At 38.4% G+C, this 71,642-nt stretch overlaps 7 protein-coding genes and 1 pseudogene across 7 annotated transcripts; 6 read left to right on the top strand and 2 right to left on the bottom strand.

Annotated features, from left to right (window-relative positions):
* Positions 1 to 31,029: 31,029 nt before the first annotated feature.
* On the bottom strand, positions 31,030 to 33,956 carry LOC139104794 (uncharacterized). The gene has a single exon (XM_070660504.1). The coding sequence runs from the start codon at positions 33,753 to 33,755 to the stop codon at positions 32,196 to 32,198; it is 1,560 nt and encodes a 519-aa protein (XP_070516605.1). The 5' UTR covers positions 33,756 to 33,956; the 3' UTR covers positions 31,030 to 32,195.
* A 21,465-nt stretch (positions 33,957 to 55,421) lies between these two features.
* On the top strand, positions 55,422 to 56,669 carry LOC139104768 (uncharacterized; annotated as a pseudogene).
* Positions 56,670 to 57,041: 372 nt separating this feature from the next.
* LOC139104814 (uncharacterized) lies at positions 57,042 to 57,584 on the top strand. Its single transcript, XM_070660526.1, has one exon. It carries the CDS (start codon positions 57,042 to 57,044, stop codon positions 57,582 to 57,584), a length of 543 nt encoding a protein of 180 aa, XP_070516627.1.
* A 15-nt stretch (positions 57,585 to 57,599) lies between these two features.
* On the top strand, positions 57,600 to 58,805 carry LOC139104813 (uncharacterized). The gene has a single exon (XM_070660525.1). The coding sequence runs from the start codon at positions 57,600 to 57,602 to the stop codon at positions 58,803 to 58,805; it is 1,206 nt and encodes a 401-aa protein (XP_070516626.1).
* Positions 58,806 to 59,655: 850 nt separating this feature from the next.
* LOC139104812 (uncharacterized) lies at positions 59,656 to 63,641 on the top strand. The gene is made up of 2 exons (XM_070660524.1): positions 59,656 to 62,852; positions 63,403 to 63,641. Exons 1-2 carry the CDS (start codon positions 62,563 to 62,565, stop codon positions 63,623 to 63,625), a joined length of 513 nt encoding a protein of 170 aa, XP_070516625.1. The 5' UTR covers positions 59,656 to 62,562; the 3' UTR covers positions 63,626 to 63,641.
* Positions 63,642 to 64,405: 764 nt separating this feature from the next.
* Positions 64,406 to 67,484, top strand: LOC139104811 (uncharacterized). The gene is made up of 3 exons (XM_070660522.1): positions 64,406 to 65,855; positions 66,030 to 66,618; positions 67,448 to 67,484. Exons 1-3 carry the CDS (start codon positions 64,406 to 64,408, stop codon positions 67,482 to 67,484), a joined length of 2,076 nt encoding a protein of 691 aa, XP_070516623.1.
* A 900-nt stretch (positions 67,485 to 68,384) lies between these two features.
* LOC139104767 (zinc finger CCCH domain-containing protein 10-like) lies at positions 68,385 to 69,907 on the top strand. Its single transcript, XM_070660464.1, has 2 exons — positions 68,385 to 69,027; positions 69,117 to 69,907. Exons 1-2 carry the CDS (start codon positions 69,006 to 69,008, stop codon positions 69,587 to 69,589), a joined length of 495 nt encoding a protein of 164 aa, XP_070516565.1. The 5' UTR covers positions 68,385 to 69,005; the 3' UTR covers positions 69,590 to 69,907.
* Positions 69,908 to 70,283: 376 nt separating this feature from the next.
* On the bottom strand, positions 70,284 to 71,002 carry LOC139104810 (uncharacterized). The gene is made up of 3 exons (XM_070660521.1): positions 70,684 to 71,002; positions 70,417 to 70,596; positions 70,284 to 70,335 (listed from the first exon to the last, which is right to left on the bottom strand). Exons 1-3 carry the CDS (start codon positions 71,000 to 71,002, stop codon positions 70,325 to 70,327), a joined length of 510 nt encoding a protein of 169 aa, XP_070516622.1. The 3' UTR covers positions 70,284 to 70,324.
* Between the last annotated feature and the right edge of the window lie 640 nt (positions 71,003 to 71,642).

The following is a 71,642-nucleotide window of genomic DNA, read 5'->3' as shown; positions in this document are numbered from 1 at the left end:
CCACCGATGAGGAAGATCGTGAAGATGCCCCCGGTGATGGCAGGGGGCTGGATGAAGGATCTGCCGGGGAGAAGGGAGGAAGATGCGAGAACTCAGGGATCTCCTCCATTAATGTTTCCCTGGTAGAAAGCCCCCTGCAGACCATCGGGAGAAAGTCGCCGATGGACGGGAAATACAGAGGGGGCGGCAGCCCCACAGAATCCCCCTCGGCCGATGTAAAAGGGCCCATCAACTCCTCCGGCACCGTTGTCGCAGTTGAACTGGGCGACAACGTTGCCGCGGAGCAAGGCCTGCAGTAACGCGGGCTATATGTGCTCCGGCAACGAGGGCAAAAATGCAGGCAAGCCCGCGCCATGCTGTGCCCCAAACATAAGGGGGCAGATCGCGGCTCGTCGCATCGGTAGCACCCGGAGGACACGTTTTCACTTACTGAAAACAAGAGAAAAAAAAATTAAAACACCGACCACCATATAACACATCACATAGCTGTAAAAAAAAAAAAAAAAAAGCACAATAAATAAAAAAAATTTTTTTTCTTGTACTTATCAATACAGCGGTACGCTCGAAAAGACTGCACGAAACAGACTAAAGAGCTCTGAAGTTAGAAGGCAGCAGTAAAGGAAAGAGGAACTTGAGCCGTATAAAAAATAAAAAGTTTAGATAAGTGAAATTTTAATCGGAATATGCACTCACCTCATCAAAAAACACGTTTCCACTGTAGACATTGGACACCACGACACTAACAGATACTTCCACATAGAAATACAAAATCCAAAGTACTAACACACAAACTGAAAGGGCTACTCATTTTTCAGACTCGCGTTCACGGTAACGCAAGCCAGGAACATAGACGAAAACACGGATACACATACACCACCATATTCGATCACTCGGTTTACGCATACACCTAGATTGTATTTTGAGAGCCAGGAATTTCTACAAATGGCAACGTCTACATGAAAGTTCGTAATTATAACAGATGTCTCAACTATCGAAGATCGATATAAGAAGATACAAAATTATACAGAAAAGGCGAAAAACTCTGCAATTACATTCATGAGGCACACGAAGAAAACAGGTGGAAAGTGCAACGAGCTATTATACACAGCGCTCGCTGAAAACGATAAATTAACAGCCGCAATAAATCGGCTACAAGTCATATACGGGTCCTCAACACAGAAAAGAGGATTAATTGATTTCGTCGGGAAAGCAGGAAAAGCATTATTCAGTCTGATGGACGTAGACGATGAAAAACAGATCGCGGAACAACTAGAAATACTAAACTCGCAACAGTAAACTCTGCAACATATCGCAAAAAATCAGATAAAACTTCTGAACACATCAATTGGTCACATCAGAGAAACAGAAAATAAGATGGACCAACATATTAAGAATCTAGCAAACGCGACAGCGGCAATGAGCTGAAAACTCGACCAGATAACACGCCGACTGTACGCATTAGATTTCGTGTCCGTAGTGAGAACGTTAATCACTGACACATTAAATGATGTACATGACATCACGGATTTCCTGACACATTCAAAGTCAGATATGCTGAATCTGCGGTTATTTCCGTTAGAAAAAATGTTAGCGGAATTAAAAAAAGCCGCAGGAAAATTAAGAAGGGGAAATCACTTCTCATTTCATATCAACAAACAAAGTTGGTACAATATTCACGAATACACTGAAATCAGCGCATATTATAAAGAGAATGCGATAATAACAATTATAAAATTCTCGATAGTGGGATATGAAATCTTTAAAATAATGCGAGTCACGGCAATCCCCGTGTATAGTGGCGAAAACATATTTAATGTCGTAAATAACGACAATGAAATAATCGCCTTTGACAAAGATAACAATAATTATCTAAAATTAACCGCGACCGATTTAGAAAAATGCAAACGCAGCGACAAACAGTACGTGTGCACGCAAAGCTATCCTATATACCGCGCGAAGGCAAATGCCCCGTGCGAAATTTAAGCGCTCACGAGATTGGATCAACAGCCGACGCAGTGCAAAACCCGACATCTCCTATCAAGAGCGACCATATGGATCTCCCTACACGAAGCTCAATCATGGATGAGAATATCCTCAATATCTCAACAACTGAAGAACAGGAGATCCAGATATTCTGTTTAAACCACCCAAGGAATATCATCAAAATAAGTAAAATCGGGAAACTTACAATTTTCGGCGAATGTCATGTGATAACAGCTGACATGACAATACGAACCAAAACAGAGCATAATTCGCATATTATGACTCACTTACCCGCTTACAACCTGACACTCGACCGAAAAAATATTATGTTAAGCAATCTTAAACTAAAACAAAACGAGATACAAAGCGAAACGATTATCTCTAACCCGCGAGAACTACAACGGTTAACTAACAATCTCGACGAGTTAGATGGCGAAATAGATAAGGCGAACGAAATACCCATACATAAAATAATCGTATATACCACTAGTGGCGGAACATTTGTAATAACATTAAGCATTATCGTAACTATAGCTATTATAATAATTAAAAAATACAACAAAAATAAAACACCCTCTCTTCCGCCGCGGGCATTAAAACCGAAAGTCAAATACTCCGCTGCGACGGAGAACGACGATGTATAAATCAAAATATAATTGTAAAAAGAAAAAAATTGAGTTAAATAATACTCACTCTTTTTCTTTTCCTCTAGGAGGGAGGGATGTTGTAACTCGTCACGACACGTTGGTCATTAACCACCGCGTGCGCTACATTTTTATACACAACTCAGCAGATTGCCAAACCGTTGGAATCTGCTGAGCCTACGAAGCAGTCTTGTCAACTTTTCGTCATCACGCGCTATCAGCAGAAGGCAGTAGGGCACGCGGCCACTTCCTTCTGCTATTTTGCTGACAAGACCAAAAATAATAATATAAAATGCACGAGCTCCAAAGCTCGTGCAAGTCAGTTCGAGAGTACGAGCTAGCGACTCGTAACTCTATCACCGATACACTTAAGCATTATACTGCAAGGGAAATAAAAGTAATACTCTATATTAAACCAAAAGAGAAACGTTTAATATATATAACTATCTACAATCAACACCCTGTACGTGTGATAATTTGGAGGACGGACCTCGTGCACCGCTCCGGTGCAACAATAATTACTTTATATGTAAAATAATTATCATATAAAATTAAAACTTGACATATATTAAATGATTATGATATAAAAATGAATATGATATAAAATAAATATTATGTAAAACATATTTTATTTCTTTTTGTATATAAACATCTTTTAAAAATTAAAAACTATACTTACAAACTAATTTACATGTATTATTACTTTATTAATATAAAATGATTATGATATAAAAATTAAAAACTTGACATTGTTACGTCAGGAGGATTAATTTTATTTAATTAATTAATTGGAAGGAATTCCTCGGAATGGTCTGTGCTGGTAGAGTAGGGAGGTGACGTACCACCGAATTTATGTGAGATTCGAAATTCGAATCTACACGTTTTACGCGCAGATTATTTTTCGGATTTCAATTGAGCGCGTAAGTGGTTCTTTTTAGAGAAAGGAAATGAATCCTTATTCTCTGGGATAGAACCAGGCGTGATTGATCGCTTAGACAGGATAGTTTAGGGTAATAATTAAATAATTAACCCACGATTTTAATAACACTAAATTAACAATTTAATTAAAACAAATGACTCTAATTACAAAATCAAAAATAATCCATAGATGACAAATGAACAATTAAAAAAAAAACTCATACAGCTCGTTTAAAATATAAAAATAAAGTAAAAGTTTTTACTGAACAAATCAAATAATAAGAGAACGGTAATAGACGAATGAATAGATATAATTTTAACATAGCGGTGTTGAGTATTTTACAATATTTACATGAGTGTAAAGGTGTGCATGTGTGTGTGTGATTATTAATCTATAGTGACCTCTTCGATTTCCACCACCCTCGCCGTGGATCTCGGGAAAACAAGGTCAATTAATCGCATCGGAGCCAGGAAAGGAAATTCCACCCCGGGATAATAAATGAAAAAATGAGAATCAGGATCAGACCGAGCTGCCTGAATCCTGATCTCCTCTGGCTCGAAGTGGTCAGGGCCGATGGAGAAGGCCCTTTCCGGGACAGGATCTGTCCACGGAGTACAGGCCCTGCGGAGGAGCTCCAGGAGAGGATCTATAACCTCTCTCGGCTCTGGATGCTCCTCGAGGATCTCTATACTCGGGACCGGAGATGGAGGTTGATCGGGGAAGTCTACTCCTGGGAGAGAGATTGAGTCATCCTCACCCAGAGAGTCGGCTTCCTCAGGTTCGAAGGGAAAAGGAGGTGGTGAAAGAGGAGAGGAACAGGCTCTTGGCTCATCTCCGGGAAACCGTGGCTCGGAGACGAGGGACGAATTCGGAGTATAAGAAGGAGTCGTGGGGCGGAATAATTCCGATCCAGGCTCCGTGGACTGAGACGAAAGATTTCGGTCGTCGGAAGGATTTGTAACAGACTCCTCTTCTTCCGGGAAATAGCCGAATAACGGTTCCGGATCGCCGCGGATAGGAGATGGTGGCGGTGGGCCTGGACAAGGAGACCAAGGTCTCTCTTCGTGGCGCGCGGGAGACACAAAAACCTCTTCACTTGGTGCCGCCGCGAGAAGGTATTGTACGAAGAAGCGGCGGACTAACTCCCTCAGATTTTTGATCTGCTTATTCCGCCGCGCCCGACTCTTCCTCAACGTTTTCTTATTGAGAGATTCCACTAAAATTATTAATTGATCTTAATTAAATCTGAATTGAATTTTGGAATGTTTAATAACAATGGAGGGAAGGAGATTCGTCATCGACGAATTCCGAAGGTCTCGATCCGCCCATGAAAGATTCCGCATAATCTATCTTTGGCGAGAACCGCTTGCCGATTCTTTAGCCGAGAACAGTCGCCAAAGTTCCAGCGATATTTCGCGGAGTTGACCACAGAAAATCGCTAGTTTTTCGACAGCATGTCTCAACCGGTGTTCGGGAGCAGATATTCTCACACATTTAACAGATCACAGGAACAATCAGCACAAAATCAAAACCGCGGAGCCTCGACTCGGACATTTCTTTCTCTCAGACAACACTTGAAAACAATTAATTAAGATAAATACATTTAGTGGAATCGTGTTTTTCGCCCAGATACATATTAAATCGTTGGGACTTACTTTTAGGAGATCTTCAAACTGCTTCTTCGGGTTGACTTGCACACTCAAGACACTCACGTGAGGTTTAAGTAAAACTTATTCGGTTGTAGCTAAGATGCAAGAGAGCGTGCTCAGCCTGAGCACAAGATTTTATAAGCTCGGAAAAGGGGAGGACTCTTCCCGAATTTTCATTTTTCTGAGATTCTAATCTCTCATTTGCAGAGCTTATGCCTCCACTTTTCCTATCTTAAAATTATTGGGCACTCGCACTTCATCCCTTCTCTATTTTAAGTTTTCGCCCTTAGTTTCTAGATTTTGGTGAGGAGTTCCCGAAATCCATTGGTTTTAAGGAAGTAATGTGCCTACGAAGCACCCCCGCTTCAACGAGTTACCCCTTTTGAGCCTTCCAGAATTTTTCTATCATTTCCATCGAGAGATGGTTAGGTAACTCTTACTTTCCATATGACATATGGTTACCTGGCTTTATTGCCTTTCCCTGCGTCACATACTCCGGTAATTTCGGGTCTCTCGCGCCCTTGGTTTTTCTAAAGCTCGGGATCGGTACGCAATTACAATTTTAAGAAAAAGTTATTTTTCTTTTCCTATGACAGACAGGTTATCAAAGTTGAAATATTTATGAGCTCTTAAATTTTGATTTTTTGTGTTATGTCTAGACAAATTCTTTGTCTGACATCCTGTTGGCGCCCGTTCGCAATTTGTTACATGTTTTTTATGCTTCCACGCAACAAATTGTCCCGGAATATGTGGACGTCTATTGAATTTATTTTCTGAAAGACTCTGAAATTCCTTTTTTTATATTACAATGGACTACGGTCTACCTTCCCCTTAACTAAAATTTTAATATACGTCGAAAAAAAGAGACGCGGAGTCGGAGACGTAACACCCCCCGACTTAGACAAATGTTGGGGCTTTAATTCACAACATTTGCATAGTATAAAGAGTTCTCTTTTTTTCGTAGTTTCATACTTAGTTCTAGGAACTTACATTTTTTATTTTCTTTTTAGGCTATCATTTTATATATATATATTTTAGAAAATTTTTCAATTTGTTCATTTCTCTGTACATATATATATATATTCACTTATATAATTTTTTTTTAAAACGAAATTCTAATAGTATTTCCTATGTCGACTATAAGTGATTGCAGGTCAAAGTTTATTTTTATTTTTCCTTCGTTTCTGGAACGAATAGGTTTTGACGCTACATGGGAGACTTCTTTTAGAGATTAAATCTCCATTAGTCAGGTTTGATTTTAATAGCCTAGGATTGTCCTTGACCTTGTCAAATTTGAAACAGAACAATGTGGCGTTTTTTTTTCGCTCACCATTATGTGTGTGTTTCTTTCAACACTACACTCAAATTTGGGGTCTATTGAACATTTTGATGAATGGTCTCCTGACCGCTCATTTTTGGTTTGGCTACACGCTTTTCCGACTGACGCGTGGCCTTCTCCCCTCCACTCCTCCTTGAGTGGAACTACTGTGTCCTCCTTTTCCTTTTTCTGCAATCTCTTATTTTTGTCTTACGTTACTAAAGTTTTTTTTTTTATTATTATTATTATTTTTTTTTTTTTTTTTTCTTTTTTTTATATATATATATATGTGCAATTTTTGACTTAAGTGATTAGTTTCATGGGAAGAAAAAAATGATAGCCTAATATTTTGCTTATCAACTAATACATCCTTAGGAGTATCAATATTACTAGTACGCAATTTAAAATTATAAAAATGTTTTATTAAAGTTTACTACAGTGTTCCTGGGGACCTTAACTTCCTAAATTCTGGCCGTTCTACTACATTATTCGGCCCTATTATGTGATTTATAATTACATTGGAGCTTCTTATTGCCGCTCCTGCCTGTTCCAACGCATGGGCGAGGTCATGCCTCCGGAAGTCGTCCGGTCGGTGGGTTGAGAAGTCCACCTCGGCGAACTCTCCCCCCGAGGCCCGCCGGATCCTCAATTCCCCCCACTCTTTCTCTATTAGGGCCCTAGTGAGGATGATGTCCCTCTCCGTCCAGCCAGTGGGGGACACTGGCCGGATCCCATGCGCCCCGCACGGAATGGCCTGCCATGGCTGCTCCTTAAATCGGTTCTCCAGGTGGCAACAGTCGAACTTGCGGCGATGTATCTTCCGCCCCCAGTCCTTTAGATGGATGGTGACGTCAGTGTGAGACGTCACCTCCGTGATGATCCCTCGCTGCCACCGTCTCCCCTCCTTCACAGCAACCAGAGTCCCGACATGAATACGATCGGGCGCCATTGTGAGCTTCGTCCCGATCCTCTTCATTCTCATAGTAAGGTAGTCCAGGAGCTCGTTCAACTCTTCCTGCCCGTTTTTTAATTTCACCCAGAACAGCGTGGGCGACTCCACCTCCAACACCATGGCCTCCAGGAACGATCGAGTTAAATGATAGGTGTTAATTGTTGGGATTGTAGCCTCCATTTTGCGATTAAATCTTCTTTCTTCTTATTCTAAAAACAAGTGGGCTTTAGTAAAAGGGTAAAATAATAAGAGAAATACTTGATGTCAAATTGTTGCATAAGAATAAAAAAAACGTTGCATGTACGGAAATACATGAGGAGAAAAAATATAACGGCTGAAATTTTAATGTTTTAACTCCAGAGAATAAGTTGCATTTTCTCGGGCAGGTAAAAGTGGATAGCGTCGTTCCGTGTCTGCTTCATGATTTGTTCCAGATTCTTCAACTGGATATAAATCATTATGTATTTGTTTCAAATTCTCTTGTTCCGGCATTACGGGTGCACTAGGTTTCTCATATCTTGGTCTCTTTTCTCCCAGATGTAGTAAGAGTTGAGTCAACGAATCCCAGATGGCTCCGATTAAATATAATGACCATCCGTATACTGTATGTAATGCATAGCCATGAACAAGAGTATCGAGTATTAATTTAATTCCGCGAATACATAGGAATATTCCCAGCATTCCGGCACTGACATTTCCAAAAATCAAAAATTTACTCCACATTTTATTCCATGCGGAGGTGGCTACTTTTTCTATTGATGCCTCGTCCATGAGGTTAGAAATTAATCCTCCATGGATCGACGTAGCTTCTCCCATTACTCCCCTTGCTACTGTGTTAAGTAACGCGGGTCGTTCGGCAGGGAACATTATATGATCTCTCAGATGTTCGAGATCTTTTTCACTGTAAATTCCGCTGGCTGCTAAAGATCCTGGATTTGTATAATGCCATGTAGGTTTAGTCATTGGCTTGATTGTTATTGGAGGTAATGTTCGTTTTGGCGTAGGTATCATTCGATACCATCCGTCATTCAAGAAATACATCGGAGGAATTACTCGGTTACATGAAATTTGAGTTCCAGTTTTCGTCAATATGTGCGTTCGTGGTGACAAAAAATATGTATCGTTACTTCTTAATACCGGTAGCTCGGAATAACATTCTCTTACATGCTGAATTTTAACATCTACTGGCGTGCATTTAATTATATGTACAACTTCGCCTGATATTACGGCCATATAGCCAGGTCCTTTCATTATTTGATACGCAAATTCATCGGGTGAATTAACGGCAATACTTAATGCATTTTTTAATACTTGCTGTTCTAAATTACAGCGTTGTTTTAACACATCTCGATACAGAGAATTCATCTGAGATCGGATATGTTTTTCCACGTATACAAATTTTGAATTCACATAAGTAAATATATCTAAATTCTCAACGGGTAATGGTCGTTTGCGTGCGAATGATTCTCCTTTTGTGGTTTCTAAAATAAGCAGTTTAGGATGTTCTGTTTTTATTAATGTATATCCGCATAAAGGTTCTTCTCCTGTTTTAGTTAGAGCAAAAGTTACGTCGTTAGTTGATAATGAATATACAATTTGTGGTTTTTCATAGAGTGTATCGAGCATTCGGTTAGCGTATCCTTCGTATAGAATGTCATAATTATTGAATTTACAATAATCAGTCGGTAATGTTTGCCAAAATGTGTAACCTCCGTCGATATCTATGCAGTTATTATCTGCATAAGTACAGGCGGTTCCTGATCGTAATCGAATCTGATTTGTTTCTAAATTAACAGTTGCTTGGTGCGTGGTTAAAGTAATGGTAATTATGGCTTGCACTACGACATTGTGCCAGCTGCCATACGGATCAGAGTAATAACTGCCTGAGCATTGTCCGTCCATACTTGTTGTTCCTGCGAGTGTAACTGGTCGCATTATTGTTTGATTCACCTTTAATCCATAAACATGTGTATAAGTCGAGAAAGAAAATGATCCGGTTGCATGCATCTTTTTGCATTGATCTGCTGTGGTTTCGAAAACGTATTCAGCTTGTCCGTTAGTCACAATTGAAGTATGTGAATGCATTCCACAGTAATATACATGTCGATTAATTGATACTTTGCATTGTATCACTTGTAATCCTTCGAATTTTGATATTTGAAGCAGCTGTATATAAGTTCGGTCTACTTGAGGTTGAGTTAATGGTATATTGCAGTTTTCAACATCTAATAATGATAGAGTCGTAATATTCAAATTCGCAGATCCACAATCGTAGCCAATTATTCCGTTTATTTCAGAAACGTGCATGAAGACAATCACGCCGATAATCCATTTAAATCTCGAATCCATCTGAAAATACAATTTTATTTTCATTCATTCGGTTTTATGTATGATACTCGTAGCCTATTCGGGTGCACAACTTTTGTATTTTTCTTAATTCTTATCCTCACGTTATTTTTATTCAAAATTTCTAAAACTTCATGAGGCCCAGTGTATTGATTACCGAATTTACCGGGCTTCGGTCCTTTCAATAAAAATACGTAGTCTCCGGGCTTAAAAGTTTTCGGATTTATTTTCCTGTCGTAAAGTTTCTTAGATTTTTCTTTTGCTTCTGTTACATTCTTGAAGGCGTTTGTTTGTAAATTATGGAGCTGTGTAACGAGGCCTATTAAATAATCGTCGTAGCTAGTGTTACGTCAGAGGTAGGAAATTTTAAATGGGTTCATTCACCGTTACTCGGATGCTTAGGAAAAAGGCACAAGTGTAGGTAAAGAGGAGGAAATGGCTTGGAGAGGGACGTAACAGCCGATCCTTGCGTGGCGCGTATTTAAAGGGCCACGCGTAAACGCACTAGGAATGGGTTCGAGTCGGTTGAGTGCGTAATATTTGTTCTTTTTAGGGAAAGAAACTTAATTCTTATTCCCTGGGATAGAACCAGAGGTGGTTTTCGCAACACGGGTACCAGGGTTAAAAATAAATAACTGATTCAAATGATGAAATGCGTAATTTTAATCTTAATTAAAATACAAATTTTGAATAGAAAAATAGATTTAATGAATTTAAAGTGATTATGAGATAAAAAGAGAGAGGAAGAGGGCTTAATAAAAGATATAATTTGAACATTTTAAGAATATATTTATAAAAATAAAGAATAGAAGAAAATGAATTATGAATTAAATAATAAAAAAAACTAACAATAATAATAGCAATAGATAATCATTATTCTAAGTTAATTTCTATAATTTCGGTTATCCTGGCCGTCGACCTCGGGAACACCCTGTCGATCAACCTGATCGGAGCCAGGAAGGGATATTCTACTCCAGGATAATAAATGAGGATATTATGGTCAGGAGTCGCCCTCCTGGCTTCCCTCCTGATTTCCTCGGGATCGAAGGAATCAGGGCCTATTGTATAGGCCCTCTCGGGGACGGGATCCGTCCACGGAGTGCAGGTGCTCCGGAGGAGTTCGAGGAGAGGATCTACGACCTCACTCTGTTCCTCTTGATCCTCCACGAACTCTACGCTTGGGACGGGGGAAGGGGAACGTTCCGGGCTGTCAGGCTCATGCCAAGAGACGGTCTCGTCTTCAGCAAAAGAGTCGACCTCCTCGGGTTCCCCAGGGTAAGGAGTCGGTGAGCGGACGGGAGAGGAGCATGCCTGAGGAGCAACTCCAGGAGAAGGTGTGGACGAGTTCAAAGAAACGTCCGGAGTATAGGAAGGAGTTGTGGGGCGGAACAGCTCCGGCTCAGGTTGAGGGGGCGAGGTCGATTTCGGACGCGACGGCGATGGTGTTCGCCCCGGAGTATTCTCCTCCGTTTCTAAGTCTTCATGGTTACTCGGCGAATTGGGAGGTACAGAAGGCAGAGGAGACCATGAACGCTCTGTTTTCGCTCTCGGAGGTTCAGGTGTGAGCTCCCTTGGTGCTGCCGCGAACAAGAATTGGACGAAGAAGCTTCTGACCAATTCTCTTAACTCGCGGACCTTGCGATTTCTCCGGGCGCGGCTTTTCTTAATTGACCGAAGGTTCCTTGATTCCACTAAAAGGTGTTGATTTGATTCTTAATTTAACAAAATGATTTCTGTGGGAGAAATGTCAGGGCAACACGCCGCATCACTCTTTCCGGATCCCCCTTTACGCCACCTCAAAGATTCTTTCGGTTCCTCTGACAGGATGGACCCTTACTCGAGCTAAGGTTTCGATAGTCACCATTTACTGGCGGCATATCGCAACCCCTGACACGAGGAGGCCCATTAACCAAGTCGAGTTACCGGAGAATTCGAGGGACTTTTGAGAGATGCCTATTTCGGAGAATGCAAACGGCACCCTGGCAAAACCCACGTCGTTCATTTTCAAATATATTAATTTTAAAATCTTAGTGGAACCATTTCAAACGGCCGGAGGTGAGAAGGTAGAATAAATGATGAAACTTACTTTTTGCTGTCTTCGGTTGCTTCTTGGTCGAGTCCCTTGCAACTTCTTTATTGAGCTTGGTTCGGCACAAGTCACACACAATATCGAAAGTATAAACGAGATGAAGTTCAGAGACTGAATGAGAGCGAGTCCTGCTGGAACACGCGTTTTAATAACCTCGGAAAAGGGGTGGGCTAGCGCCGGATTTCCATTTTTGGAAAAGTCAGTGCTCTGATTTGGCGGCTATGTCCCTCCACTTTTCCTTTTTCTTAATTATTGGTCCTTCGATCTTATCCCTTCTCTGATTTGCTTAAGCTCTAGTTTTCGTCCTTAGCTTTTTTTAATTAGTAGTGTGGAGTTCCCGATATCTATTGGCTCGAGAGAAGAAACTTGGTTGTACGAAACTCCGCCCGCATGGCTTCCCCTTCCAACCTTCCAGAATATTGTCATTAATAGTCGGGGAAAAATTCTTAAGGACCCCTTTTTCGTTATCACCGGGTCGCGTTTGTTTATGGGATCCGGTCGCGTGTCATATTCTTATGACTGTGGAGCTTTCACCCTCTTTATTTACGTTTCGTAGTCGCGGTTTCAAGTGCTTCACTTATCGCCAGATATTTGATATTGATTCCAAATTGTTTTAGGTTCCTTCTAATATTCTTTAAAGAGTCTTCTGTTTATATTTCCCGTTGGTGTCTATGTTGTGATTGTTCTAAATTTCATTTAAGCATCCGGCGATAAGAGTTTCAGAGTGTAGATTATTTTCTTCTGAAAGCTTGGAAGTTCTCTCTCGTCACCAAATAGTCACGGTTTACTCCCTTTATCTAATTTATTGACCGCGTGTCGGAAAAAAGGAGATGTGGAGTCCGAGGACGTAACACCCCCCGACTTAGACAAATGTTGGGGAGTAATTCACAACATTTGCATAAACAAGAATATCTCCGTTTTTCCGACACCTCTTATTCTTAGCATTGTACACATTTCTTTTTCTCCCTTCTTTTTTTTTTTTTTTTTTTTTTTTTTAGGGATTATTTTTGTACATATATGCATGAGTGCAATATTTTCTAATTTTTATCTTTGAATATATATATATATATATGTGTATATATTTTTTTTTTTTTAAATTTTTTCCACATTCATAAATTGACTGCGGGTCACATTTAGTTTATTTTTATTTCTTGCACATGTTTAAGGAGTTGTCTATGGCTCGAAAGGTGAAACGTTTTTCCTAGCGAGCGGGCCTGCTAAACAGTCCGTTCGAAATTGAGTGGGGCCATGCGGCAATTTTATTGCCTACACAATTGAGTCCCGTTTTTCTTTTTACCTGCTCCTAATAGGCAGATATTTCGGGTTTGTTTTGCTGAGCATTTAGTGAGCATAGTTCATTCACATCCCTCTTGTAGTACCATTCTACCACGTGCTTATTTCCACCATTCTCCTTGAATGGTGATACTGTTTATTTTTCCTGCAGTTACTTATTATGTGGTAATTCTAAGTTCTATCTATCCATTTATTTGCACTCGTGTATATATGTGCATTTTTAGTGTGTTTTTTTTTTTTTTTTTTTTTTTTTTTTTTATTCTAATTCAACTATTTTAGGCCTTATTTAGATTACTCGGTTTCGAGGTTATCTTATTCTAAAGGATGATTATTACAAAATTTTTGTATAGTGTATTAAGGTATATATATTTGATAATAATATGTTTATAAATGCCGTATATATATATATACTTAAAATCAAGTGGTTAAATGTATAAGTATGTTTATAATATAATGCTAATATAAGAAAAAAAAAAAAAAAAGAAAAAACATATCTCGATATATATAAAAGAAAAAATAATTACATGTATATAATAATATGCATACATGTTTATATAATAGGAGGCTTATTTTCTAGGGATTATAATTATTTTCGCCCTGGTTGGCGCAGCTGGTCTAGGCTGACCCACTGCTCCACATTGTTGGGCCCTGTCTTATAATTCACTACCACCCCAGTGCTCTTGAGTGCTGCTCCCGTTGATTCTAGGGCGTTCGCCAAGCTCCGCTGCTGGTCGCCTTTCCTCCGGATGGAAAAATCCACCTCGGCGAATTCCCCACAGGAGGGTCGGCGAATTGAAATTTGCCCCCATTGTTTTTCAATGAGGGCTTTTGCGAGGGCAATGTCCCTTTCTTGCCATCCTGATGGCTCGATGGGCTTGATGTTGTACGTTCCGCACGGGATTGCCTGCCATCTTTCTTCCATAAATCGTTCCTCCAGGCGGTAACAGTCAAATTTGCGGCGGTGAATTTTTCGCCCCCAGTCGCGTAGGTGAATCGTGACGTCGGTGTTCGATGTCACCTCTTCCACGATCCCCCTTTGCCACCGCCTCTTCTCTTTGACCGCCACCAAGGTCCCGACTTCTACCTGGTCCGGCGCCAGGCTCAAGTTTTTCCCGATCCTGTTCATCCGGATCGTCAGGAATTGGAGCAGTTCATTAATTTCTCCCTCTCCGTTCTTGAGCTTGACCCAGAAGAGGGTCGGCGACTCTACCTCCAGAACCTGGGCCTCCAGCGGTGACCGGGTCAGCTGGTGGGTGTTAATGCTTTCAATGGTGGCCATCTTCTTTTTTTCTTTTTTTTATAAAAATTTAAAATCAAACTCTTCTCTTCTTAACTTCTTTCTTCTTTTCTAAAATCAAATGGTTTTTCTTATAAGAGTGAAAAGAGATTTTAATTATGGTTAATAAAATGTTTAAGATATATATATATATGTACGTATATGCCTATATATTTATATATATATATAATGAAAATTAATGTTGCGTGTACGGAAATACACGAGGTAAATGTAGTTATAATGAAGGGAAACTGTTGCGTGTATGGAAATACACGTGGTGATATAGTTGAATTGTGATTAATTTAATTATATTTTTTCCTTTTTCCTAATGCCGCAATTGAAGAGAGTAGGATGCATTTTCCCGGTCGGGTAAAAGTGGATAGTGTCGTTCTGGTTCTGCATTGAGTTTCGTTTCGGATCCCTCGTCGGTAGGTGGTTCATTTTGCATCTGTTTTTCGTTTTCTGTTTCGGGCATTTTGGGTGCGCTGGGTTTTTCGTACCTGCGCCTCTTTTCTCCCAAATGTAATAAGAGTTGTGTTAAAGAATCCCAGATGGCTCCGATTAGGTACAATGACCATCCATATACAGTATGTAGAGCATATCCATGAACTAAAGTGTCGAGGATTAATTTGACTCCGCGAATGCATAAGAATATTCCTAACATTCCGGCGCTAATATTTCCAAAAATCAAAAATTTGCTCCACATTTTATTCCATGCAGAGGTTGCTACCTTTTCTATTGATGCTTCGTCCATTAAATTTGAAATCAGGCCCCCGTGGACAGTTGTAGGCTCCCCCATTACTCCCCTCGCTACCGTATTTAGTAACGCAGGTCGTTCCGCGGGGAACATTATGTGATCTCTTAGATGTTCGAGATCTTTTTCGCTGTAAATTCCGCTTGCTGCTAGCGATCCTGGATTTGTATAATGCCACGTTGGTTTAGTCATTGGTTTGATGGTGGTGGGGGGCAAAGTTCGTTCAGGTGTAGGTATCATTCGATACCATTCATCGTTTAAATAATACATAGTTGGAATTACTCGATTGCATGAGATTTGTGTTCCGGTTTTTGTTAATATGTGTGTTCGTGGAGATAAGAAATATGTTTCGTTATTTTTCAGTACCGGTAATTCAGAATAACATTCTTTAACGTGTTGAATCTTTACATCTACCGGTGTACATTTTATTATATGTACAACCTCTCCAGAGATTACAGCCATATAACCGGGCCCCTTCATAATTTGGTATGCGAATTCGTCAGGTGAATTAACTGCGATACTTAAGGCGTTTTTTAATACTTGTTGTTCTAAATTACAGCGTTGCTTTAATACATCTCGATATAGTGAGTTCATCTGTGACCGAATATGTTTTTCAACATATACAAATTTCGAATTTACATAGGTGAATATATCTAAATTTTCGACCGATAATGGTCTTTTCTGTGCAAATGAATCGCCCTTTGTTGTTTCCAGAATAAGTAATTTTGGATGTTCGGTTTTCGTTAGAGTATATCCGCATAACGGCTCCTCCCCTGTTTTTGTTAATGCAAACGTTATATCTTTAGTGGATAGGGAGTATACTATTTGTGGCTTTTCGTACATCGTGTCGAGCATTCGGTTCGCATATCCGTCATACAGGATGTCATAATTGTTAAATTTACAATAATCAGTCGGTAGTGTCTGCCAAAAGGTATATCCTCCGTCGATATCGATACAAGTATTATCGGTATAAGTGCATACAGTTCCCGATCGTAGTCGGATTTGATTAGCTTCTAAATTAACGGTGGCTTGATGTGTAATTAGTGTGATCGTTATTACGGCTTGTACAACAACATTATCCCAGCTGCCGTAAGGATCCGAATAATAACTGCCGGTGCAATGTCCGTCAGTACTGGCAGATCCTGCGAGCGTAACCGGTCGCATTATGGTTTGATTTACTTTCAGTCCATAAATATGGTTGTAAGTTGAGAACGAAAATGACCCGGTCGCGTGCATCTTTTTGCATTGGTCTGCCGTGGTTTCAAAAACATATTCTGCTTGTCCGTTAGCTACGGTTGAAATATGTGAATGCATGCCGCAATGATATACGTGTCGGTTTATAGATATTTTGCACTGCGTTACTTGTAATGCTTCGAATTTAGACAATTGTAACAATTGTATATAAGTTCGGTCTATTTGGGGTTGTGTTAAGGGTATATTGCAATTTTCGACGTCTAATAACGATAAAGTTGTGACATTTAAATTAGCAGATCCGCAATCGTAGCCAATTATTCCGTTCACGGTGGTTATATTCGCGAGGACGAGGACGCCCATAATCCATTTTAATCTTGAATCCATCTGAAATTATAATTTTATTTTCATTCGTTCGTTTTAATATATGATACACGTAGCCTATTCGGGTGTACTACTTTTGTGTTTCTCTTAATTCTTATTCTCACATTGTTTCTATTTAAAATTTCTAAAACTTCGTGTGGTCCAGTGTATTGATTACCAAATTTTCCTGGTTTCGGCCCCTTTAGTAAGAATACATAATCTCCAGGCTTGAAAATTTTCGGGTTAATCTTTTTATCATAATGTTTTTTAGATTTTTCTTTTGCTTCGGTTACGTTTTTGAAAGCGTTTGTCTGCAGACTATGTAATTGTGTGGCGAGCCCTATTAAATAATCGTCGTAACTTGCTAGCTTTTCTTCCGGACCGAGAGGTTCGTCCGTCGGTACCCTAGCTATTTTTCCGAATACCAGCTCATACGGCGTATGTTTTGTCGCTTCGTGTACACATGTATTGTAATTAAACATGGCAAGTCCGACCCATTTATCCCATTCCTTCTGTTCGTTGGCGTATTGTTTTAAATATTCGCCAAGAGCGTGGTGAGACCTTTCTAAAGATCCGTTTGATTGCGGGTGGAATGCTGTAGTTCTGAATTTTCGAATCCTGAATATTTTTGCAACTTTTTTGATTAGTTCACTTATAAAATTCCTTCCTTGATCGGTTAAGATTGCTTTTGGAGCCCCCATTACGCAGATGAATCTGTCTACGAATGCTTCGGCTATTGTTTCGGATGTTTGGTTTAGTAACGGTATACCCATGCAGAATTTTGTTAACTGATCTTGCATGGTCAAGATATATTCATTTCCTCTGTCAGTTTTTGGCAGAGGTCCCACAATATCCATGGCAATTTTATCGAAGGACGTTCCCGGTGTGTCTGTTATTAACATAGGTTGTTTCGTTTTTACTCTTACTAATTTTTTCAGCTGACATTGTAAGCATTGTTGAATATATAATTGTACTTCCTGTTTTAGATTTTCCCAATAATATTTATGTTTAATCCTGTTATATGTTTTATTCACACCACGATGTCCTCCCGTTGGAGAACAATGCATTTCTCCGATTATTGACGATCGGAGATCTCTAGGAGGATATTTTATTGACCCATTACAAATTATTAATTTTATCGGTGATTTTAGAAAGATTATATGTAGTAGGTTTTTAATTTCATGCCATGGTACATTATTTACTAAGTCGGTTTTTGCAATACTAATAGTTTGTAAATTTAGTTCGTCGGTGATTGCTCGTAAGTTTTTTATTGCTGTGGTTATGTATTGTAAGGTTAAAGTTGGTTCTTCTCGGACTCCTTCACTGATTGGTAAAATTACATGATAATGTTTTTTGTATTTTATCGGTTGCGCTTCTCCTAAAGTGAGTGCTTTAATTTGTGGAAGTTCATTTCTCTCAAATAATTTTTGTGAACCAGAATCTAAAGGGTTTCCTTTAGTGTCAGTGAAGTATGTGATGTTATCTTTTCGTAAGAAGAGTAAGTCACGGGTTTCGATTATATTGTTAGGTATGTCCTGAATATCTGTAACAACAAATAAATTTCTATTTTCCTCTGTCTCACTTTCGCTATCACTTCCATCGTCGCTCTCTTTTTCCTTGTCGAGGTCCTCCTTTTGAATTTCAAGTTCTTCTACTTGTTCGTTTTTCTTTTTAATTATATTTTCTTTTAACTGTTCCATTCTTTCTTTCTTAGCTGTTTGGCTTCGTGTTAGAATTCGATGCTCTTCCGGTGGATCATGAATTAACGCTTTTTCCACAATTTCCTGTGACGATTCGTTTAATTCTTGTTCTGTAAATGGTATTGAATCATTTTTGCTTATTCCATTTTTATTTATTTCCTTTTCTATTTCTTCCTCATCAGATAAATATAATTTATAATCGTTGTCTTCTTCACTGTCATTATCAGATTCCTCCAGCATTTGCGCGATTAATTCTGCATCCTTAGGATCATTCGGATTTAATTTTTTCATTGGTTTAATTATGTTGCATTGCTTTTCCTCCACCGGATTTCTTGATAATGCATCTGCGTTTACATTCGTTTTTCCGGCCTTATACACTACATCGTAGTCATACTCGGCTAATTTCAATCGCCATCGTAATATGCGCATATTTGCATCTTGCGCATTTTTAAACCAAAGCAATGGTTTATGGTCCGTGACTAAAGTGAACTTCCGACCGTATAGGTATGGTCGGAAATGTTTCACACAATAAACTATTGCTAATGCCTCTTTCTCGTATGTGTCATATTTTACTTCATTTTCTGTCAATGTTCGTGATGCGTATGCCACAGGTTGATCTTTGTTTACTATTCCTTGTGACAAAATTCCTCCTACGGCTATTCCTGAGGCATCCGTGGTTAGTATAAATGGTTGTGAGAAATCTGGATATTGCAATACAGGCTCTTCACATAATTTTTGTTTTAGTGATTCAAATGCTTCTTCCTGACTTGGAGTCCATTCGAATGCTGTGTCATTTTTTAATAATGCGGTTAGTGGTTTAGCTAATTTTGAGAAGCTTGGAATAAACCTTCGGTAGTACCCAGCCAGGCCTAAAAATTGTTTAATATTTTTAGGCGTTTTTGGTCGCGGAAATGATTTGACGGCTTCCAGCTTTTTCGGATCTGGCGTTACGCCGTCCTTGCTAATTACATGACCGAGATAAGTTACTTTTGATTTTAAAAATTCACACTTATCTGGCTGTAATTTCAGGTTCGCTTCTCGTAACCGCTGTATTAATAAATTGAATTTCCTTTCATGTTCTTCTAATGTTTTTGTATATATGACTATGTCATCCATATACACAAATAATTCGCGCCCCTGCAATCTTGTTAGTACAAGATCCATTAACCTTTGGAAGGTTGCAGGCGCGTTTTTTAATCCGAAGGGCATTCTTTCGAATTCATAGTGCCCGAACGGAGTTGTGAAAGCCGTTTTATGGCTATCCTTCGGATCCATTTTTATCTGATGAAATCCGGAAGCTAGATCACAGACGGAGAAATATTTAGCACCGCCTAACTGATCCAGTATATCAACGATGTTAGGTAATGGATAAGCGTCTCCAATTGTTTTTTCATTGAGGCTTCTGAAATCCAACACCATTCTCCATCGTTTATTTCCTTGTGAATCGTCTTTCTTTGGCACGATCCATATGGGTGTATTATACGGTGACTGTGAAGGTTTTACTATCCCTCCTTTCAACAGTTCGTCCACTTGTTTATTTATTTCCTCCTTATGTTTTTGTGGAAACCGATACTGCCGGGTGTTAATCGGTTGGTCATCCGTTGTGGGTATCTGATGCTGCAGTACCTGAGTGCAGGTCAGTTTTTCTCCGGGTATGTGAAATCTGTCTTGGCTCTTTTTAATGAGATCTGTTACATTTTCCTTTTCGTCAGCGCTTATATGCTCTAAACGCAATAATTCTATTATTTCAGAGAGGCGCTTATTTTCCTGCTCGTTTATTATGGCCAGGCATTGCGCACTAATTTTATCCTTTCTTTTTCCTTGGTTTGGACGATAAGTCATAGATTCTTCTATTATTTGTCGTGATTGTTTTTCCATGGAGGTTGAGATTCTTGAAGACGGTTTGTTAATTGTAGTTTTATTTTTATTATTATTAATTTTACATTTATCGTATAAATGTAACTTCTCCGTTAATTCTTCGAAGGTAATGTGAGAGGGAATAATTTCATTATTTCCGGGTTCTCTGACTCGCGGAAATTTTAATTCTTTTATCATTTTTAATGGATCCATTCTGGAATTACTGGAGGGGGTCATATCACGTAGTGAGGTTTGGAAATTTCCCTCCTCGTGATTGACAGGAATCGAATCTTTGGAAATTTTAGATTCTACTTGTGAGGCTTGGAGATTTACCTCTTTATTTATTATATTTCCCGGCGATGTCCTGGCATCCTTCTCCTGGGCAATTAAATTTATATATTTTTCTTCTTGGAACGGGGTTTGGAAATTTCCCCCATTATTGATTTCATTAAGGCTGTTACCAGGCGATGTCTTCGCATCCTTCTCCTGTGTAATCTTTATTTTATTTTCCTCTCTCCTTTTAATTTTCTTCTGGATTTTGTCTTCAAGAAATTTTTCATCGTTGAAGTCTTGATGGCAGAGATCGTTGCTATCATGATTTCCTCCGTCATAGGTTTCTTTGACCTCGGAGTCTCGCGACTCTTCAACGGTCTGCCATTCTTTATTATTCTTCTCGAAGTTTCCTTCCTGCATCTCGCTTAACGGTAGCAGTTGTATTGTAGGTACCTGAACTTCGATAGGTTCGTTCAGTGTACTGATTATGTTTAAGTAAGCTTTTCCGTCTTCGTTGGTAGCGACGGTATCTCCCAGATAAATACCGTGAACGACTTTCATTCGCGGTACATATCCGACTTCAATTTCCGGATTTGAGATTCGTACAAAGAATAGAGATTCGGCCTGTGGTGGAACGGTAATTGTCTCGGGAGTGGAGAATGAAATTTTTTCCCCCGATATTTCTAAATGTCCTTCGGCATAGTCAATTCGCGAATTTGTTTGTTTGAAAAAATCATTACCTAATATTCCGGCTTGAGAAATTGGAAAATCTTTTGATACAATGTGAAAAATTACTTGTTTTTTGAATAACGGCATTATTACTCTTCCAAGAGTATACACCGGATAATCATTTATTCCGTTCAGTCTCAAAATATTTCCGTAATCGATTTTTAATTTATCTGAAATTAAATTTTCTTTAATTATATTCGGGCCTGAACCTGTATCTAACATAAAAGTCGCGTTTTGATTCCGATTATTTAAATTCACCTGTATCGTGGGTACATGGCTATGCCTATCTAAATTTACGGTGACCGGCCGAATTTCTGGCTCCATTCTTTGTCTCATTTCCGGGGAGTTACCACTGGGTGTGAGATCCGTCCGGACCCCTGCTGCACACCCATCTTGGAGGGGCCACTGGCGTTTCCCGCACTCATCGCTTCACGCCTCTTATTGTTAGCAATTCTCAGCTCGCAATTGTCTAACACATGGCCATCTTTCTTGCAGTAGCGGCAGTTCTCTACTCCTTTGGAGTTACTCTGCCTCACATTACTACGGCATTCCTTTGCCGTATGACCGAACCCTTCGCATATTTGACACGCTACTCGTGTTCTAGGCTCGGCCGCTCTTGATTCTTGCTGTTTTTTCCAGCAAGTGTTTGCGGTGTGTCCCGACTTTTCACACCACTGACAGATTAGTGTTGTCCTAACTTGGTTATTATTATTACCGTTACTGTTATTAAATCTGCAATTTCTTGCATTGTGACCGGGTTTATTACAGATTTGACAATTAAATTTATTTTCTTGAATTAAATTTATAAACCGACGGTTATTAGTTTCACGTAACCGACATTTTTCGGCACTATGTCCGCGTTTCTTACAAATCTGACAAATTAAAATTTCGTTTGGAGCATTAAAATGGTTCCCGGTTTGTATCGTTAACTTCCTGCAGTTCGAGGCAACGTGCCCTTCTTTGAGGCATAACTGGCAAGTTTCCCGAGAACGATCCGTATTTGATGATTTGGGGATGGCTGAGATTTTACCGTGTCGTATTTCAGTAATTTCACGTAGCTCTCTCTCTATATTCAAGGCATCGTTAACAGTTTCGTGCACATCTAAATCCCTTTTTACCCTTTGCTCTATTTCCGCTTTTAATCCTCGTATAAAACATTTGCACACGTCTTTTCTAAGGTATTTCTGATTTCAGCTAATTGCTCGTAATCGTCAGTCATTCTTTTGTGCACGTCCATTATTCTGTTTCCCAGAAGTCTCACTCTGTTAGCATACGTGATTACATCTTCTTCGTTTTTTTGATATACTCTACCCAATTCCCCCTGTAGTTGATAAACATTTTTATCTTGTCCAAAAATGTTCTCTAAAAATTTAGTTAATTGGGCCACGGTATCAAATTCTCTCCCCTGGATCGTACGTCGAGCTTCGCCTGTTATCCGCGTTCGAATTACTTTCGCGAATTGTTCCTCGGCTTCGGGGGGCAACATATTCTTTGCCTCCTCACATCCTTCCACAAAATAATTTATGGAGATGTTTTTGCCATCGAAGAAGGGAACCGCCTCCACTGCATATTTTAATGTGGCGAACGGGTTTATATTCGCCATTTTCTTAGGTTCTACTACAGGTTCGGTTTTACTATAATACGCTTGTAATCGCTTTGGCACCAAGGGAACTCGTGTATCGTCTAATTTAATTGTAAAACCCTCCGTTACCTCGGATATATCAGGCAAAGGAGTAGATACGCATTCAGTGATGGTTTGTAAAGGAGTAGGTTGTTTAAGTTGTGGATTTTTGGCCACGGTAGGTGTCGAGGTGTGTATCTGAGGTTGCGTCTGTTTTGGTTTAGACGATTGTTCTACCGCAGCTTTATAGTTTTTATCTACTTCCTCCTTATCGGATTTTGCTCTGGTCTCCATTTGCGAAAAACACGCTCAACATCCCGGACGAGCCCCCAAAAATCAGCTGTATGTTACGTCAGAGGTAGGAAATTTTAAATGGGTTCATTCACCGTTACTCGGATGCTTAGGAAAAAGGCACAAGAGTAGGTAAAGAGGAGGAAATGGCTTGGAGAGGGACGTAACAGCCGATCCTTGCGTGGCGCGTATTTAAAGGGCCACGCGTAAACGCACTAGGAATGGGTTCGAGTCGGTTGAGTGCGTAATATTTGTTCTTTTTAGGGAAAGAAATTTAATTCTTATTCCCTGGGATAGAACCAGAGGTGGTTTTCGCAACACGGGTACCAGGGTTAAAAATAAATAACTGATTCAAATGATGAAATGCGTAATTTTAATCTTAATTAAAATACAAATTTTGAATAGAAAAATAGATTTAATGAATTTAAAGTGATTATGAGGTAAAAGAGAGAGGAAGAGGGCTTAATAAAAGATATAATTTGAACATTTTAAGAATATATTTATAAAAATAAAGAATAGAAGAAAATGAATTATGAATTAAATAATAAAAAAAACTAACAATAATAATAGCAATAGATAATCATTATTCTAAATTAATTTCTATAATTTCGGTTATCCGGGCCGTCGACCTCGGGAACACCCTGTCGATCAACCTGATCGGAGCCAGGAAGGGATATTCTACTCCAGGATAATAAATGAGGATATTATGGTCAGGAGTCGCCCTCCTGGCTTCCCTCCTGATTTCCTCGGGATCGAAGGAATCAGGGCCTATTGTATAGGCCCTCTCGGGGACGGGATCCGTCCACGGAGTGCAGGTGCTCCGGAGGAGTTCGAGGAGAGGATCTACGACCTCACTCTGTTCCTCTTGCTCCTCCACGAACTCTACGCTCGGGACGGGGGAAGGGGAACGTTCCGGGCTGTCAGGCTCATGCCAAGAGACGGTCTCGTCTTCAGCAAAAGAGTCGACCTCCTCGGGTTCCCCAGGGTAAGGAGTCGGTGAGCGGACGGGAGAGGAGCATGCCTGAGGAGCAACTCCAGGAGAAGGTGTGGACGAGTTCAAAGAAACGTCCGGAGTATAGGAAGGAGTTGTGGGGCGGAACAGCTCCGGCTCAGGTTGAGGGGGCGAGGTCGATTTCGGACGCGACGGCGATGGTGTTCGCCGCGGAGTATTCTCCTCCGTTTCTAAGTCTTCATGGTTACTCGGCGAATTGGGAGGTACAGAAGGCAGAGGAGACCATGAACGCTCTGTTTTCGCTCTCGGAGGTTCAGGTGTGAGCTCCCTTGGTGCTGCCGCGAACAAGAATTGGACGAAGAAGCTTCTGACCAATTCTCTTAACTCGCGGACCTTGCGATTTCTCCGGGCGCGGCTTTTCTTAATTGACCGAAGGTTCCTTGATTCCACTAAAAGGTGTTGATTTGATTTTTAATTTAACAAAATGATTTCTGTGGGAGAAATGTCAGGGCAACACGCCGCATCACTCCTTCCGGATCCCCCTTTACGCCACCTCAAAGATTCTTTCGGTTCCTCTGACAGGATGGACCCTTACTCGAGCTAAGGTTTCGATAGTCACCATTTACTGGCGGCATATCGCAACCCCTGACACGAGGAGGCCCATTAACCAAGTCGAGTTACCGGAGAATTCGAGGGACTTTTGAGAGATGCCTATTTCGGAGAATGCAAACGGCACCCTGGCAAAACCCACGTCGTTCATTTTCAAATATATTAATTTTAAAATCTTAGTGGAACCATTTCAAACGGCCGGAGGTGAGAAGGTAGAATAAATGATGAAACTTACTTTTTGCTGTCTTCGGTTGCTTCTTGGACGAGTCCTTGCAACTTCTTTATTAAGCTTGGTTCGGCACAAGTCACACACAATATCGAAAGTATAAACGAGATGAAATTCAGAGACTGAATGAGAGCGAGTCCTGCTGGAACACGCGTTTTAATAACCTCGGAAAAGGGGTGGGCTAGCGCCGGATTTCCATTTTTGGAAAAGTCAGTGCTCTGATTTGGCGGCCATGTCCCTCCACTTTTCCTTTTTCTTAATTATTGGTCCTTCGATCTTATCCCTTCTCTGATTTGCTTAAGCTCTAGTTTTCGTCCTTAGCTTTTTAATTAGTGGTGTGGAGTTCCCGATATCTATTGGCTCGAGAGAAGAAACTTGGTTGTACGAAACTCCGCCCGCATGGCTTCCCCTTCCAACCTTCCAGAATATTGTCATTAATAGTCGGGGAAAAATTCTTAAGGACCCCTTTTTCGTTATCACCGGGTCGCGTTTGTTTATGGGATCCGGTCGCGTGTCATATTCTTATGACTGTGGAGCTTTCACCCTCTTTATTTACGTTTCGTAGTCGCGGTTTCAAGTGCTTCACTTATCGCCAGATATTTGATATTGATTCCAAATTGTTTTAGGTTCCTTCTAATATTCTTTAAAGAGTCTTCTGTTTATATTTCCCGTTGGTATCTATGCTGTGATTGTTCTAAATTTCATTTAAGCATCCGGCGATAAGAGTTTCAGAGTGTAGATTATTTTCTTCTGAAAGCTTGGAAGTTCTCTCTCGTCACCAAATAGTCACGGTTTACTCCCTTTATCTAATTTATTGACCGCGTGTCGGAAAAAAGGAGATGTGGAGTCCGAGGACGTAACACTAGCTAACTTTTCCTCCGGGCCGAGAGGTTCGTCCGTCGGTACTCTAGCTATTTTTCCGAATACTAATTCATATGGTGTATGTTTCGTGGCTTCATGTACAGTGACCGGCAATAATGGCCTATCGTACTGCGGCGGCGGCGGCTCCCGCGCGTGAGGTGGGGTAGTGTGCGTGAGGCCTCACCGCGGATCGCGTACGGCATTTAAAATTGTCTTTCTCAAGACAGAAAACGAAAATTATCCCAAAATTAAATTATACGTAATGTAAAAATATATATTTAAAATATAAGTAACATGAGTATTTATTTTCGATTGTTAAAAGTCGCGAAATGTCTTAAAGTATACGCTAGAATTAATAGCGTACTCTTGCGATATACTTCTATCCTTGTCTACCCGTATAAACACGAACGCGTGCAAGCGAAAGAGCGAAGGTGCGCCTATAATAATTCCTTAGCGTTCACTCATGCTTTCTCTCTCACACGCACGGGTCGCGAGCGAGAGAGAGCATGAGAACGCCTCCCACCAAATTTTCCCCCGTCCTCTCGCTCCTTTCGGCATTCCCTGCCTCACGTACGCGATCCGCGGTGAGGCCTCATGCATGAAATATGCACACTACCCCACCTCTCGCGCGGGAGCCGCCGTCGCCGCAGTGCGACAGGCCATTATTGCCGGGCACTGTACACAGGTGTTGTAATTAAACATAGCAAGTCCGACCCACTTATCCCATTCCTTTTGCTCATTTGCGTATTGCTTTAAATATTCGCCAAGAGCATGATGAGATCTTTCCAAAGATCCATTGGATTGTGGGTGAAATGCTGTTGTTCGAAATTTTCGTATCCTAAATATTTTCGCTACCTTTTTAATTAAATTACTTATAAAATTTCTACCTTGGTCGGTTAATATTGCTTTCAGACTCCCATTACACAAACAAATCTGTCTACGAATACTTCGGCTATTGTTTCAGATGTCTGGTTTTGTAGAGTATGCCCATGCAGAATTTCGTTAATTGATCTTGCATGGTCAAGATATATTCATTTCCTCTAGGTTTTGGTAGTGGCCCACAATATCCATAGCAATTTTATCAAAGAAGTTCCAGTGTGTCAGTTATTAGCATGGGCTGCTTAGTTTTTACCCTGACTAATTTTTTTAACTGACACTGTAAACATTGTTGAATATACAGCTGAACTTCCTGTTTTAAATTCTCCCAATAATACTTGTGTTTAATTCTATTGTATGTTTTATTTACTCCGCGGTGTCCCCCCGTTGGTGAACAATGCATTTCTCCGATTATCGACGACCGGAGATCTCTGGGAGGATATTTTATTGATCCGTTGCAAATTATTAATTTTGTAGGTGAATTTAAGAAAATTATGTGTAATAGATTTTTGATTTCGCTCCATGGTACTGTTACGTCAGGTTTAGGAATAATTTTAATGGAAGGATTACCGGTTCTCAATGACTAGGAGATGGATCAAGAGCAGGTAAAGGGAAGAGAGAGAGAGACGCAACTACCAATTCTTGCGTGACGCGTGCGAGACAACGTCACGCGTATTAAGCGCTAGGAATGTATTAGAACGAGAAAGATTTGAATTAGCGCGATTTTGTTCTTTTGAGGAAGAATTTTACTTCTTGTTCCCAGGGAAAGAACCGGAGGTGTTTCGCAGTAAATGGAGCTAATGGTTCATTAAAGAAAATTTCAAAGATCTGTTTAACGAGATTTAATTTAACATTCTTTATTATTATTATTATTATTATTTTTTTAAAATTGATGTCAAATAGAGATGATACATTTAAAATTTATGATAATGATAAACCCAGAGACTTTAACTAAATTAAATAAACAAAACATCTTTATATTTTACAAAAGTGCGCGGGAAAAAATAACATAAGAAAAGTTCAAAGAAAATAGAAATATTTATCGAGGTCGATCTCGATTATTTCCGAGATCCTGGCAGATGATCTCGAAAACACGATCAATCAGCCTGATCGGGCTAAAGGGGTGTTCCACGGGATAAGACGTTCTGATCAGGAGATGCCCTGCTGGCCTCTCTCCTGATCTCCTCAGGATCAAAGGAATCAGGGCCTATGGTGAAGGCCCTTTCGGGGACGGGATCCGTCCACGGAGAGCAAGTCCTCCGGAGGAGCTCGAGGAGAGGATCTATGATCGCTCTGGGTTTCTCTTGCCCGCCGAGGAACTCTACGCTCGGGGCGGGGGAGGGGGAAGGCTCTGGGCCGTCAGACTCTTGCCAAAAGACGGTATCGTCATCAGCAATGGAGTCGACCTCTCAGGCTCCCCGGATGAGGTATCGGGGACGGAATTGGAGAGGAGCATGCTCTAGGTGCAGCTCCCGGAGAATGAATCGAGATGTCCGGAGAATAGGAAGGAGTCGTAGGGCGGAACTGCTCCAAATCAGGCTCTGACTCGGTCGCATTGACGCTATTTTTCGGCGTATCCGGAGAAGGGAATTCCCTAGGTTCTTCGACGTTCAGAGGAACTTCTTCAGGAGCCGGCGAAGTCGGGGAGCTGGGGGTTGAGGGGACCGACCTCTCTCCTCTTCTTCGGGGAGGGTCGGTTCTAATCTCCCTGGCGCCGCCGCGAATAAATATTGTATAAAGAAGGACCGGATAAGGCCCCTCAGATTCCGAATTTGCCGATTTCGGCGAGCCCGGCTTTTCTTTAGAGTTCTTAAGTTCGATGATTCCACTAAAAGGATTTCATTTTAATGAATTAAATTAATAAATGAATCTTGGAGGAGAATATGGCTGGGCATCACGTCTCACAGCTCCTTTCGGATCTCCCTGCTGCCACCCCAAGTTTCTCTGGTTCCTCAAGCCGAATGGAGCCTTACTCAAGTCAAGGTTTTGATAGTCACCATTTACTGGCGGCATATCGCAACCTCCGACAAAAGGAAGCCCGCTAGATAGGCTGAGGCACCCGAAAACGAGAGGATTCGAGGGAGAGATAACGAAATAATTAAGCGTGAACGGCACCTGACTATTCCCTCAATTTTCATTTTTTACTTATATAAATATATGAATACAAATCAAATAAAACTATTTAGTGGAACCGTTCAAAGGAAAAAGGGGAATAAATAAATGATAGCACTTACTACTTGTTGTCTTCAAATTCACTCGGATGAGATCTCGAGATGTTTCCTTTATTTCGCCCACACAAGATGATCACAAACACTTAAAGATTTTTGAAACAACTGAGCAACTGAGCAATTTAAATTTTAAGAACAGAATGAATGAGCTTTTTAGAACAGAATTGAGAGCGAGCGTCGTCGGGACGCTCGGTTTTATAAGCTCGGAAAAGGGGAGGACCAGCGCCAGATTCTAAGTCTTATCCGAATTTTGAATTCTATTCGTTAGGCTTATTCCTCCACTTTTCCGTCTTCACAATTATTGGTCGCCTTTCTTAATTTTCTAAGTTTTCGCCCTTAGTTTCTAATTTTGGTGAGGAGTTCCCGATATCTATTGGTCCAGGAGAAAATGTTTATGAGCTCCCCTCTACATGGTTTTAGCCCTTCCAAGCTTCCAGATAACAGATTCGAAAAAGCTTTAGGTAACCTTTTTTTTACCGGCAGCGTGCAATTGCTGCCTGAGTTTTATAGTTTCCAGCCGCGTATCCCAATTTTTATTATTACAGGCTTTTTGCCTCCTTTCTAATCCTAGGATCCGCGGCGGAATTTGATTTTACTGAATTGTTTTTCTTCCAGAATTTCCCTCGTGTTCCGCCAGACATTTATTATTAGTTTAAGATATTCCGAGCTATTAATGTTTTATGAATATTTTGACAAATCCTTTCGTTTCGATTTTTTTATATTCCACATCTGTTGCACAATTGTTTTTGGTTCCTTCTTTTATTTTATACATCTGGCGATTCAGGATATTCCGTCAGTTAGAATTATTTTTTCTGGAAACTTAGAACCGTCTCCTTTGGTCCCAATACATTCGGTATACCTTTTACTATCTACTTTATCTACCATGTGTCGGAAAAAGGAGATGTGGAGTTACAGGACGTAACACCCCCCGATTTAGACAAATGTTGGGGTAGGTTACACAACATTTGCATAGACAAAAATATCTCTTTTTTTCGACACTTCACATTTTTTTTTTATTTTATTCTATTGATTATTACGTAAATGAATCCTTTTGAATAAATATATATATATATATATATATGATTATGTTTTCGGATATGTATATTTAACATAATTTATTTTAAGTAATTTTTAGGGAAAGATTTTTTTTTTTATTTTATTTTGTAAGGTAACTACAGGGTAGGTTTTTATTTTTATTTTATTCCTTGCATGTGTTCAGTTAGTTTGCATGTGACGTGAAGGTTGGGACTTTCTCTTGTTGGAAAGAGTTTTGAATGGTTCGATTTATGATTTCGAACATTCCTGGACCATCTTAGCTCGAGGGAGACCGTGCAGTATCTTTATTACTTACACGTTTGAATCTCGTTCCTCAATAGGTCCTTCAGGTACCTCGGTCAATTTTGTCAAACATGTGGAGGATAATTTTATTTATTCGTCCATAACCTTCTTGTAGCATTCCGCCGGCACGCGTCTGTTTCCCACCACTCTCCTTGAGTGGCGGTATTATTCCCTTTCTTTCCCCCTGCAGTCCCTTATGTTATTTTCAAAAATAATTTTTTTTTTCAACTAGTCTATTTATTTTACGTCATTATATATATATATATATTTATATATGTGTACAATATACTTATTATTATTTTATTTTATTTTCAAATATTTTATACTTAAGATTATTTGAAAAAGATTGATGCTTCTTAAAGGAAAGTAAGAGATACAGGAAAAGAGAAATAAAAGAAATTAAAAATTTTACAATTCTAAGGAATGCTTATATATTTTTTTTAAAAAAAAAAAAAAAAAGAAATATTTGTATATTTATAATGATTAAACAGATACATAATTATTGTATAGTTCGCTTTTCTTGCTATATTTTTTTTATTTTTTTTTTTTATATATATATATAAATGATTATTATATGCCTAATATTAAAATCCTTAACTTACTACTGAGTAACTTACTATTGTATGTATATGCGTTTATTTTGACTTACAATTATGTGTATATATGATTTAATAATGGTAGTACTAAAGGGGTTAATAGTGACTTAAAATTAGATTTGCCCCGCCATTCTTAGCCGGCGCAGGCTGACCAGTTGCTCAACATTGTTGGGCCCGGATTTATAGTTTAAAACCACTCCGGGGCTCTTGTACGCGACCCCGATGTGTTCGAGCGCGCTTGCCAGGTCTCGGTACTGGAAGTCGCTCTTGCCCTGGAGGGAGAATTTCACTTCTGCAAACTCTCCCCAGGATGGCCGGATTATCCGGATTTCGCCCCATTGCTTTTCTAATAGGGCCCTAACAAGGGCAGTGTCCCGCTCGGTCCATCCGGAGGGGTTCGTGGGCCTGATACCATACGTCCCGCATGGTACGGCTTGCCACGGCTGCTCCATAAATCTTTCTTCTAGGCGGCAGCAATCAAATTTTCGCCGGTGAATTTTTCGCCCCCAATCTCGTAGGTGGATCGTGACGTCAGTATGCGAGGTCACTTCCGTCACGATCCCCCTCTGCCACCGTCTTTTCTCTCTAACAGCAACTGTCGTCCCCACCTTGACGCAATCCGGCGCCAGCGTTAAGTTCTTTCCTATACGATTCATTCGAATCGATAGGTATTGGAGGAGCTCGTTCAGCTCCTCTTCTCCATTTTTTATCTTCACCCAAAAAAGGGTTGGCGACTCCACCTCCAACACCTGCACTACTAGCGGGGAGCGAGTCAGTTGATGGGTGTCAATATAAGAAATGGTTGCCATTTTTAGTTTTCCTTCTTCTTTCTTCTTACTCCCCTTTTTCTTCTTTCTTACTTCTTTCTTCTTATTCTAAAACAAAAGATTTCTTTAATAATAAAGAAAGAAAAATATTCTAATTTTTTTTTATTTTAAAGATCCTATGGACATGAATTATATATATAAAAGAAATGAAAGTCTGTTGCGTGTACGGAAATACACGAAGTAAATGCGGCCGTAAAGAAAAAATCTGTTGCATGTATGGAATTACATGTATTATGATCAAATTGAAGTTTTTATTGTCGTAGTTGTAGAGAATAAGTTGCATTCTCTCGGGCTGGAAGAAGAGGATAATGTCGTTCCTGTTTTTCCTCATGATTCATTTCAGGTTCTTCAATAGGAGGCAATTCATTTTTTTGTTGTTTTTCAATCTCTGGCTCAGGCATTTTCGGTGCGCTTGGTTTTTCATATTTTTGTCTCTATTCTCCTAAGTGTAATAATAGTTGTGTTAGTGAGTCCCAGATGGCTCCGATTAAATACAGAGACCATCCGTATACCGTATGCAGCGCGTACCCATGAACGAGAGTGTCGAGAATTAATTTAACTCCGCGAATGCACAGGAATATTCCTAGCATTCCGGCGCTGATATTTCCGAAAACCAAAAATTTACTCCACATTTTATTCCATGCGGAGGTTGCTACTTTCTCTATTGATGCCTCGTCCATGAGATTAGAAATTAATCCTCCATGTATCGTTGTAGGTTCTCCCATTACTCCCCTTGCTACTGTATTAAGTAGCGCAGGTCGTTCTGCGGGGAACATTATGTGATCTCTTAGATGTTCGAGATCTTTTTCGCTGTAAATTCCGCTGGCTGCAAGTGATCCTGGATTTGTATAATGCCATGTTGGTTTAGTCATAGGCTTTATTGTGGTGGGGGGTAAGGTTCGTTCCGGTGTGGGTATCATTCGATACCATCCGTCGTTTAAGAAATACATAGGAGGTATTACTCTATTGCATGAGATTTGAGTTCCGGTTCTGGTTAATATATGAGTTCGTGGTGATAAGAAATATGTCTCGTTATTTTTAAGTACTGGCAATTCGGAATAACATTCTTTTATATGTTGAATTTTTACATCAACAGGTGTACATTTTATTATGTGTACAACTTCTCCGGAAATAACGGCCATATATCCAGGCCCTTTCATTATTTGATATGCAAATTCGTCAGGTGAATTTACTGCGATACTTAATGCATTTTTCAATACTTGTTGTTCTAAATTGCAGCGTTGTTTTAGTACATCTCGATATAATGAATTCATTTGCGAGCGGATATGTTTTTCTACGTATACAAATTTTGAGTTTACATAAGTAAATATGTCTAAATTTTCGACGGATAATGGTCGCTTTTGTGCAAATGAATCTCCTTTCGTGGTTTCCAAAATTAATAATTTAGGATGCTCGGTTTTTGTCAAAGTATATCCACATAACGGTTCTTCTCCTGTCTTGGTTAATGCGAATGTTATATCATGCGTAGATAATGAATATACTACTTGCGGTTTTTCGTAGAGTGTATCGAGCATTCGGTTTGCATATCCTTCATATAAAATATCGTAGTTATTAAATTTGCAATAATCGGTCGGTAATGTTTGCCAGAATGTGTAACCCCCATCGATATCGATGCAATTATTATCTGTATAAGTACATACAGTTCCTGATCTTAGGCGAATCTGATTCGCCTCCAAATTGACAGTAGCTTGATGAGTAATTAAAGTAATTGTTATTATGGCTTGTACAACAACATTGTCCCAGCTTCCGTAAGGGTCCGAATAATAACTGCCGGAACAATGTCCGTCGGTACTTGCAGTTCCTGCAAGCGTAATTGGTCGCATTATCGTTTGATTTACTTTTAATCCGTAAACGTGATTATATGTTGAGAATGAGAATGATCCCGTTGCGTGCATCTTTTTGCATTGATCGACTGTAGTCTCGAAAATATATTCGGCTTGCCCGTTGGCTACTGTTGAAATATGTGAGTGCATTCCGCAATGGTATACATTTCGATTTATTGAAACTTTACACTGTATTACAGGTATTCCCTCGAATTTAGATAATTGCAGCAGTTGTATGTAGGTTCGGTCTACCTGAGGCTGTGTTAACGGTATATTACAGTTTTCAACGTCCAGTAACGATAAGGTTGTGATATTTAAATTCGCCGATCCACAATCATAACCGATTATCCCGTATGTTTTTTTAGTAATATATGCTAAGATGACCGTGACAACAATCCATTTAAATCTCGAATCCATCTGAAAATATAATATTTTTTTATTCTCATCCGTTCGGTTTTATATATGATACTCGGAGTCTGTTTGGATGTACTACTTTCGTATTTTTCTTAATTCTTATTCTCACGTTGTTTTTATTTAAGATTTCTAAAACTTCGTGGGGCCCTGTATATTGATTGCCAAATTTTCCTGGCTTTGGCCCTTTTAATAAAAATACATAGTCGCCGGGTTTAAAAATTTTCGGATTTATCTTCTTGTCGTAATGTTTTTTAGATTTTTCTTTTGCCTCAGTTACATTTCTGAAGGCATTAACTTGCAAATTATGGAGTTGTGTAACTAAACTTATCAAATAATCATCGTAATTGGCTAATTTTTCCTCCGGACCGAGTGGTTCGTCCGTCGGTACTCTGGCTATTTTCCCGAATACTAGTTCGTATGGTGTATGTCTTGTTGCTTCATGTACGCAAGTATTATAGTTGAACATGGCGAGTCCGACCCATTTGTCCCATTCCTTTTGTTCATTGGCGTATTGCTTTAAATATTCGCCAAGAGCGTGGTGAGACCTCTCTAACGAGCCGTTTGATTGCGGGTGAAATGCTGTGGTTCGGAATTTTCGTATTCTAAATATTTTCGCCACTTTCTTGATTAATTCACTCACGAAATTCCTCCCTTGATCGGTTAAAATTGCCTTTGGGGCGCCTAATACACAGATAAATCTGTCTACAAATACTTCGGCGATTGTTTCGGATGTCTGATTTTGTAATGGTACGCCCATGCAGAATTTTGTCAGCTGGTCTTGCATGGTCAGAATATATTCATTTCCTCTGTCTGTTCTTGGCAGAGGCCCTACAATGTCCATGGCAATTTTGTCAAAAGATGCTCCTGGTGTGTCAGTTATTAGCATGGGTTGTTTGGTTTTTACCCTGACTAATTTTTTTAACTGACACTGTAGACATTGCTGAATATATAATTGAACTTCTTGTTTTAAATTTTCCCAGTAGTATTTATGTTTAATTCTATTATATGTTTTATTTACTCCGCGATGTCCCCCCGTTGGTGAACAATGCATTTCTCCGATTATTGACGATCGGAGATCTCTAGGAGGATATTTTATTGCTCCGTTGCAAATTTTTATTTTCGTAGGTGAGTTTAAGAAAATTATATGTAGCAAGTTTTTAATTTCGCCCCAAGGTACATTGTTTATTAGATCAGTTTTCGCAATACTAACTGTTTGCAAATTTAATTCGTCGGAGATTATTCGCAAATTTTTTATGGCTGTAGATATGTATCGCAAAGTTAAAGTTGGTCCTTCCCGGACTCCTTCGCTGATTGGTAAAATAATATGATAATATTTCTTGTATTTAATCGGTTGCGCTTCCCCTAAGGCAAGCGTTTTAATTTTCGGTAATTCATTCCTCTCAAATAATTTTTGTGAACCAGAATCCAAAGGATTTCCTTCAATGTCAGTGAAGTATGTGATATTATCTTTCCGCAAGAATAATAAGTCGCGTGTTTCAATTATGTTGTTAGGTATATCTTGAATATCTGTAATGTTACGTCAGGAGGATTAATTTCTATTTAATTAATCAATTGGAAGGAATTCCTCGGAATGGTCTGTGCTGGTAGGGTAGGGAGGTGACGTACCACCGAATTTATGTGAGATTCGAAATTCGAATCTACACGTTTTACGCGCAGAATACTTTTCGGATTTCAAATGAGCGCGTAAGTGGTTCTTTTTAGAGAAAGGAAATGAATCCTTATTCTCTGGGATAGAACCGGGCGTGATTGATCGCTTAGGCAGGATAGTTTAGGGTAATAATTAAATAATTAGTCCACGATTTTAATAACACTAATTAACAATTTAATTAAAAATAAATGACTCTAATTACAAAAATCGAAAATAATCTATAGATGGCGAATAGGCAATTCAAAAACTCATACAGTGCATTTAAAATATAAAAATAGCGTAAAAGTTTTTATTTTACAAATCAAATAATACGAGAATGGTAATGTACGGATGAGTAAATATAATTTTAACATTTCGGTGTTGAGAACTTTACAATATTTAAATGAGTGTAAGGGTGTGCATGTGTGTGTGTATATGTGTGTTAATCTATTGTGACCTCTTCGATTTCCACCACCCTCGCGGTGGATCTCGGGAAAACGAGGTCAATTAATCGCATCGGAGCCAGGAAGGGAAATTCCACCCCGGGATAATAAATAAAGAAATGAGAATCAGGATCAGACCGAGCTGCCTGAATCCTGATCTCTTCTGGTTCGAAGTGGTCAGGGCCGATGGAGAAGGCCCTTTCCGGGACAGGATCTGTCCACGGAGTACAGGCCCTGCGGAGGAGCTCCAGGAGAGGATCTATAACCTCTCTCGGTTCTGGATGCTCCTCGAGGATCTCTATACTCGGGACCGGAGATGGAGGTTGATCGGGGAAGTCTACTCCTGGGAGAGAGATTGAGTCATCCTCACCCAGAGAGTCGGCTTCCTCAGGTTCGAAGGGAAAAGGAGGTGGTGAAAGAGGAGTGGAGCAGACTCTTGGCTCATCTCCGGGAAACCGTGGCTCGGAGATGAGGGAAGAATTCGGAGTATAAGAAGGAGTCGTGGGGCGGAATAATTCCGTTTCAGGCTCCGTGGACTGAGACGAAAGATCTCGGTCGTCGGAAGGATTCGCAACTAACTCCTCTTCTTCTGGGAAATAGCCGTATAACGGCTCCGGATCGCCGCGGATAGGAGATGGTGGCGGTGGGCCTGGACGAGGAGACCAAGGTCTCTCCTCGTTGCGCGCGGGAGACACAAATACTTCCTCACTCGGTGCCGCCGCGAGAAGATATTGTACGAAGAAGCGGCGGACTAATTCTCTCAGATTTTTGATCTGTTTATTCCGCCGCGCTCGACTCTTCCTCAACGTTTTCTTATTTTGGGATTCCACTAAAATCATTAATTGATTTTAATTAAATCAGAATTGAATTTTTATGAATGTTTAATAACAATGGAGGGAAGGAGATTCGTCATCGACGAATTCCGAAAGTCTCGATCCGGCCATGAAAGATTCCGCATAATCTATCTTTGGCGAGAGCCGCTTCCCGATTCTTTAGCTGAGAACAGTCGCCAAAGTTCCAGCGATATTTCGCGGAGTTGACCACAGAAAATCGCTAGGTTTTCGACAGCATGTCTCAACCGGTGTTCGGGAGCAGATATTCTCACACATTTAACAGATCACGGGATCAATCAGCACAAAATCAAAACCGCGGATCTTCAACTCGGACATTTCTTTCTCTCAGACAACATTTGAAAACAATTAATCAAGATGACTACATTTAGTGGAATCGTGTGTTTCGCCCAAGTACATATTAAATCGTAGGGACTTACTTTTAGGAGATCTTCAACTGCTTCCTCGATAGGTTTGGATTGACTTGCACACTCAAAGCACTCACGATAGATTTAAGTAAACTGATTCGGCTTGTGGCTGAGATACAAGAGAGCGTGCTCAGCCTGAGCACAAGATTTTATAAGCTCGGAAAAGGGGAGGACTCTTCCCGAATTTTCATTTTTCTGAGATTCTAATCTCTCATTCGCAGAGCTTATTCCTCCACTTTTCCTATCTCAAAATTATTGGGCACTCGCACTTCGTCCCTTCTCTATTTTAAGTTTTCGCCCTTAGTTTCTAGATTTTGGTGAGGAGTTCCCGAAGTCCATTGGTTTTAAGGAAGTAATGTGCCTACGAAGCACCCCCGCTTCAACGAGTTACCCCTTCCGAGCCTTCCAGAATTTTTCTATCATTTCCATCGAGAGATGGTTAGGTAACTCTTACATTCCATATGACGTATGGGTACCCGGCTTTATTGCCTTTGCCTGCGTCACATACTCCGGTAATTTCGGGTCGCTCGCGCCCTTGGTTTTTCTAAAGCTCGGGATCGGTACGCAATTACAATTTTTAAAAGAAAGTTATTTTTCCTTTCCTATGACGGACAGGTTATCAAAGTTGAAATATTTATGAGCTCTTAAATTCTGATTTTTTGTATTATGTCTAGACAAATTCTTTGTCTGACATCCTGTTGGCGCCCGTTCGCAATTTGTTACATGTTTTTTTATGCTTCCACGCAACAAATTGTCCCGGAATATGTGAACGTCTATTGAATTTATTTTCTGAAGGACTCTGAAATTCCTTTTTTTTATATTACAATGGACTACGGTCTACCTTCCCCTTAACTAAGATTTTAATATACGTCGAAAAAAAGAGACGCGGAGTCGGAGACGTAACAGTAACAACGGGTAAATTTCTATTTTCCTCTGTCTCACTCTCATCTTCACTTCCACTGTCGCTCTCTCTTTCCTTGTCAGATTCATCTACCTGCTTATCCTCCTTTTTGATTTCCTTGTCTTCTAATAGTTCTGTCCTTGCCTTTTTTGCTGTAAGGCTTCGTGTTTGTATTCGGTGTTCTTCTGGTGGTTCATGAATTAATGCTTTTTCCACAATCTCCTGTGATGGTTCATTTAATTCCTGTTCCGTAAAAGGTATTGAATCATTTTTGCTTATTTCATTTTTATTAATTTCCTTTTCTATTTCTTCCTCATCAGATAAATATAATTTGTAATCGTCGTCTTCTTCACTGTCATTATCGGATTCTTCTAGCATTTGTGCGATTAATTCAGCATCTTTAGGATCGTTCGGATTTAATTTTTTCGTAGGCTTAATTATGTTGCATTGTTTTTCTTCTACAGGATTTCTTGACAATGCATCTGCGTTTACATTCGTTTTTCCTGCCTTGTATCCTACATCGTAGTCATACTCGGCTAATTTTAATCGCCACCGTAATATGCGCATGTTTGCATCTTGCGCATTTTTGAACCAAAGCAATGGTTTATGATCCGTGACTAAAGTAAATTTCCGACCGTATAGGTATGGTCGAAAATGTTTCACACAATAGACTATTGCTAGTGCTTCTTTTTCGTACGTGTCGTATTTTACTTCGTTCTCCGTCAATGTTCGTGATGCATATGCCACGGGTTGATCTTTGTTTATTATTCCCTGTGACAAAATTCCTCCTACAGCTATTCCTGAGGCGTCCGTAGTTAAGATGAACGGTTGTGAAAAATCCGGATATTGTAATACGGGTTCCTCACATAATTTCTGCTTCAGCGATTCGAATGCTTCCTCTTGATTTGAAGTCCATTCAAATGCTGTATCATTTTTTAATAATGCGGTTAATGGTTTAGCCAGTTTTGAGAAATTAGGTATGAACCTGCGGTAATATCCCGCCAAACCCAGAAATTGTTTAATGTTCTTGGGCGTTTTTGGTCGCGGAAATGATTTGACGGCTTCCAGCTTTTTCGGATCTGGCGTTACGCCGTCCTTGCTAATTACATGACCGAGATAAGTTACTTTTGATTTCAAAAATTCACACTTATCCGGCTGTAATTTCAGATTCGCCTCTCGCAACCGCTGTATTAATTGATTGAATTTTCGTTCGTGTTCTTCTAATGTTTTTGCATATATGACTATATCGTCCATATATACAAATAATTCTCGGCCCTGCAATCCCATTAACACAAGATCCATTAACCTCTGGAAAGTGGCAGGTGCGTTTTTTAATCCGAAGGGCATTCTTTCGAACTCGTAATGCCCGAACGGAGTTGTGAAAGCCGTTTTATGGCTGTCCTTCGGATCCATTTTTATTTGATGGAATCCGGAAGCTAGATCACAGACGGAAAAATATTTAGCGCCGCCTAATTGATCTAGTATGTCAACAATGTTTGGTAATGGATAAGCGTCTCCGATTGTCTTCTCATTGAGGCTTCTAAAATCCAGCACCATTCTCCATCGTTCATTTCCTTGTGAATCGTCCTTCTTTGGCACGATCCATATGGGCGTATTGTACGGTGACTGCGAAGGTTTTACTATTCCTCCTTTCAACAGTTCGTCCACTTGTTTATTTATTTCCTCTTTATGTTTTTGTGGAAAGCGATACTGCCGGGTGTTAATAGGTTGGTCATCCGTTGTGGGTATTTGGTGTTGCAGTACCTGAGTGAAGGTCAGCTTCTCTCCGGGTATGTGAAATCTATCCTGGCTCTCTTTAATGAGATTTGTTACGTTCTCTTTTTCGGTGGCGCTTACATGTTCTAAGCGTAATAATTTCATTATCTCGGAAAGGCGCTTATTTTCCTGCTCATTTATTATGGCTAGGCATTGCGCACTAATTTTATCTTTCCTTTTCTCTTTATCCAAACGGGAGATCGTAGATTCTTCTATTATTTGTTGAGACTGTTTTTCCATGGAGGTTGATATTCTTGAAGACGGTTTATTTACTGTTATTTTATTTTTATTATTATTAATTTTACATTTATCATATAAATGCAACTTCTTCGCTATTTCTTCGAAGGTAATGTGAGAGAGAGTATCTTCATTATTTCCGGGTTCTCTGACTCGCGGAAATTTTAATTCTTTCATTATTTTCAATGGATCCATTCTAGAATTACTGGAGGAGGTCAGATCACGTAGTGAGGTTTGGAAATTTCCCTCCTCGTGATTGACAGGAGTTGAATCTTTGGAAATTTTAGATTCTATTTGTGAGGCTTGGAGATTTACCTCTTTATTTATTTTACTTCCCGGCGATGTCTTGGCATCCTTCTCCTGGGTAAGTGAATTTTTATATTTTTCATTTTTGGACGGGGTTTGGAAATTTCCCCCTTTTCCAGATTTATCGTGGTCCCCACCAGGCGATGTCTTTGCATCCTTCTCCTGCGTGGTTAATTTTCTACCAGGCGATGTCTTTGCATCCTTCTCCTGCGTAGTTTTTATTTTGTTTTTCTCTCTCTTTTTAATTTTCTTTTGGATTTGGTCTTCAAGAAGTTTTCCATCGATGAAGTCTTGATGACAGAGATCGCTGCTATCATGATTTTCTTCGTCATAGATTTTCTTGACTTCGGAGTCTCTTGACATTTCAACGGTCTGCCATTCTTTATTACACTTCTCGATGTTTCCTACCTGCATTTCACTTAACGGTAGTAATTGTATTGTAGGTACCTGAACTTCAATAGGTTCGCTCAGTGTACTTATTATGTTTAGATATGCCTTTCCGTCTTTATTGGTGGCGACGGTATCTCCCAGATAAATTCCGTGAACGACTTTCATTCGCGGTACATATCCGACCTCAATCTCTGGGTTTGAAATTCGTACAAAGAATAGAGATTCGCCCTGCGGTGGAACGGTAATTGTTTCAGGAGTAGAAAATGAAATTCTTTCTCCCGATATTTCTAAATGTCCTTCAGCATAGTCTATTCGCGAATTTGTTTGTTTGAAAAAATCATTACCCAATATTCCGGCTTGAGAAATCGGAAAATCTTTTGACACGATGTGAAAAATTACTTGTTTTTTAAATAACGGCATTATTACTCTTCCAAGAGTATACACCGGATAATCATTTATTCCGTTCAATCTTAAAATATTTCCATAATCGATTTTTAATTTATTTGAAATTAAATTTTCTTTAATTATATTCGGGCCTGAACCTGTATCTAACATGAAAGTCGCGTCTTGATTTTGATTGTTTAACTTTACTTGAATCGTGGGTACATGACTATGCCTATCTAAATTTACCGTGACCGGGCGAATTTCGGGCTCTATTCTTTGACTTATTTCCGGAGAGTTACCACTGGGTGTGAGATCCGTCCGGACCCCTGCTGCACACCCATCTTTGAGGGGCCACTGGCGTTTCCCGCACTTATTGCTTCACGCCTTTTGTTATTAGCAATCCTTAATTCGCAATTATCTAACGTGTGCCCTTCCTTTTTACAGTAGCGGCAGTGCTCTACCTCCTTAGAGCCGTTTTGCCTCGCATTATTTCGGCATTCTTTGGCCGAATGACCGAATCCTTCGCATATTTGACACGTTATTCGTGTTTTATGCTCAGTTGTTCTCGATTCCTGCTGTTTCCTCCAACAATTATTTGCGGTGTGCCCCGATTTGTCGCACCATTGACAGATTAATGTTGTTCTGACTTGATTGTTATTGTTACCGTTGCCATTAAATCTGCAATTTCTTGCATTGTGACCGGGTTTATTACAAATTTGACAATTGAATTTATTTTCTTGAATTAAGTTTATAAACCGGCGGTTATTAGTTTCGCGTAACCGACATTTTTCGGCACTATGTCCGCGTTTTTTACAGATTTGACAGATTAAAATCTCGTTTGGGGCATTTAAATGGTTTCCTGTTTGTATCGCTAATTTCCTACAGTTCGAGGCAACATGCCCTTCTTTGAGGCATAACTGGCAAATTTCTCGAGAACGATCTATATTCGATAACTTAGGGGTGGCTGAGACTTTACCGTGTCGTATTTCGGTAATTTCACGTAGCTCTCTTTCTATATTTAGAGCATCATTGACGGTTTCGTGCACATCTAAATCCCTTTTTACTCTTTGTTCTATTTCTGCTTTTAATCCTCGTATAAAACATTTGCATACATCTTTTTCTAAAGTGTTTCTAATTTCAGCTAATTGCTCGTAATCATCAATCATCCTTTTGTGAACGTCCATTATTCTATTTCCCAGAAGTCTCACTCTGTTAGCATACGTGATTACGTCTTCTTCATTTTTTTGATATACCCTGCCCAATTCCCCCTGTAGTTGGTAAACATTTTTATCTTGTCCAAAAATGTTCTCCAAAAATTTGGTTAATTGAGCCACGGTATCAAATTCCATCCCCTGGATCGTTCGTCGAGCTTCGCCTGTTATCCGCGTTCGAATTACTTTTGCGAATTGTTCCTCGGCCTCGGGAGGCAACATATTCTTTGCCTCCTCACATCCTTCCACAAAATAATTTATGGAGATGTTTTTGCCATCAAAGAAGGGAACCGCCTCTACCGCGTATTTTAATGTGGCGAACGGATTTGTATTCGCCATTTTCTTAGGTTCTACTACGGGTTCAACTTTGCTATAATACGCTTGTAGTCGCTTTGGCACCAGGGGTATTCGGGTATCGTCTAATTTAATTGTAGATCCCTCCGTTACCTCGGATATATCAGGCAAAGGAGTAGATACGCTTTCAGTAATGGTTTGTAAAGGAATAGGTTGTTTAGGTTGTGGATTTTTGGACACAGTAGGCGTCGAAGTATGTACCTGAGTTTGTGTCTGTTTTGGTTTAGACGATTGTTCTACCGCAGCTTTATAGTTTTTATCTACTTCTTCCTTATCGGATTTTGCTCTGGTCTCCATTTGCGAAAAACCACGCTCACTATCCCGGACGAGCCCCCAAAAATCGGTAGTATGTTACGTCAGGTTTAGGAATAATTTTAATGGAAGGATTACCGGTTCTCAATGACTAGGAGATGGATCAAAAGCAGGTAAAGGGAAGAGAGAGAGAGACGCAACTACCAATTCTTGCGTGACGCGTGCGAGACAACGTCACGCGTATTAAGCGCTAGGAATGTATTAGAACGAGAAAAGATTTGAATTAGCGCGATTTTTGTTCTTTTGAGGGAAAGAATTTTACTTCTTGTTCCCAGGGAAAGAACCGGAGGTGTTTTTCGCAGTAAATGGAGCTAATGGTTCATTAAAAGAAAATTTCAAAGATCTGTTTTAACGAGATTTAATTTAACATTCTTTATTATTATTATTATTATTATTTTTTTAAAATTGATGTCAAATAGAGATGATACATTTAAAATTTATGATAATGATAAACCCAGAGACTTTAACTAAATTAAATAAACAAAACATCTTTTATATTTTACAAAAGTGCGCGGGAAAAAATAACATAAGAAAAGTTCAAAAGAAAATAGAAATATTTAATCGAGGTCGATCTCGATTATTTCCGAGATCCTGGCAGATGATCTCGGAAACACACGATCAATCAGCCTGATCGGAGCTAAAAAGGGGTGTTCCACCCCGGGATAAAATATGAGGACGTTCTGATCAGGAGATGCCCTGCTGGCCTCTCTCCTGATCTCCTCAGGATCAAAGGAATCAGGGCCTATGGTGAAGGCCCTTTCGGGGACGGGATCCGTCCACGGAGAGCAAGTCCTCCGGAGGAGCTCGAGGAGAGGATCTATGATCGCTCTGGGTTCTTCTTGCCCGCCGAGGAACTCTACGCTCGGGGCGGGGGAGGGGGAAGGCTCTGGGCCGTCAGACTCTTGCCAAAAGACGGTATCGTCATCAGCAATGGAGTCGACCTCCTCAGGCTCCCCAGGATGAGGTATCGGGGACGGAATTGGAGAGGAGCATGCTCTAGGTGCAGCTCCCGGAGAATGAATCGAGATGTCCGGAGAATAGGAAGGAGTCGTAGGGCGGAACTGCTCCAAATCAGGCTCTGACTCGGTCGCATTGACGCTATTTTTCGGCGTATCCGGAGAAGGGGGGAATTCCCTAGGTTCTTCGACGTTCAGAGGAACTTCTTCAGGAGCCGGCGAAGTCGGGGGAGCTGGGGGTTGAGGGGACCACGACCTCTCTCCTCTTCTTCGGGGAGGGTCGGTTCTAATCTCCCCTGGCGCCGCCGCGAATAAATATTGTATAAAGAAGGACCGGATAAGGCCCCTCAGATTCCGAATTTGCCGATTTCGGCGAGCCCGGCTTTTCTTTAGAGTTCTTAAGTTCGATGATTCCACTAAAAGGATTTCATTTTAATGAATTAAATTAATAAATGAATCTTGGAGGAGAATATGGCTGGGCATCACGTCTCACAGCTCCTTTCGGATCTCCCTGCTGCCACCCCAAGTTTCTCTGGTTCCTCAAGCCGAATGGAGCCTTACTCAAGTCAAGGTTTTGATAGTCACCATTTACTGGCGGCATATCGCAACCTCCGACAAAAGGAAGCCCGCTAGATAGGCTGAGGCACCCGAAAAAACGAGAGGATTCGAGGGAGAGATAACGAAATAATTAAGCGTGAGCGGCACCCTGACTATTCCCTCAATTTTCATTTTTTACTTATATAAATATATGAATACAAATCAAATAAAACTATTTAGTGGAACCGTTCAAAGGAAAAAGGGGAATAAATAAATGATAGCACTTACTACTTGTTGTCTTCAAATTCACTCGGATGAGATCTCGAGATGTTTCCTTTATTTCGCCCACACAAGATGATCACAAACACTTAAAGATTTTTGAAACAACTGAGCAACTGAGCAATTTAAATTTTAAGAACAGAATGAATGAGCTTTTTAGAACAGAATTGAGAGCGAGCGTCGTCGGGACGCTCGGTTTTATAAGCTCGGAAAAGGGGAGGACCAGCGCCAGATTCTAAGTCTTATCCGAATTTTGAATTCTATTCGTTAGGCTTATTCCTCCACTTTTCCGTCTTCACAATTATTGGTCGCCTTTCTTAATTTTCTAAGTTTTCGCCCTTAGTTTCTAATTTTTGGTGAGGAGTTCCCGATATCTATTGGTCCAGGAGAAAATGTTTTATGACCTCCCCTCTACATGGTTTTAGCCCTTCCAAGCTTCCAGATAACAGATTCGAAAAAGCTTTAGGTAACCTTTTTTTTACCGGCAGCGTGCAATTGCTGCCTGAGTTTTATAGTTTCCAGCCGCGTATCCCAATTTTTATTATTACAGGCTTTTTGCCTCCTTTTTCTAATCCCTAGGATCCGCGGCGGAATTTGATTTTACTGAATTGTTTTTCTTCCAGAATTTCCCTCGTGTTCCGCCAGACATTTATTATTAGTTTAAGATATTCCGAGCTATTAATGTTTTATGAATATTTTGACAAATCCTTTCGTTTCGATTTTTTTATATTCCACATCTGTTGCACAATTGTTTTTGGTTCCTTCTTTTATTTTATACATCTGGCGATTCAGGATATTCCGTCAGTTAGAATTATTTTTTCTGGAAACTTAGAACCGTCTCCTTTGGTCCCAATACATTCGGTATACCTTTTACTATCTACTTTATCTACCATGTGTCGGAAAAAGGAGATGTGGAGTTACAGGACGTAACAGTACGTTGTTTACTAAATCAGTTTTCGCGATACTAATTGTTTGTAAATTTAATTCTTCGGAGATAGCTCGCAGATTTTTAATAGCTGTGGATACATGTTGCAGAGTTAAAGTTGGTCCTTCCCGGACTCCCTCGCTGATCGGTAAAATAATGTGATAGTATTTTTTATACTTAATTGGTTGTGCTTCGCCTAAGCTTAACGTTCTTATTTTCGGTAATTCGTTTCTTTCAAATAGTTTCTGAGAACCTGAATCTAAAGGGTTTCCCTCGGTGTCTGTAAAATATGTGATATTATCTTTTCGCAGAAATAACAAATCACGTGTTTCGATTATATTGTTAGGTATATCTTGTATGTCGGTGATAACAGGTAAATTTTTACTTTCGTCCGTTTCACTTTCGCTTTCACTTCCGTCGTCACTTTTTCCTCCGTCGGGGTCCTCCTTTTGAATTTCAAGTTCTTCTATTTGTTCATTTTCCTTTTCAATTATATTTTCTTTTAATTTTTCCATTCTTTCCTTCTTTGCCGTTTGGCTTCGTGTCTGGATCCTACGTTCCGTTGGTGGATCATGAATTAATGCCTGTTCCACGATTTCCTGTGATGGCTCTCTTAATTCTTGATCTGTAAAAGATACTGAATCATTTTTGATTGGTATGTTATCTATTTCCTCTTCATCAGACAGATATAATTTATAGTCGTCGTCTTCTTCGCTATCGTTATCTGATTCCTCCAGCATTTGTGCAATTAATTCGGCGTCCTTAGGATTATTCGGATTTAATTTCTTTGCAGGATTAATTATATTACACGGTATTTCTTCTACTGGATTCCTAGACAATGCATCCGCGTTTACATTGGTTTTCCCAGCTTTATATACTACGTCGTAGTCATACTCTGCTAATTTTAATCGCCACCGAAGTATGCGCATATTAGCATCTTGAGCATGTTTAAACCAGAGCAACGGTTTGTGATCCGTAACTAAGGTAAATTTCCGGCCGTATAAGTATGGCCGAAAATGCTTAACGCAGTATACAATAGCTAACGCCTCTTTTTCATATGTATCGTACTTTACTTCATTGTCTGTCAGTGTACGAGATGCATATGCCACCGGTTGATCTTTGTTAATTTTTCCTTGAGATAAAATTCCTCCTACTGCAAGTCCTGAGGCGTCCGTAGTTAATATAAATGGTTGTGAGAAATCCGGATATTGTAATACTGGTTCCTCGCATAATTTTTGTTTTAATAATTCGAATGCTTCCTCTTGATTTGAAGTCCATTCGAATGCTGTGTCATTTTTTAATAATACAGTCAGGGGTTTAGCTAATTTCGAGAAGCTTGGTATGAACCGTCGGTAGTATCCCGCCAAGCCTAAAAATTGTTTAATATTTTTAGGCGTTTTAGGTCGTGGAAATAATTTAACAGCTTCCAGCTTTTTCGGATCTGGAGTTACGCCGTCTTTGCTAATTACATGACCAAGATAAGTTACTTTTGGTTTTAAAAATTCACACTTATCTGGTTGTAATTTTAGGTTCGCTTCTCGCAATCGCTGTATTAATAGATTATATTTCCTCTCATGTTCCTCTAGCGTTTTTGCATATATGACTATATCATCCATATATACAAATAATTCACGGCCCTGCAATCCTGTTAATACGAGATCCATTAATCTCTGGAAAGTTGCAGGCGCGTTTTTTAATCCGAAGGGCATTCTTTCGAATTCATAATGCCCGAACGGAGTTGTGAAAGCCGTTTTATGGCTATCCTTCGGATCCATTTTTATTTGATGAAATCCGGACGCTAGATTGCAGACGGAGAAGTATCGTGCCCCACCTAATTGATCCAGTATATCGACGATATTCGGCAGTGGGTAGGCGTCTCCGATTGTTTTTTCGTTGAGGCTCCTAAAGTCCAGTACCATTCTCCATCGCTTATTTCCTTGTGAGTCGTCCTTCTTTGGCACGATCCATATTGGCGTGTTGTATGGCGACTGTGAAGGTTTAATAATTTTTCCTTTCAACAGCTCGTCTACCTGCTTATTTATTTCTTCCTTATGCTTCTGCGGAAATCGATACTGCCTGGTGTTAATCGGTTGATCATCTGTTGTGGGTATTTGATGCTGCAGTACCTGAGTGAAGGTCAGCATTTCTCCGGGTATGTGGAATCTATCCTGGCTGCTTTTGACGAGATTCGTTACATTCTCTCTTTCAGAAGCGCTCACATGATCCAAACGAAGTAATTCCATTATTTCAGAAAGGCGCTTATTTCCCTGCTCGTTAATTATGGCTAAGCATTGCGCACTTATTTTATCTTTTCTTTCCCTTTTATTTGGACGGATAATCGTGGATTCTTTTATTATTTGCTGAGATTGTTTTTCCATGCAGTCTGATATTCTTGAAGACGGTTTATTAATCATTAATTGATTTTTATTATTATTAATTTTACATTTATCGTATAAATGTAACTTCTTCGCTAATTCTTCGAAGGTAATATGAGAGGAAGTATCTCTATTATTTCCGGGTTCTTTGACTCGCGGAAATTTTAATTCTTTTATCATTTTTAAAGGATCCTTTTTGGATTTGGAGGAAGTCATATCGCGCAGTGAGGTTTGGAAATTTCCCTCCTCGCGATTGACAGGATTAGAATCTCTGGAAATTTTAGATTCTTTTAATGAGGCTTGGAGATTTACCTCTTTATTTATTTTACTTCCCGGCGATGTCTTGGCATCCTTCTCCTGGGTAAGTGAATTTTTATATTTTTCATTTTTGGACGGGGTTTGGAAATTTCCCCCTTTTCTAGATTTATTGTGGTCCCCACCAGGCGATGTCTTTGCATCCTTCTCCTGCGTGGTTTTCATTTTATTTTTTTCTTGGATATTGTCTTCAAGAATTTTTTCATCAAAGAAATCCTGATGACAGAGATCGTTGCTATCGTGATTTACTCCGTCATGGGTTTGTTTAACCTCGGGGTCTCGTGACATTTCAACGGTCTGCCATTCTTCATTGTTTCCCTCGATGTTTTCCGCCTGCATTTTACTTAATGGTTGTAACTGTATTGTAGGTACCTGAACTTCAATGGGTTCGTTCAGTGTACTTATTATATGCAGATAGGCCTTTCCGTCTTTATTCCTGGCGACGGTATCTCCCAGATAAATACCGTGGATGACTTTCATTCGCGGTATATATCCGATTTCAATTTCCGGATTAGAAATGCGTACAAAGAATAGAGATTCGGTTTGCGGTGGGACGGTTATTGTTTCAGGGGTCGAAAATGAAATTCTTTCTCCCGATATTTCTAAATGTCCTTCGGCATAGTCAATCCGCGAATTTGTTTGTTTAAAGAAATCGTTTCCTAATATTCCGGCTTGCGAAATGGGAAAATCTTTGGAGACTATATGAAATATTACTCGTTTTTTAAATAGCGGCATTATTACTCTACCGAGAGTATATACTGGATAATCATTTATACCGTTTAATCTTAAAATGTTCCCGTAATCAATTTTTAATTTATCAGAGATTAAATTTTCTTTTATTATATTCGGACCTGATCCAGTATCTAACATGAAAGTCGCGTTTCGATTCTGATTGTTTAATTTTACTTGAATCGTGGGTACATGACTATGCCTATCTAAATTTACGGTAACCGGCCGAATTTCAGGCTCTATTCTTTGACTCATTTCCGGACCGATACTACAGGGTGTGAGATCCGTCCGGACCCCTGCTGCACACCCGTCTTGGAGGGGCCACCGGCGTTTCCCGCATTCATTGCTTCACGCCTTTTATTGTTAGTAATTCTAAGTTCGCAGTTTTCTAACACGTGGCCATCTTTCTTACAATAGCGACAATACTCTGTTTCTTTGGAGCTATTCTGCCTCGCATTATTTCGGCATTCTTTTGCTGAATGGCCGAATCCATCGCAAATTTGACACACTGTTCGCGGTTTTTGCCCAGTAATTCTGGATTCTTGCTGTTTTTTCCAGCAATTATTCGCGGTATGTCCCGATTTTTCGCACCATTGGCAAATTAACACTGTCCTATTTTGATTGCTATTATTAAATCGGCAATTCTTCGCGTTATGTCCCGGTTTATTGCATAGCTGGCAATTCGATTTATTTTCTTGAATAATGTTTATAAAACGACGATTATTTGTTTCGCGTTGACGACATTTATCCGCACTGTGCCCGCGCTTTTTACAAATTTGGCAGACTAAAATTTCATTGGGTAAACTAAAATAATTACCCGTATGAGAAGCTAGTTTTTTACATGTTGAGGCAGCATGCCCTTCTTTGAGGCACAACTGGCAAACTTCTCTAGGACGATCAATATTCAAGGGCTTTGAAGTAGATGAGATTTTACCGTGACGTAGATCATTAATTTCGCGCAATTCTCTTTCAATGTCTAGAGCGTCGGTAACAGTTTCATGGACGCCTAGATCTCTTTTTACTCTTTGTTCGATTTCTGATTTTAATCCACGAATAAAACATTTACAGACATCTTTTTCTAAAGAGTTTCTGATTTCCGTTAATTGTGCATAATCGTCTATCATTCTTTTATGCACGTCCATGATTCTATTCCCTAGAAGACGTACTCTGTTAGCGTACGTAATGACGTCTTCTTCATTTTTCTGGTAAATTCTCCCTAATTCTCCTTGTAATTGGTAAACGTTTTTATCTTGCCCGAAAATATTTTCTAAATATTTCGTTAGCTGAGCTACGGTTTCAAATTCCATCCCTTGAATCGTCCGTCGAGCTTCACCGGTTATTCGCGTCCTAATTACTTTAGTGAACTGCTCCTCAGCCTCTGCGGGCAGCATATTTTTCGCCTCTTCACATCCCTCAATAAAATAATTTATCGAGATGTTTTTGCCATCAAAGAAGGGGACCGCCTCAACGGCGTATTTTAACGTGGCGAACGGATTTGGATTCGCCATTTTCTTAACTTCTTTCGCGGGTTCGATTTTACTATAATATGCCTGTAATCGCTTTGGCGCCAGAGGTAATCGTGTCTCGTCTAATTTAATAGTAGATCCTTCCGTTACTTCGGATATATCGGGTAAAGGAGTAGATACACGTTCTGTGATGGTTTGTGAGGAAGTAGATTGCTTGGATTGTGGGATTTTGGCCGCAGTGGGTGTCGAAGTGTGTATTTGTGATTGTGTAGATTTTGATTTACCCGTTTGTTCAACCGCTGCTTTATAAGCTTTATCTACTTCCGCCTTGTCAGACGTTGCCCTAGTATCCATTTGCGAAAAATCACGCTCAAACAATCCCGGACGAGCCCCCAAAAATCAGTGGTATGTTACGTCAGGAGGATTAATTTTATTTAATTAATTAATTGGAAGGAATTCCTCGGAATGGTCTGTGCTGGTAGGGTAGGGAGGTGACGTACCACCGAATTTATGTGAGATTCGAAATTCGAATCTACACGTTTTACGCGCAGATTATTTTTCGGATTTCAATTGAGCGCGTAAGAGGTTCTTTTTAGAGAAAGGAAATGAATCCTTATTCTCTGGGATAGAACCAGGCGTGATTGATCGCTTAGACAGGATAGTTTAGGGTAATAATTAAATAATTAACCCACGATTTTAATAACACTAAATTAACAATTTAATTAAAACAAATGACTCTAATTACAAAATCAAAAATAATCCATAGATGACAAATGAACAATTAAAAAAAAAACTCATACAGCTCGTTTAAAATATAAAAATAAAGTAAAAGTTTTTACTAAACAAATCAAATAATAAGAGAACGGTAATAGACGAATGAATAGATATAATTTTAACATAGCGGTGTTGAGTATTTTACAATATTTACATGAGTGTAAAGGTGTGCATGTGTGTGTGTGATTATTAATCTATAGTGACCTCTTCGATTTCCACCACCCTCGCCGTGGATCTCGGGAAAACAAGGTCAATTAATCGCATCGGAGCCAGGAAAGGAAATTCCACCCCGGGATAATAAATGAAAAAATGAGAATCAGGATCAGACCGAGCTGCCTGAATCCTGATCTCCTCTGGCTCGAAGTGGTCAGGGCCGATGGAGAAGGCCCTTTCCGGGACAGGATCTGTCCACGGAGTACAGGCCCTGCGGAGGAGCTCCAGGAAAGGATCTATAACCTCTCTCGGCTCTGGATGCTCCTCGAGGATCTCTATACTCGGGACCGGAGATGGAGGTTGATCGGGGAAGTCTACTCCTGGGAGAGAGATTGAGTCATCCTCACCCAGAGAGTCGGCTTCCTCAGGTTCGAAGGGAAAAGGAGATGGTGAAAGAGGAGAAGAACAGGCTCTTGGCTCATCTCCGGGAAACCGTGGCTCGGAGACGAGGGACGAATTCGGAGTATAAGAAGGAGTCGTGGGGCGGAATAATTCCGATCCAGGCTCCGTGGATTGAGACGAAAGATTTCGGTCGTCGGAAGGATTTGTAACAGACTCCTCTTCTTCCGGGAAATAGCCGAATAACGGTTCCGGATCGCCGCGGATAGGAGATGGTGGCGGTGGGCCTGGACAAGGAGACCAAGGTCTCTCCTCGTGGCGCGCGGGAGACACAAAAACCTCTTCACTTGGTGCCGCCGCGAGAAGGTATTGTACGAAGAAGCGGCGGACTAACTCCCTCAGATTTTTGATCTGCTTATTCCGCCGCGCCCGACTCTTCCTCAACGTTTTCTTATTGAGAGATTCCACTAAAATTATTAATTGATTTTAATTAAATCTGAATTAAATTTTTGGAATGTTTAATAACAATGGAGGGAAGGAGATTCGTCATCGACGAATTCCAAAGGTCTCGATCCGCCCATGAAAGATTCCGCATAATCTATCTTTGGCGAGAACCGCTTGCCGATTCTTTAGCCGAGAACAGTCGCCAAAGTTCCAGCGATATTTCGCGGAGTTGACCACAGAAAATCGCTAGTTTTTCGACAGCATGTCTCAACCGGTGTTCGGGAGCAGATATTCTCACACATTTAACAGATCACAGGAACAATCAGCACAAAATCAAAACCGCGGAGCCTCGACTCGGACATTTCTTTCTCTCAGACAACACTTGAAAACAATTAATTAAGATAAATACATTTAGTGGAATCGTGTTTTTCGCCCAGATACATATTAAATCGTTGGGACTTACTTTTAGGAGATCTTCAAACTGCTTCTTCGGGTTGACTTGCACACTCAAGACACTCACGTGAGGTTTAAGTAAAACTTATTCGGTTGTAGCTAAGATGCAAGAGAGCGTGCTCAGCCTGAGCACAAGATTTTATAAGCTCGGAAAAGGGAGGACTCTTCCCGAATTTTCATTTTTCTGAGATTCTAATCTCTCATTTGCAGAGCTTATTCCTCCACTTTTCCTATCTTAAAATTATTGGGCACTCGCACTTCATCCCTTCTCTATTTTAAGTTTTCGCCCTTAGTTTCTAGATTTTGGTGAGGAGTTCCCGAAATCCATTGGTTTTAAGGAAGTAATGTGCCTACGAAGCACCCCCGCTTCAACGAGTTACCCCTTCCGAGCCTTCCAGAATTTTTCTATCATTTCCATCGAGAGATGGTTAGGTAACTCTTACTTTCCATATGACATATGGTTACCTGGCTTTATTGCCTTTCCCTGCGTCACATACTCCGGTAATTTCGGGTCTCTCGCGCCCTTGGTTTTTCTAAAGCTCGGGATCGGTACGCAATTACAATTTTAAGAAAAAGTTATTTTTCTTTTCCTATGACAGACAGGTTATCAAAGTTGAAATATTTATGAGCTCTTAAATTTTGATTTTTTGTGTTATGTCTAGACAAATTCTTTGTCTGACATCCTGTTGGCGCCCGTTCGCAATTTGTTACATGTTTTTTATGCTTCCACGCAACAAATTGTCCCGGAATATGTGGACGTCTATTGAATTTATTTTCTGAAAGACTCTGAAATTCCTTTTTTTTATATTACAATGGACTACGGTCTACCTTCCCCTTAACTAAAATTTTAATATACGTCGAAAAAAAGAGACGCGGAGTCGGAGACGTAACAACATATATTAAATGATTATTGTTAACGATCGCACGTTAAAGGTTGTAATAATCTTAGAGCAATAATTACTGCAGCAAACTGTACATTTATTATGCAAAGTACACTGTTAAATAAACTTCAGCGAGTTTATTTATTGCGGTAAACGAAATGCAAAATTGCTGCGGATTTTAGCAAAAGGTCTGAATCACGGCGGATTTTAGATTACGGCGAATCGGCGCGAGACTACGATGTTGTTTTCATCAGCTCTGAGTGTAAGTCGAAGACTAAATCGATCGGCTGCGCGATCAGTTCGGTACCGACAATTCTTTTGTCGTTAGACAAAGCATAGAACCTTCGAAAAGTCGGTTCTTCCCGAAGGGATAATTCCGTTGCCAAGCGCGATTAGGCACGTACGATTTATCATGTGTTTTGCATGTGCGTTGCAGCAGACGCGTTATAACAAAAGACCCGGGGCTGGTCAAGGCAAAGTTACAGAAACTAAAGGCCCCCTTCACAAATCGGAAAATAATGCTACAATCTTGAACAATTATGATAAAAATGATTATGATATAAAATGATTATAATATAAAAAATTAAAAACTTGACATATATTAAATGTGTCGCGTACATCAAAGCGTTAAAAACATTACCGTCGTGTACGACCGCCTATTATGTATACATACATATATACATATATATATATATATATATATATATATATATATATATATATATATATATATGTATATATATATATATAGATACGTTATATTTTCGAGACAAACGCGTGGATCAGAACTCAAAAACATACCGTTTGGAAGAAAACGCGCTTCTTTGAAGCTTTATGACATCTAAAGGATTGCGCCGCGTCCATTAAGACCATCTTTATCGCGATTTAGATATAAAAGGCTCAGCGACTTTGTGACTTAGCGAGCCAATCACGAAAATTTACGAGTCTATAAAAGCTTCAGAAAATCCGGGCTAGTCAGTCAGTCTGTCCGCAGATTTATTGAGCGAAGCATCGCCTACAGTTCGATCCACGCGATTTGGTTCTTTTTCTGTTCTACCACGACCCAGGGATATACCCCAAGGCGTAGTCGTCGGTGAGCGCCGCGACGCAGGATCTATAGATCCCCACGCGTTGTCGCGAGTCGCGATACATACGTGTTAAAAATTAGACGTTTCGACGCTGTTTTGTAAGACCGTATTGAGTGTAATAAACGAAGTTGCATATTTATCAAAACTTAACCGAACCACGAGTGATAATACATTGGTGGTTATTTTTTCTATAAAACATTTTTGGTGCCTTCTGTGAGGTATGACCTCTCATATCATTCAGTGAGTCGCGGCCATAAATGACTTTGGGTGGATCAAGAATTGGACAATCGCACGCTAGCTGATTGAGTTTCTACACACACGAACTCACGTCATTCAACAAATCAGGGCAGTAACATCATATTATTCGAAATACTTCCTGTTGTGTCCTTTCCTCTAAACTATAACATAATGGCCGATAGAAGCAAGTTTATACTACAAAAACGGACGTCTTTAAAGGCGCAAATAACGAATCTCACTAATATTTTTGAGAAGGGAACATTAGACAACACCGCGTTGAAATTACGTTTAACTCGTCTAACAGAGCTTTACAACGCGTATGAGGATTACAATGATGAATTAGCTATTTCCGATCCAGATGATTTACATCAAATAGAATTTACGCAGATTCAAGATAGATATTATGCGATTGCTAGTAAAATTGAAAATTTTTTAAGCGCGCTAACAAGAACGAACGCGAGTATTAGCACTGCGAGTTCCGAAGATCAATCAGATACCGCGTCAGTAACGGTAGCTAAGCGTAGAATTAAATTGCCGAACGCGCCCCTCTCTACCTTCGACGGTAGTTACGAAAATTGATTGTCTTTTAAGAATGCTTTCAACAACATGATCGGTTCACAAGCAGATCTAACCGAAATCGATAAATTACATTATCTAAAATCGTCGTTAACAAGTGACGCCGCTAATAAAATAAAAATACTATCTGCGGATAGTATTAGCTACGCGAATGCTTGGGAGGTGCTTGAACGTGCATTCGAGGTAAAAAGAGTGCTAATTTCTCGTCATATTTCAATGATCTTGAATCTGCCGACGTTAGATAAAGAATCGACTAGCGGCATGTCGAAACTCGCCGACGACACTCAACAGCATGTTGCGGCATTAAAATCTTTAGGCGTTACTTTTGGATCAGAAATTCTTGTACACATTCTTGAGGGAAAAATGCCGAAACAAAGTTTAGAGAAGTGGGAGGCCGGTTTAGAACGAGATAAATTTCCCACATTTGATCAGTTATACGAATTTATTTACAAAAGAGTGGTGTGCGCTTCAAAACGCGAACGATCTAAAACAAACAGTAACGATCAAGGTAAACCGGAACCACCTTTAAAGCAAAGAAAAATCGCGTCCTCTAATCAGGCTTTCATCGTAAACGTTTCACGGAATTGCCCAGCCTGCAAGATTAATCGACATCCTCTTTATTTGTGTGAAACGTTTAAACGAATGACAATACCGAAGCGCATTGATTTGATTAAAAAGGCGAAACTTTGTTATAATTGCTTGCGGTCGCATCGTGGCAATCCGTGTAAATTTGGAAATTGCTCATTGTGTCAAAAACGACACAATACGTTGCTGCATCTCGACAGTATCACGCCTAGTACGAAAACTACCGAGTCACCGTCGGTCATTGTTAAAAAAAATTGACAAATGAGCGAGACCGATGCGGATAATACAGACGTTACATCCGCGGAACACTTTTCCTTTCCGCACTTGTTGACAAGCGCGTCTGTATACGTTTACTATGACAATCGTAAAAAACGCATAAAATGTCGCGCTTTATTAGATACTTGCGCCAGCGCGAATTTCGTGTCGGAATCGATAATAGAACAATTGTCAATTTATTCAGATAAATGTATATTACCAATTAACACAATTAATTCTACCAGCACATTTTCAAAGGGAATAGCACGTCTAACTATTCAGTCTTTACACGACGACTTTACTAAAGAATTAACGTGTTTAATTATCCCACGCATCGTAGGTAACGTTCCGTCGGAAATTTCTCCTCGCGGCACTATGGAAATACCTTCAAATATAAAACTTGCAGATCCGGAATTCCATTTACCTCGTCCGGTAGAATTATTAATTGGCTCAGGGGCGACGTTATCTTTGTTTTCTATCGGTCAAATTAATCTGTCGGAAAATAATCGCGATCTATTTTTACACAAAACGCGTTTAGGTTGGATTATTGCAGGCGATGCTTCAATACAATCCAAGTTTAAAACTTCGTCATGCTATTTGACAAATATAGACGATCAGATAACTAGATTTTGGGAGGTAGAGGAAATTAATTTGAATAAACCAAAGTCTAAAGAAGAAAATGATTGTGAAGCGTTCTTCGTAGAAACAACGTTTAGAAATTCCGACGGGCGCTATGTCGTTCGACTTCCGTTTCGCGACACGGATAAACGTCTCGGTGACTCGCGGCCTATGGCAATCAAACGATTGTTTTTATTAGAGCGAAAACTTAACTTAAATCCGTCTTTGAAATCTGAATATTCGCGAATCATACAGGAGTACAAAGATTTAGGACATATGTCCGTAATAGAAATCCCGTAAGATGACGGTTACTTTATGCCGCACCACGCGGTGTTCAAGGAAACGAGTAACACGACTAAAGTGCGAATAGTTTTCGACGCTTCAGCTAAGTCTAGTAACGGCATCTCACTTAACGACTTATTAATGGTCGGTCCTACCATACAGGACAAATTGCTTTCGCATCTTATTCGTTTTCGCACATACAATTACGTAATCTCGGCCGATGTCGAAAAAATGTACCGACAAATTTTAGTGAATGAAAGAGATCGGCGCTTTCAACGTATTCTATGGCGCGAAGACAATGAAATAAAAACCTATCAATTGAATACCCTGACTTTCGGAATTTCATCATCTCCGTTTTTTGCAATACGTACGATTAAACAACTCACCGACGATGAATATCAAAAATTTCCGAAGGCAGCCGAAATTATCAAAAATTATTTCTATGTCGACGATCTTTTAACGGGCGCTGATACTGTTGAGAACGCACGCGCTATACGAAACGATATCATTGCTTTGCTCGGTTTGGGTGGATTTTCCATTAGGCAATGGGCATCCAATGACTTGCAAATAATTAACGATTTATCCGTGGAGGCTGTACACAAAAATTTAACTTTGGATTACGACACTTCCTTAAAAACGCTGGGTGTTTCGTGGAGCACGTATGACGACGAAATCCATTATTCGATAAGTTTATTAGATCTCGATTCGACATTAACCAAACGCAAAATTTTATCGGACATAGCCCGAATTTTCGATCCAATAGGTTTGATGGGTCCGCTCGTACTACATGCCAAAAAGATTATGCAAGACATATGGCGTTCGGGCGTTCAGTGGGACGAATCAGTCCCGCAGAGTATTCAGTATGAATGGACAGAATTTATTAAGCAACTAAAAAATATGTCTCGCGTCTCGTTTGATCGTAAAATATCGATTGAAAGTTGTTACGAGAATCAAATTCACGGTTTCTGCGACGCGAGTAACGTGGCGTACGGCGCCTGTTTATACGCACGTTCTGTCGGAAAGAACGGAGAAATTACATCTAAATTAATTTGTTCGAAATCTCGTGTTGCACCTATAAAACCCGTCACCATTCCGCGTCTGGAATTATGCGGGGCATTATTACTAGCAAGATTGTTTTCTGAAGTAGCAAAGGCTATCGATCTCGAATTTAATAAAATTATTTTTTGGAGCGATTCCACAATCGTGTTACATTGGCTAAAACCGCTCCGCATACATTAAAAACATATGTAGCCAATCGCGTAGTTACAATTACCGAATTAGTAAGCACGGCTGAATGGCGACATGTTCGTTCAGAAGATAATCCGGCCGATGCTTTGTCAAGAGGGCAATCTGTGTCTGTTTTTTTGCGCAATGCAACGTGGCAGAAAGGACCTTCATGGTTGTCAAAAAATGAGAATGAATGGTGTGATAAAACGTTGCAACCAATTTCTATACCCGAGTTAAAGACGAACACTTGCTTTGTCATTACATTTAACGAACCTAGTATGTTCAGAAAATATTCTTCATTTTCTAAGTTGTGCCGTGTTATCGCGTACTGCATGCGTTGGAGAATAAGTAATAAGTATTTCGGGTCCTTATGCTCGGAAGAAATGAATGAAATCGAAACACGAGTATTAAAGATTCTGAGTAGATGTATATAGGCCGGTTCTGGACCAATTCGTATTAGTGTGTCCGTGTGACCTAGGGCGAGGGGTAATGACGTCACGCGGGGAGGGGTGTTTTTCCAGGAATCGCTCCTTTGTCTGCGATTCTCGGAATCGATTGTTTATAAATATAACAATAACATAAAAGTTATGAAATTTGATATTTTAATTACGTAATTTGATATTTTTAAAAATAAATAAGTGCGTTATCGCGCCGCGGTATTTTCCTGCGGCATCGCGAATTTCAAAGGGTTGGAATTTTTTCAAAGGGGGAAAGGGGGGGGGTCTTATTTTTTACAGGGGTAAAGGGGGGGGGTGTTGGGGGTGATTACGCGAGTCTTAGTCATGGCGTCGGCGGCGGCGAGCGGCGGGGCGACGGCGGATCGCAAAGGATCGCGCGCCCATCGTTCCGTCTCGCTCGCACCCGTTCGCGCCGCCTATTGTTTCCTCTTGCTCGCTCTCGTTCACGCGTTCGTCACCATCGACTACGACTCGCTCGCACCCGTTCGCGCCGCCTATCGTTCCCTCTCGCTCGCTCTCGTTCACGCGTTCGTCACCATCGACTACGACTCGCTCGCACCCGTTCGCGCCGCCTATTGTTTATAAACAATTTAGTACACGCTCATACGATTCGAATGCGGGTGACGCTGCACGTACATCCCCGGCTAATCGCTCCTCCTTATTATCTGATTTCTCTCTCACTCAGATACGTATGTTGCATACGAACGAGGCGGACTCACAATTATAATAAAATGAAGGATGGAATAGAAGCGATTAAAAATGATACGTGCCGATTACAAAAGTATATATTTATTTTATGAATATGCGTTAAAATATATTACACATTTTTCACGCGAGTCTTAGTCAAGGCGTCGGCGGCGAGCGGCGGGCGGCGGATCGCAAAGGATCGCGCGCCCATCGTTGCCTTTCGCTCGCACTTGTTCGCGCCGCCTATCGTTCCCTCTCGTTCTCGTTCACGCGTTTGTCACCATCGACTACGACTCGTAGTTTTCATGCGTACACTGAGAAAAAAAATTTGTTGTAGATACGAAATTTGATTTGTTGATTAACTCTATGATTAATTCAACAATTATTTTGTGTCCTTAAAGAAGATATAGTTCATTCATAGTAATCATTAAATTTTCTAATGTATAAATGAACTAAACCAAGTGAACAAAATTTGTTTGTTCAATAAACGATTGTCATTTAGTAATTTTGATGTGCTATTTAGTTATTTAGATTATATATATATTTTAATTTCAAATATTAAAATGACTAAATATTATCGTGAAAAACAATAACTGTTGTGTATATTCAATCAAACGGTTAAATATGAGAAAACAAACATTTTGTTAAAAAGTAACAAATAATTTTGTTAATTTTAATTTTTAAATTAACAAAAAATTTTGTACATGTGCAACAATTTTTCGGTGAACGAACAAAATACGATTAAAGATGGAACAAAATAATTGTGTTAACACGTGTCACAAAAAATCGGATATATTTAGTTACTCAAATAACACATTTGTTTTAATATTTGAATACAAAACTAACTAAATATTACTTTAAAAATTAATAAATATTGTGGATAGTAAAGCAAACGGTGAGTAAGATATAATCATATTTTTTGTTGAGAAAAGTAACTTATTTTTTTAATTCTTATTAAAATTTGTAAAGAAAGTCAAGTAAATATTTTGTTAAAATATATTATTTTTCTTAATAAATGACTAAAGATTATGATTAAATATTTTATCGTTATCTTGTTACAACAACTGTTTCATATAATTTTTTAACTAAACGGTGCTGTTCGACACGTTCGGTCTTGTTCTTGAGCCGAACGTTCTTTCCGATGCGCACACAAAAACGCAGTCAGACACTCGTCATTTGTTTTGGGACTTCGGTAGGGAACAATGCTTGACGAGCTCGTGAGTAGTCACTACTGTTACCAGTTACTGACCAGTTACCACGTGCTTTTTCATTGTGCCTGCCTCAGTACTCTACGCTGGATTATAGTGTCGTTTAGATTAGTGTACGTTACTTGGTTAGCAAAACTTGCCTTAATTACTCGATCAAAGTAGTGTTTATAAAGACTGTGAGTGTGAAGTGATTTATAGAAGATGGCAAATACAATTCGCCAGTGGAAAATGAAAGAGGATATTGAGTCAAAAATCATACAAATATTGGAAGGTATGTATGTAGATATGTAATTTTTCTTAATTACGTAATGTCGAGCCTATAATGAGAATATTTTGCTGTCTTTTTTTTGTTTTAACTAAGTGTTTAGTTAATATTGACGAATTAAGTTAGGCTGACCAAATTTATATGTTGCAATTAACTAAACCGTTTAGTTACTTGCAAGATATAATTGTTTGGTTCTACCTAACTTAATTCTGACCACGACTCGCTTTTTTCTTATGTTAGAAATAAAACAAACAATGTTTTCATTTGGTAGATAATGCAATTAACGAGGAAAATTTATCTTTTTTTTGTTTTAACTAAGTGTTCAGTTAATATTGACAAATTAAGTTAGGTTGACCAAACTTATATGTTGCAATTAACTAAACCGTTTAGTTACTTGCAAGATATAATTGTTTGGTTCTACCTAACTTAATTCTGACCACAACTCACTTTCTTATGTTAAAAATAAAACGAACAATGTTTTCTTTTGGTAGATAATGCAATTAATGAGGAAAATTTATCAAAACTAACGCCGGAACTTATTAAGGAAATGATTCCTCAAATAGGAGTAAGGATTGAATTTTTAAGTAAATGGAACTTAGCATTTAAGGAAGAAATGACTGATGTAAGTTTTTCTTTGTGTGAAAAAAAAATCAAAATTATTATAGTTAATTTTTCTATTCAGTAGTTATATTCCATCTTAATTTGTCTAGTATCACTAACAAACGAAATTTTGTTAAACCAAATAAAGCTTATGTACAATTTATTGAATAGAATTTAAGTACTGCAAGTAGAAGTACGAGTCAAAGTGTATCTGAAACAACAGCAGATTCCCAAAGTTCGTCTGAGGAGAATTTTTGTGTAAAAAGACCAAGCGGTTATATTGGAAAGTTAATGTTTGCCTTAAAATCAAAAACTTTAAATATAAAAGAAATATTACTTACAAATGCCAAAGGAACGGCAATCAGTAAATGTTATAAGAAAAACAAGTCTTTAACGCGGTATTGTAGAATGCAAATCGTTGATATTATTTTAACACATTTACTTAATGAAAACATCACGTAAGTTTGTTTTATATTTTTAATATTAAAACTTGAATTTATATATGTCTAATTTAAAGAAATATTTAGTTGAATAGTTGAATATGTGTGTGTATGTATATATATTTTTATTATGGTTTTAGTTTGAAAAACGACGATTTTGAATATCTGGCAACAGAAATTGTTAAACTTTTCCCCACCGAAAATATAGCCACGTATTACGTACCGCCAATTTCTAAAAAGGCATCGCGAGTTGGAAAATCTATCATTTCCCGCGGAAAACTAGTGGATAAGTATCGTAACAAAATACGTGCTTTGAAAGTTATCAATGAATGGAAAACTAGCCATTTAGACGATAATACTCTTGAACATGCAGAATCTGATGAAGGTAACCAGCAGCTCTTGTAGTATTTCTTTTCTAAATTGTAATTACATTATAAATTAGAAAATAGAACATTATGCTTATTCTTAATTTCATTATGTTATAGAAGCTATTATAGAAGCTAAAATATGGCTGCAAAGTCATTCAATGCCATGGGAAGTTGTTATTCAGAAATGGAAATTGACGACTGAATATAGACAAAAACATATAAAGTCCAATCGCATTTTAAATCTCCGACAAATTTTTGAAACCTGGCCCATTCTAAAGCATCCAAATGCTTTCACATTAATTGACGAGGATTATTTGCACTTAAAATTATCTGCTCGAGAATTGACTTTAGAAAACTGGAATAACTTTTTTACAAAAATTTTAAGAATCCGACCAGTAAAAAAAGACGATAGTAATGCACAATCGTTAATAGAATTGATGCAGCTGGAAAACTTAACGGACAGTGAGTTATTCGTAAAAATCTAAAATTAAGAATAGTTACACAATTTAATTTTTAATTTTAAAATTTTATTTTTTCTTTTAAAGTAAGTTTTAAAGTAAAAAGTTATTAGTTTTGTTTGTAGAATTAAATTTTTTACTGTTAAAAAATTTATTTTGTTTTGTATTTATATGGTGTACTTTATGTTATTTAATCAAATAGGTACAAAAATTGTTCTGCAACTGAGACTGCTTCCACATCTATTACCACCAAAAAGTCGCATTCGCCTAAGTAAAAATCAGTGGAAGCCATCAATACCCGAATGCAAAGATAGCATAATTATTACAACAACCGTAAGTATATTATGAAAATTTATTCTACTAGTTAGAAGGTTATTTGTTTCTACAATATATTTTTTTTGCAGTTAGTAGCAAACATTACGAAAGTACAAGAGGACAGACGAAAAGCAGCCGCGGAACTTGGGATAACGTTGCAGCCATTCATCATCGCTGTTGGTGCATCCAATGATGATATATCTGATTTTTTTGTGTCAGTTGATGACACATTATATAAAATATCATCAGCTTTAAAAGCAATTGATTTTTGTTTTAAATTTTTTCAAGTTTTTGACATAGAATATCCGGTCGAAAGCGTTCATATTTGGTTATTGTTTCAAAAACTTTTATACAATTATCATACTAATTGCGATAAACTCAGTCCAAATGTTACAGAAACGATAAGTGATTTCATGGCACATGAAGCTAACGAAATTTAGACCTGTGCCATTAGTATTTTTTTTTTCTTTACAAGTCAAGAAAGTCTTTAATTTTTTTTTAATTTTTTAAGCATATCTAAAAAGTAACATTTAATCAATATTTGATATATGATAACAAGTTTTGTTTTTTATTTACTATTTAGTTTATTTATTATTTTGATGTAATAGAATTAAGCATAATACTATTTAGAACTTGCCAAAGAATATTATTTTTATTTTATCTACAGATTTTAATTATGAATTTATTCAATAATTTTCATTAAATTTTTCGATAAAGGTTCGTTTTAATTTTATTATTTAATCAAAAAGTTCTAAATATTATTCTTGAAAAAAATTTTTGTTTTAAGATATATAAGTACTGCTTATTGCAAAGATGGTACAAATAATTGCATGTCCGTTTTGTGAAAGAAAATTAGATTCGGAAACTTTTCTTATTCAACATGCCAAACAATGGCATAAAACTTCATTAATGTCAATATGCTATTGTCGCTACGAAGGATGTTGTAGAATTTTAAAAAATTTTTATTCATATAAGAGACATATCTTTTTAACACATTTGGATCATAAAACAGAAATTTATCAGATTAAAAATTCTGACATTAATAATTCTTTAACAAAATTGGGAAATTTGGCACGTGATCTTACAACCGAAAATAGACAAGATAGATTAAAATCTGAATGTTTAGTTTCTGATCCTACAAGTTTAACTATAATAGATTTTGAGTCTATAGTACAAACAGAAATATCGTCGTTTGTGTCACAAATATATTCTGAATTTAATATAACAAGAACATTTGTTTCTACCTTGATTGATAAGATAAAGAATTTATATAATTTGACTTTTATTCCTATTCTCAAGCGAAGATGTAACTCAGAGAATTATAAAGAGGCACTTTCAGATCTCACCAAGATGTTCACAATTTTGCAACACGGTTTCGATAATTTCAAATCCGATTATAGTAATTTAAAATATTTTGAAAATGCAAACACTTTAATAAAACCACAGTCGTTTACAGTTCACACGTTAGTAAATTCTCGTTTAAGTGGTGGCAAACGTAAAGCCGTTATTTCAGATGCGCATATTAACGTAATATCGATAAAGATGGTGTTAAAAACATTTTTAGAAATACCTACCGTTTTTACAACAATTTTAAAACACATCGAACAATGTAGAGCAAATACATCAATAGTGTCAAACCTGCAAGGAGAATTGTGGCAGAACATTGAGAAACAATTTGAGGGAAAAACTTTGTTTCCATTAATATTATATTTTGACGACATTGAAATAAATAATCCTCTGGGATCACATGCTAATATTCGAAAACTCGGTGCAGTTTATTTTTCATTGGCGTGTATACCATTTCAATTTAGTAGTTTGTTAGAAAATATATTTCTTGCTCAATTACATCATACAAAAGACCAAAAACTTGCTGGTAACAAAAAAATATTTCAAAACATTATCGAACAATTAACAGATCTCGAGGTAAATGGTTTAATTATAAATTTAGATGGAAAGAAACAAACGGTTTATTTTTCTTTGTTAGTAGTTATTGGAGACAATTTAGCAATGAATGATATTTGTGGTTTCACAACAAGTTTCAATACACAAAATATATGTAGAATATGTACAGCGGATAAAATTGAAAGTCGCAAGCAAGTGGCAGAAAATCCTTTAAAGTTACGAACAAAAGAAAATTATTTACAAGATTGTGAGAACCGCTCTATGGGAGTAAAAACCGAGTGTGTATTTAATAAAATTCCGAAATTTCATGTGATAGAGAATGCTTATCTTGATCCTATGCATGATTTATTTGAAGGAATATGTCGGTATGAAATAGCAAAAATATTAAACATTTTAATAAATAGAGAACATTGTTTTTCCCTTGAAATTTTAAATGCTCGCTTGCAGCATTTTGATTGTGGTCGTAATTTCGGAAAAAATATTCCAATTTCGATAAGTAACAATGCTCTTTGTGCACAAAACTTAATTATTTCAGCATCTGAAATGGTATTTTTAATTAAACATCTTGGTATTTTGATCGGAGATTTAGTGCCTATAAATAATAAAGTTTGGGAAGTTTACATTATCTTACAAGAAATTATAAATATCATAATGAGTTCTACGATAACGGTAGCAACAACGCATTTACTAGAAAATTTAATATCGGAACATCATTCATTGTACATAGAGATTTTTGAAGAATCATTAAAACCAAAACACCATTTCATAATACATTATCCTCGATTATTGAGAAGACTAGGACCGCTCAAACATTTATCTTGCTTTCGTTACGAAGCAAAGCATAAGCAACTTAAAGAATATGCAAAGGTTGTGAGATCACGTACAAATTCCCCATACACTTTAGCACTAAAACATCAACTTAATTTATCACATAGATTTCGCATTAAAAAAGGATTTCTTGATCGATTTAATTTAGGACCTGCACTGTGCAAAGAATTAGATAACTTGCCTGATTTTCTTTATTTTAAAGATATACTACCACTAAACTTCCAATATGAATACATACTGAATACCTGGATTGAAGTGAACGGTATTAGATATTATAAAAATATGGCTGTAGCTATGTACGAAAAAGACAATAATATAGTTTTCGGTGAAATTCATTATATTATTGTGAATAATATGCGGCAAATATCATTCATATGTACAGAATTGCATACAAAAAATATTAATAGGCATTATTGCGCTATTCGAGTAATTAAGAATACTGTATGGAAATGTATTACGCTAGAAAATTTATTTTCTTATGTACCGGAAAATGTTTACGTTATGATTGACGATAATTTATACATTTCATGTATACGTATTTAATAGTATGTATTTTTATATATGTATTAAGAGTAAAGATATTTTTTATTTGTGCAAATTTATGTTTTAAGATATTTAAATGGTTCTATAATTATTAATATGCAAAATATATTAATATATTATATTTATGTTTGACACTAATAAAGATATATTTATTATATTCTGAACATATAGTTGTTTCAATTTATACCTGATATACTTTCAACAAAATAATATTATTTTCCTTACAAAATAACAAGATACATACAAAACATTGTCCTTTCAATCAATTAAATGCCTGGATGAAAAAAACAACAATTTTGTTACATTAAAATGCTACTTATTATTTTAAATAAAAATTACATTGCTCGATTTAAATATTTCATTCTTATGACAAAATCTAAATTTGAATACATTAAATTTTTGTTAATTAAATAAATCTTTTGTAATTTATTTTGCTGAACGCTGCATGCGTTTTTTTGCTGTAACAAAATTAAGTTTGCTTTAATGTACTTTATAATTTATTCAGCACAATGTTTTTATGTATAAAAAAAATCTTCTGTTAGCTTATGAGAAAATTGTTTGAAATAACAAAATATGTTTAAGTACTCAACATCTTCAATTGTTGCTTTTAGTAGCTTAGTAGCTATGTCAACTATGTATTTCATTAATTCTACAAAAATTTTATATACATTAAATATATATTTTGTTGTTTAAGCTTTATTTTTTGACACCGATTTCATATGTTTATTTATAGGAGCAAAATGTTAGTTACATTACATTTTTGATACGATAATTGTGAACTATATTTTAATGAAAGGAACTACATTTATATTCGTTTAAATATAAATATAGTTGTTTCAAAAAATTTCGTTCTTTCAATACAACAATGTTTTGTTGTTTTACCAGAAGATTATTTGAAACCAGAATTTGTTATTACATGCAACACAAAAAAAATTACATGTAAAAAAATTATTTGTTAAAGTATCATTAAATTTTTTAAGTTAACTCTTACCTTGATGATTCAACTATAGGTTTGTTTACAAAAGTAGCAAATTATTTTGTACTTTCAGAAAAATGTTTAGTCGTGCGTATTGGACTAAAGATTTTGGTAACCGTAAACAAATTTCGCCATTTTCAACAAATTTTTTTTCTCAGTGTAGTATACCGCTTTGAAATATAATATTAAACAAAAGTTGACACTATGAGGATGCACAACTGTCGGCTCGAGTGTATTTTCCTCTTCTTATTATTCTTACGATAAGAAAAAATTTTAATAGGTTGCGTTGGAGTTTTATACCGAGAGGGTATCTTTTTTTTTTTTTTAATCAATCGCTAATGTCGTGTTTATCAATCGCTCATGTCGTGTTTATCAATCGCTCATGTGGTATTGATTCCTTGCCCAAGACAATCATCGAAGAGCTGTGCGATTCATGTAATCCGTAAATGGGTAAGTATAAAGATAAATAAAATAAAAATATTTTTATTCGTACGAATAGTAGCTGTAAAATTTTAATATTACAGAAGGACAATTTTGCGTAAAGCCAACGTCACCGACGTTTTCATTGCAATCATCATCATCGTCGTCGTTGTCGTCGTCATCGTTGCTCGCATTATATCGATTGTATAAGATAATATCGTTAAAATATAAAATTGTATTTTCTCGTTCAAGTGCCATTCGCGCTCTCGCTCACACCCTTTCACGCTCTCACTCGCATTCTTTAGTTATCGTTTGCAGATGCGTAACATGCTATCGCTAGATTCTTTTCTATATACCCGTGTGGTCAAAAAATCTTTTGCGTTTGTATGGGCTTCAAACGTTGTAAAAAATCTTTTTGCGTTTTTCTCTTGGTCAAGTGTCGTTCATGCTTTTCTAGTAATCGTTTCAAGATGCCTTCGTTAGATATGGACGATTCTTTCTACACGCCTATGCGACAAAAATCTTTGGCGTCTGGAATCTTTTGTATCACGTTTCGTTTTCGTTGGCCCGGCGTCTATTTTCTTTGTTTATTGATGAGAACGACGACAACGACGACGACGACGACGACGACGACGACGATGTGACCATGCCTCACTCTCAGTCTCACATCCGTTGGTGCAGGAGCTCTTTTTTGAAGAAAGTTTTTGACAGTGAAGAAAGTATTTATAGTACTTATAGTAAAAAATGGCATATTTTGGGGAACCAGGTATGTATTATAATAGAATTTATAATACAATTTAGAAAAATAATTTAATCTGTTATAAAATGATATAATATGTATTTTTATGTTTTTAGCTCAAAAACAACAGCTCTGCCGCGACTTCCAGCGAGGAGCCTGCTCGAACAGTTTTTGCGCGTTTGTGCACCCTTACAGGTATTGTTTCAATTACCAAAATAAGAAGTGCACAAACGCGCAATGCAGATTCCTGCATGTAACGAGTGTGGAGCAGGCTCGTTACGAGGCCACCGGATTGACGTCAGCGAAATTACGCTACGAAGTTGGACGCACCCTGCAGAATTCCATCATCTGCGGGGACTACAAGGCCGGCAGGTGCAACAGGACGGACTGCCAACGTCGGCATATCGGGCACGACGAAAAACTGGAATGCATAGTGTGCTGCGGCGAAATTGTGTTAGACACGTTCGGGGCGTCCAGTTGCGGGCACGTGTATTGCTACACGTGTGCCCTAAAGTGCCAAAGGCCCCCCGCGTCCGTACACTATGCTTACGGTTGTGTGCCCGGTATGCCGATCCGTCGCCAGCTATGAGCAGTTGCATTAGCTTATGTTGTTTTTGCGTATATTGTATTTTTTTTTGCTTATGTTGTTTTACTTATGTTGTTTTGCTTCTGTCGTTTTTGCGTTGATTGTATGTAATGTAATTTTAAAGGTATTTTTAATGTAATTTTTTAATGTAATTTTTAATGTAATTTTTAATGTAATTTTATGTATTTTTTATGATTATGTTTTTTTTTATACTTGTATTATTTTTAATTTAATTTTTAATTTAATTGAATTTTTTATGTTTGTATGATAATTTTTTGGTATTAAATAAGATAGAAAATATTATATTAAAACATATTTTATTTCTTATGTATTTTTAATTATTAAAAAACTTACAACTAATAAACTTGTACAATTACTTAAAAATATACAAAAAATGAATATATAAAAAAGAATACAAAAATAATAAAAATAAAATATTAAATAAAACTTAACCTAAACTTATAAACTAAAGGTGTATTAAGAAAAATAAAAATGAAAAATGAAAAAATATACAAAAAATGAATATAATATAAAATATAAAAAATGAATATATAAAAAGAATACAAATACAAAAATAATAAAAATAAAATATTAAATAAAACTTAACCTAAACTTATAAACTAAAGGTGTATTAAGAAAAATAAAAATGAAAAATGAAAAAAATATACAAAAATGAAAATAATAAAAATAAAACTTAAACTTAACTTAACCTAAACTTATAAATTAATTTTGGAGTCCTTAGTCAGTGTCTGAAACAAAAAAAGAAATTATTAACAGGGTATAAAATAAAATGTATTTAAATAATTAAAATTTATTTCAAATATACTTACATAGATTGATCTGCACCTTCCACTGTTTGCACACCGTGCAGAGATGTTTGGGCACTTGGCCCTGCATGGCAAATGGTATCACTTTCATGCACGGTGTGCAAAAGGAGTGACCGCAAATTAGGGCCTGGATCCCTTTGAAATGCTGCACCTGACAGAAGTTGCATCTCGGCGTGTTATCCTCTGTAAATTTTTAAAAATATAAATTAAAAAATTAAAAAATTAAAAAAAAAAAAAAAAAAAAAAAAAATTAAATAAAAAAAAACTTACTGGGAAATGTTCCATTCTCGCAAGAGAGGCACTCCCACATGCACTCTCCGAGTAAATTCTTTGTGCACGTGTGAGGCCTCTGATCCGGCGGGTACGTTTTGCGTAACAGGTACGCTAGGCGTTTTAGTTCGCAAAACGCCGTTTCCGTCATCGGCCGCACATGATGATGATTAATTTCATCCACCTCATCCTGGTTGAGGTGGACGAATTTGCACGTCGTTCCTGACAGGCACACCGACTTTGTACACCGCCGGACCTCGTGGAACATCTTGCAGTCACTCCTGGCGCAGATCTTCATCAAATAATCTCTGCAACTCATTTTTAAAGTAGGATGTTGCAAAAAAATTTTTTTGTTTTAATTTAAAACAGGTCTTGCCAAAAAAACAACAAAAGCCAAAAAAACAATACAAGCAAAAAACGACAACAGCAAAAACGACAACAGCAATAATAAAAACAACATAAGCAATAAAAACAACAGAAGCAATAAAAACAATACTAGCAATTTTAAGATGTGTACTCCTCGACTGGCGAGCGACCGACTGACGAGCGACCGACTGAAAATCACGTGCTGCGTTTCTATCCGCTTCCATATGTGTGTTCGTAAATGCACAATGAATGATGCTTAAAGAAGCGGATATACGAACGGACTTAAGGCCCTTTCGGTGTAATTCATTCAGCCGGCGTATCGATCCACATGATGAAATTTCTTGCAATACCCAGGTGTATGAATAAAGTTGACATATCTACCGGGTCCACATTTTCTGTTTGCCCGACTCTAATTAACGAAACAAGAGCCGCATCGCCAGAGAGAATATCATTGACGGTAATCCACCCCCGCGCTTTTTCCATGATTATTTTAGCGAGTGTGATCTCTTGCTCCGTCCATATCTGGGCTCGCCGAGGCAAGATTCCGTCTAGAACACACGGTATCGCTTGCCACTTTAATTCACAGAATCGTT

This window comes from Cardiocondyla obscurior, linkage group LG08 (assembly GCF_019399895.1).
Source record: "Cardiocondyla obscurior isolate alpha-2009 linkage group LG08, Cobs3.1, whole genome shotgun sequence".
Classification (NCBI taxonomy): Eukaryota; Metazoa; Arthropoda; class Insecta; order Hymenoptera; family Formicidae; genus Cardiocondyla; species Cardiocondyla obscurior.
Note: the sequence above shows the minus strand (reverse complement) of the source record. Positions and strands in the feature narration are given on the sequence as shown.

Excerpts from the sequence above, each read along its gene's own strand:
- LOC139104794 (XM_070660504.1), bottom strand. The coding sequence starts at position 33,755 with ATGCACTCACATATTTCAACAGTAGCCAACGGGCAAGCCGAATATATT.
- LOC139104814 (XM_070660526.1), top strand. The coding sequence starts at position 57,042 with ATGGAAATACCTTCAAATATAAAACTTGCAGATCCGGAATTCCATTTA.
- LOC139104813 (XM_070660525.1), top strand. The coding sequence starts at position 57,600 with ATGCCGCACCACGCGGTGTTCAAGGAAACGAGTAACACGACTAAAGTG.
- LOC139104812 (XM_070660524.1), top strand. The coding sequence starts at position 62,563 with ATGTATATATATTTTTATTATGGTTTTAGTTTGAAAAACGACGATTTT. Across the intron at positions 62,853-63,402 it reads GAAGGTAACCAGCAGCTCTT|AATTAAATTTTTTACTGTTA; the intron begins GTAGTATTTCTT and ends TTTTGTTTGTAG.
- LOC139104811 (XM_070660522.1), top strand. The coding sequence starts at position 64,406 with ATGGTACAAATAATTGCATGTCCGTTTTGTGAAAGAAAATTAGATTCG. Across the intron at positions 65,856-66,029 it reads TGATTTATTTGAAGGAATAT|CATCTGAAATGGTATTTTTA; the intron begins GTCGGTATGAAA and ends TAATTATTTCAG. Across the intron at positions 66,619-67,447 it reads AAAAATATGGCTGTAGCTAT|TACTCAACATCTTCAATTGT; the intron begins GTACGAAAAAGA and ends AATATGTTTAAG.
- LOC139104767 (XM_070660464.1), top strand. The coding sequence starts at position 69,006 with ATGGCATATTTTGGGGAACCAG. Across the intron at positions 69,028-69,116 it reads GGCATATTTTGGGGAACCAG|CTCAAAAACAACAGCTCTGC; the intron begins GTATGTATTATA and ends TTATGTTTTTAG.
- LOC139104810 (XM_070660521.1), bottom strand. The coding sequence starts at position 71,002 with ATGAGTTGCAGAGATTATTTGATGAAGATCTGCGCCAGGAGTGACTGC. Across the intron at positions 70,597-70,683 it reads CGAGAATGGAACATTTCCCA|AGGATAACACGCCGAGATGC; the intron begins GTAAGTTTTTTT and ends AAAAATTTACAG.